The 72,089-nt window shown below is 38.8% G+C and overlaps 4 protein-coding genes across 6 annotated transcripts; 1 reads left to right on the forward strand and 3 right to left on the reverse strand.

Moving 5' to 3' along the window:
• Positions 1–3,111: 3,111 nt before the first annotated feature.
• On the reverse strand, positions 3,112–4,041 carry or90j1 (odorant receptor, family 90, subfamily J, member 1). The gene has a single exon (XM_077223938.1). It carries the CDS (start codon positions 4,039–4,041, stop codon positions 3,112–3,114), a length of 930 nt encoding a protein of 309 aa, XP_077080053.1.
• A 4,183-nt stretch (positions 4,042–8,224) lies between these two features.
• Positions 8,225–13,840, reverse strand: fmodb (fibromodulin b). Of its 2 annotated transcripts, XM_077224293.1 has the most exons (5): positions 13,736–13,840; positions 13,498–13,559; positions 12,843–12,932; positions 10,747–11,728; positions 8,225–9,537 (listed from the first exon to the last, which is right to left on the reverse strand). In XM_077224293.1, the coding sequence occupies exons 3-5, from the start codon at positions 12,849–12,851 to the stop codon at positions 9,386–9,388; spliced, it is 1,143 nt and encodes a 380-aa protein (XP_077080408.1). In that variant the 5' UTR covers positions 12,852–12,932; positions 13,498–13,559; positions 13,736–13,840; the 3' UTR covers positions 8,225–9,385. The 2 variants fall into 2 exon arrangements, with proteins under 2 accessions (XP_077080408.1, XP_077080407.1); XM_077224292.1 differs by lacking the exon at positions 12,843–12,932 and having other exon boundaries at positions 10,747–11,699; positions 13,498–13,756.
• Positions 13,841–15,869: 2,029 nt separating this feature from the next.
• Positions 15,870–25,502, reverse strand: mapkapk2b (MAPK activated protein kinase 2b). 2 transcript variants are annotated; one of them, XM_077224290.1, is made up of 10 exons: positions 25,255–25,502; positions 23,489–23,628; positions 22,880–22,944; positions 22,698–22,774; positions 21,804–21,930; positions 21,652–21,727; positions 20,367–20,491; positions 20,195–20,280; positions 16,588–16,668; positions 15,870–16,197 (listed from the first exon to the last, which is right to left on the reverse strand). In XM_077224290.1, exons 1-10 carry the CDS (start codon positions 25,474–25,476, stop codon positions 16,054–16,056), a joined length of 1,143 nt encoding a protein of 380 aa, XP_077080405.1. In that variant the 5' UTR covers positions 25,477–25,502; the 3' UTR covers positions 15,870–16,053. The 2 variants fall into 2 exon arrangements, with proteins under 2 accessions (XP_077080405.1, XP_077080404.1); XM_077224289.1 differs by having other exon boundaries at positions 22,698–22,777.
• A 538-nt stretch (positions 25,503–26,040) lies between these two features.
• On the forward strand, positions 26,041–54,400 carry eif2d (eukaryotic translation initiation factor 2D). Its single transcript, XM_077224291.1, has 15 exons — positions 26,041–26,267; positions 26,880–27,070; positions 27,148–27,231; positions 27,301–27,391; positions 28,273–28,380; positions 44,789–45,048; positions 45,131–45,248; positions 46,031–46,076; positions 46,171–46,277; positions 46,493–46,648; positions 46,776–46,865; positions 47,780–47,875; positions 51,243–51,363; positions 53,959–54,133; positions 54,225–54,400. The coding sequence occupies exons 1-15, from the start codon at positions 26,212–26,214 to the stop codon at positions 54,293–54,295; spliced, it is 1,770 nt and encodes a 589-aa protein (XP_077080406.1). The 5' UTR covers positions 26,041–26,211; the 3' UTR covers positions 54,296–54,400.
• Positions 54,401–72,089: the final 17,689 nt, after the last annotated feature.

Here is a 72,089-nt window from a genome sequence, read left to right on the forward strand (position 1 = left end):
TGAAGAGCCGAAGCAGCTTGTCCAGCGGAGCCGTAAGCTCGGGCCAGCGAGAGCTGAAGTAGTACAGCAAGGCTCAGACGGGTGAGTCGCTTTAGCTTTCCATCCCATACCTGTGGGCGGGCAAAGGTGCACGGCCACTGTCTCTTCGAGGGGGGGAATTTTCTCTTATCCTTTCTCCACAGCACCATTCTCATATCCTTTCTCCACAGCGCCATTGACAGTCGAGAGCATTGAGGAGGTGGAGGGTTTGAGTGTGGGTGTAACTCAGGAAAGAAGGGGGGGGGGGGGGACTCTGCTGAGGGGCCTGTCGGCGCCCTTGCAGGAAACATTCGTCCAGCTTGCTTCGCGTGGGTTCCTCGTGCGAAGACCAATCGAGCCCGAGGTCTTCGACGGTCTTAGTCAGCACGCAGAGAAGTTCAGAGTCAAGGCTGGCTCTCACGCCGTTGGCTCTGGCTTGTGTTGAGGTTATGGGGTCGGTCACGGTCCATCCCTCACATTCGGATGCAACAAGGGAAAGGCTGTCATCCTTCTCTTCTTCCTCATCCGATCCCCCCAAAAGAGACGAGACCGGGTGCTCGCTGAGAGGGGCGCTGGTCTGCCTGTGTAAACAGGACTGACGAGGGGGTATCTCTAAGGGAGAAGAATGTCCGCTCTGGCATTCTTTATCCGTGGCGCTTCTTCTTGCGCGGCCCGAGCAAAGGAAAAGTGGAAGGCGCGGCTGCAGGTGCATGTTTCCTGAGGCATTTGAAACAACGCCTAGAAAATTGCTCTTTTAGATAGTGCATCGCAGTGACGAACACAATAAGTTTTGCTTAAAAGGATATATACGCGCCGGATGGCACAGGAGAACAGCGGGCTCAAGGCGGCGTCCATTGAAAACCAGGAAGCCGGCGTCCTCAGAACTGCTTAGCAGGTGGCTTGTTCCGTTGAAGGCTTTTTTGACAGCGGTGGTGACGGCTTCTCAACTGGAGATCAGCGAAGTGGAAACTTGCTGAAGGAGATTAAATCTGAATTCCATGGTGAAAATGGGGGCTTATCTAGCTATAAGCCATACTGGCAGGCTCTGATGCGCTCTGGTGCGAAGCGACCTGATTGGTTCGCACATCTTAGCCGACTTGACAGTGCCGCAGCAGTGCCGCAGCTCTGCCAATGAGTGCGCTAGACGCTCGGCTATATGTCTGCTGTGCAGCTGCACTGCGTTTTAAAAATTTGGCTTTAATATTCTCGAAAAAAGGAGTTTTCCCATAGCATAAGCTAACTTACGCAATACAAGAGACCTCTCGAAAGGGAACTATATTTATAATGCTTTTTGTTTATAAATCAGGCATGGATATCATTTCAGCTGTGTGTTATAGTTTTTCTTATAGCTAGATGGTGCCAGAGCCTTACTGTCAGCTAGCTGTCAACCACAATTTGGATTTACTTTCGCTTAATTGCTCTTGAAAACTTTTTTTTTTACTTGCTAATTGGTTCATTATATTTTATATATCAATATACTGAATAGCATTGTAATACATACTAATGTTTATTGAAATCAACTTACTGTTAATGTTTGTTGACTGCAAAACACTGCTCTGAAATAACAGATTAAGTTGGGGTCATTTGGGGGGTTTTATGAACGCACTGACAGAGGCCCACTCATAAAGTATCTAGGACGAGCCTGAGATGCTGGGAAAATTACAGCATTCCCACCACCCTGAAGATAATAAAGCGGTTTAGAGAATAGATGGATGAAAGAGTGTGACCTAGTACAACTGCCTGGTTTCATTTAAGCTTGATTACTGAAGAATGATGTTAAGGAATTTTTCCAAATTAATTGTTTTTTACATTTCTGTAGGATATGAAAGCCAAATTGGACTGAAGGCATATTTGAACATTAAACACAAAGCTTAGAGAAGACCTGATATCATTTATGGGCTTAGAGTGATTACAAAGCATAATCTTGGAGTTTGAGGGGAAGCTCAAGCTGGGAAAGTCATGACAAGGTATTGGAGATTTTAGCAGACCTCCAGCAAGGAGGAAATTTCCAATATCAGAGCAACATTAAAGACAAGGATGATTTTTACTACTGTCTAGATGAGAAACAGAGCAGAAGTGAGTTTCATTTACACTGCAGGAGGTTTGATTCCTTGAGAATTTAATATATCATATAGCTATATAGTCATATATTGCTGGGTTTTCAAACTGGGTTGCAGAGTGGCAAAGTCACTTGGCTACAGGTAAATTTACTTTTCAGTGAATGACACACACACGCACAGAAATTAGTTGAGTGCTACAATATTAGATTAGATTAGATTAGATTCAACTTTATTGTCATTACACAAGTACAGGTACAAGGCAATGAAATGCAGTTTGGGTCTAACCAGAAGTGCAATAGCAGCAAGTGCAGGATATACAATGGTTCCGTAAGTGCAGTACATGGATATATACTGAATAAATATAGAGTTGAATACTATTATAAACAGAATTTTCCAGATAGATTAGTCCTATGAATATGATATACAGATAACTATTATTGTGAACAGAATTTAAAGCTAGATATGTACTGAATATAATATACAGATGGCTATTACTATAAACAGAATTTTTACAGATATGTACAATGAACATAATATACAGATGATTATTACTATAAACAGAGTTTACAGGTGAATGTGTACTATGAATATATATACAGATGGCTATTACTATAAACAGAATGTGAGCTTAGTATACAATATTAAACAGAACCAACATTAAACAGAAATCTTGGTATTGCTTTATGCGATTTTCGAATTGCAAAGGCTGTGATTTAATTATAAATATACTGTATGTGCTTTGTGTTTGTGAGTAGAAACTCATTCGCATTACACTGGATAATTCAAATGTCACAAAAGGCTATCATGATGAAGCTCATTTCTCTTTGTCTTCCACTGTCTCTATCAAAGGGAGCAACAACAAAACATCTAGAACAGGAAAATCGATGAAAAGAGTCAAACATTCACTGATATTGCTTATTTATAAAATTATTATCTATTGGTACAGTTTATTGGAGATTATTATATATATTTTTACTTATTACAAAACATAGCTTTTTGTTTGTTTTTCAGCAGACAGAAAATTCCTATTTTGCTAATCAGAAGGATATATAGCTCTCTTGTTGGAGCCACACATCAGTGAACTCTTCATGTACTTCTTAAACTTTTGATCTCTCATGCCATATATGAGAGGACTCAGCAGACGTGGTAAAATGCTGGTGAGCGTGAAGGTGGAGAAGTAAATTACTGACTGATAGTATGGAAAGAGAGCTGTTAAGGCCCCATCCAGGACCGTTGTGAACAGGGACAATGTACAGAGCAGTAACTGGACCCCATGCAGCAAAATAGTTCTCCTGGCCTTCTGGGCTTGAGCTGGTCCTGAAGCAGCTGATTTAGCAGAGAACAGCACTTTGAAATAAGTGTAGAAGAGCACCACCCACACTGAGCACATGTAGCCAATGTTAAAAACACCATGGCTAATTATATGGTACTCAAAATTGAACACATTTTGCTGGTAGCACATGTGGCTTGTGGTAAAGAAGGAGAGTGGACGAAGAGCCAAAACAACAAAAAGGTCCACTATGCCAGGCAGGGCTCCCACCAGCCAGATGATGCCGATAAGGATTTTGGTGTTTTGGATGGTGCATATTCGTGCATGATGTAGAGGGTAGCAGATGGCCACAAAGCGTTCAATAGCCATGCCGGCCAGGTTCAGTGGCGTATTCTTGTAGACGTTGCTTGCAATGAGGATTAAAATGCAGCAGATAGCAACATTCAAGTTTGGCACTAAGTACGTAAACACAAACAAAGTCACACAGACAGTCAGTGTAATGATGTCATTGATGATCAGCTGCATGTAGAGGATATAGCGGGGCTCCTGCGCAAAGACTGGATTCTTGAAGGCAGTATAAAGCAACAAGCTATTGATAGAATTGATAATGACAGCAAGTACAACCACAATGAGGTTTTTGATAATGGCCTCCCCAAAAAATTCTTGCCTTTTGTTAACTTCTGAAATGTTCATTTCACAATCATCAATAGCTTTTTTTTTTTTTTTACTAAAACTCTTGGTAATTAAATAGATTTTTTTAGCTTATAATTAGAATAAAATGCAAAGCAAAATGGAGGCATTGCATGCTGCAGTAGATCTTAAAAGTCTGGTACGTGCTCCCTGCAGTTAAATTTGTATATCAAAGTGTTTCTTTGGTCCTGTTTCTGTCTCTCGATCTGTCCTTTATATTATTGCTTCTATCTCTGTGACATACTATTCAGGGGTTGCCATATTCTCATGAGCCCTGCTGTAATGTCATTACCAAGTTCCTAATGTTAGAAAAACAATGAGGTTGAAGCAAACAACACACAAGTTAAAAACAAATTGACCTTTAATGTGTTTTTGTTTTTTAATTTTACATTAAACAGGTGGCCATCTACTGAGGATCTTCCAATTGAAAAACAAGTGTTTATATATATATATATATATATATATATATATATATATATATATATATATATATACTTCTGCCAAACTTCCATGGTAACAGTGAGTGTTACTACAGTAAATCCATGGTGAATGTTGCTGATCTGTGGACTTAAAACCTACTATAACTAGTTCATTCATGGAACAATGTTTCTACTGGTTTCCATGTCAGGGCTGTTTGATCCGTTAATAACGGAGAAATTGTAATGCTTCTCACTAGATCTCGCAGCGATGTTATTACTTCAGTGGCAAACTCAAATGCTTTGTTTACTGGATCTCTCAGCGCTGTGTAACAGCAGATAATGTCTAATATGGGGAGAACGTTCACTCAGTAAACTTCCAGCTTCTGAACTGGTTGCAGTTCCACTCTGGTTCCATATGAGGGCTCACAGGACGAGTGCAGAATGAATGTCAATGGAGCTATACCCCTCAAAATTCCCTTTTCTCAGGATATAATTTTTTGTCTAGTAATTTGAATGTTGTATTCGAAAGGAGATGCAAAGAAATTACTCATTGCTGGGTGTTAGATTTTTTTAGAGTCACTCATTTGCTTTAATCAGTCTTTCAAAATGTCAATGACGTCATACACATCGTTCCACCGGAGATACTGCTTTACGGCAATCCTTCAGTCACTTTGGTGCTTTCGCGCTCTGATCTTTCTTTTCTCTCGAGGCATCGACAACACAGCTGACACAGGTAAATACACGTGCTAGAAGAGTTTTTGTTTTGTTGTTTTAAAAGACCACGCCGAAAATAAACACACACACATAATTTGGTCCTGCTTCGGATGCCACGATACCGGTATCTCTGGTCCGAATCAGTCCTTCATTGACCACTCAGCGTTCATTAGCAGAATGCTAGCGTGTAATAGGCAACAACAACTCAACCTGTAAGAAATCGAAAGGACATAAGTACTCGTTCATTCAACTTTCGACCTATAACCCATGTTGAACTTGCAGAATCTACAATCAAATCTGAGATTTCTCAACAGCAATCGGGTGAAAGAGACAAATTTAGCCGTCTAGCTCCATAGACTCTCATTCATTTTGCACTCAGGGCGATCGCCCCCCAGTGGAACTCTGGTGGAACTACAACCCAAATTGAGTACAATAGGACTTAATAGGGAGTGGCCAGGCTTTCCGTAGACGGGCTCTGGTAACAGTGTCGCTTGATCAAGATCGGCTCGCGCTGCACCAAGGGGGTAATCCATCAGCCGGAAACTGAAGCTTCACGGGGGCCGCCATTGAGGCAGAACTTCACCTGCTGTTAGCATTCCATTGACTCCCATTCATTTTGGCGAATAATTTTACATCTGAGGCGTCCAAAGACTTCATTTGTCCATTATTTATTTCTAAAGAAACACGACAATGTATAAAAGGCTCCATTACCTTGTATCTTATGTTATGCATAACATGTTATTGTTAAGTAGAAGCCGTTTTTGTAAAATTAGACTAACGATTGTGTCATAACCACGCGACTCTGTGTCGCATTTTAGAGAAATTACCGTATAGACAGGAGGAGAAGCTCGCAGGCAATCTTTTACGGTCCATGAGGCAATAGTAGCGACATAGAGGCATACAGTCAGTGGAGAAGCCCATAGATAGAGAGTCCATAAAAGTACCAGGACAAAATATTTCAACAACGTGTTTGAGGAATTAGATGATTCAGATTTGTCTTGGCACAGCTACTAGAAGATTTACAACTGTCAGACTGTCGTCAAGCTCAGTTTGAGCCTGCACAGTCGCTCAGCCATCAGGAAGGAAGTACAATAATCGGGCTTCAGTCTTCTCCGTTGAAATCGATGGGGTCGCTGTGTCCATTTCTTTTACTGTCTATGCGCTGCACTGATGTTGATGGTCCGAACTGATAAACGATCCGTGAAGCACAAAATAATGAGTAGCGCAGTTTCGTTCCGCTTTCATTACGCTTGCCATTTGATGTTGCGTGACGTTGTGATGGTGGATTTTGGTCAGCAGGAAAATTGGTCCAACGAAAGCCTCGTACCGAACGGTTCAATACGAATACATGTACCGTTACACCCCTAATATTGTCACGTTTTCTATGTGTTATTAGTTCAGTTTTGTGATCTTGTTCACCCCCGTCTTTTGTGATTTTGGTTCAGTCCTGTTAGTTTTTCCCGCTCCTCGTTTGTGTTCAGTTTCTTCACCTGTGTTCAGTTAATTATCCCATTAGTCCCAGTTCTTTTAAGCTCTGTGTTTTCCCTCAGTGTTTGTTGGTCGTCGTCGATGTAAGGTTGTGTGTTTTTGAAGTCCTGGAGTTTCCTTTGTTTCTGTATGTTCCTGTAAGTTTAGTTTGTAAATAAATCAACTATACTTCAGTTCCCGTGTCCTCGTCTTCGGCATCCTGCAACAACCCTGACAAATATATATATATATATATATATATATATATATATATATATATATATATATAGTATATATAATTTCTTGTCTGGTGAGATATATACGTAAACCTGAGAAACCCATTTTAACATAATGTATATTTATTTTCATATAATTTTTTTACATTATTAGTATGTACTGTACATGCTATACAACATATATGTGAAATGGTTGACTGTGTCAACCATCTTAGAGACTTATTGACAGTACTGGAGCTTTGTAATTTGGACATTAATTTTTTTACTTGTAGTCTGATTTCATGGCTCTGATGTCTTACAGTAACTTGACTTGCCTTGTAAGCACGTGAATTTCAACCAATTATAAAATACAGATTTGAAACATTTTATTAAAACAGTTCCTCCGGCTGCATGTATGGATCCTGTCCTAAATGGCGACTTTAAAGGGTTAGTTCACCCAAAAATGAAACAATTGAAACAATCAATTTTCAAGCAACAGGTTGCTTGTTGCACGTGAACAAACCTCATTGGTTCTTGCGGAAGCTCAAACAGCGTTACACACAAGAATGAACCTCATTGGTTCTCGCACATCGAGCAAGCATGCTTGAGCTTCCTTTTACCATAACTGATGTGTGAGTTGATGAATGTTTATATGTGCAGTATGTGTGCAAAAATGACATCAAAGAATTCAAAAGGTTGGTCTGAGATCCTAAAATCTGCACGTCAGAGATATCAAATTTGTCTCTTTGGAATCTCAATAGTTCTTCTAGATACCCTTAAATATCTAGAAAAAAAAAACTTAAAAAGGGTTGCCATATTCTCACGCGCTTTACTGAAAAGTCATGTGAAATGTTTAATAAGGTTCTAAAGGTTCAATAAAATTAAAAAAAAATTAAAAATTTACTATTATTTTATATAGTTTTAATGTCATACACAGATTTTCAGTTACACTGACTTTAAATGTTGACTTCAAATCAAATTCAAAAGGTTTATAGGGATTGGAACTGAATGGTTGGGTGAAGTAGCTCTCTTTGGAGTGACTCCTCAGAGACCCCAGTGCAAGACTTGACTGAATGTTCATGTTCCGCCAGGTTATGTTGACATTTGATCAGCTCCTTTGGGCAGTGTGTGACAAACTCATCTCCAGTAATTAATGTAAACACTGTCCTTGCCGAGCTAGTTCCCTTAAGCTCTCAATGAAGGTCAAGGCTGTTTATTAAACCTAATGAATAAGACTGGGATTAGCACATTCTCGGGGGGAAACGTTAAAGTTCATCTGATTAAAGATAGCTCAAAAAATTCCCAAGCAACAATGCATCACCATAAACATAGATGTACTGTGACAAGACAACTTTTCACAATATATTTGTCTTTTTTTTTTTTCAAGAAATCCCTTATTATTTATTTATCATGGATTCTATTGTTATTAGATAAATGACAATGGCAGTGATGCAAGCTTTGATCAGGTTGTATACAACTGTATACAGTGTGTAAACTGTTGTGGATCCAGATGGTCTGTAAAGAGTTTCTCAAGGTCTTTATAACATTCTGAAAGGAATTGAACTTCTAGATGTTTAACGTTCCCTCACTTTTCACACATTTATATTTTTTGGTCATCCTCATTAACTTCTCAAATGGTGATCTCAATGCAGTTAACTTTCAGGCATACTTTCTTGTTCCACTGCTGGATATCATGACGTATAATTATAAAGCAAAGACCCAAAGTTTCCCAACGAACACCATTAGTTTTACCATGCATTTACTAAAAGATACATGCTGTTAACTATCAAATATATTTTACAATAATAATAAAAAAAATCATGTCTCTTGCACCCAGTAGTCAAGTACACTGACTGTAACTAACCAGCTAACAAAAAATATGTTGCTAACGCTGCTATTAAGTTATGAAAACGTTATCTATTAATGTTCAGTTTTTTTAGGGTTATCCGAACGGTAAGGTTCGGATAAGGTAAGGTTAAGGTAACGGTAAGGTTACTCTGAACAAGTACTAACAAAAAACATTAGTCAAACATGCAACTAAAATATTTCAGAAACAATTTCCATGAACAATGCATAAATACAAATTTTGTCCTAACATCTTGATAACATTATTAAACAGATAACTGAACAAATGTTCTATTAACATTATTATAAGAATGTTTTTTCATGACTTTGAACCTTGCCAGAATGTTAGCTATGGTTCTCAGAAAGTTGTTAGCTCATTACATTTTTCTGCATGCCCATCAAACTTACAATTAACATTCCTGTCCTGATTTAGAAGTAAAATGGATGCAAACAAAATTTCACATTATAAAGGCTTGTTCATGCCTAAATAAATCGAATGGTTTCATAATGTTATAATCATTATCCTAACATGTTCTATTGATATTGGTAGGCTGATTTCTTTATTAAAATGCCCCGAAATCACAAGACTATCAAATAGATAATACAACTGATAACTAAACTCTTATTTGCAAGATGTTGTCAATGGTCATATGAGAAGAGGTTATTGTGGATGGCTTGTTGCCAGGCCTACAGGTCGATGTTAGTTGCCAGACGCAGACAGAGTACAGCTTCAGTGGGTATATCTTGGGCGCTGATTTCATTGGCCTCCAGGCGCAGTACACGCAGATTGGAGTAATTGTTTGGGTCCACAACTCTGCAAAAACTGCTCACTGAAAATTCTGAGAAATGTAGGGAAAGCAGTAAGTTTTTGTCTTATCCAAGCACAAACAAAGCCTATAGGGACATGAATGATTTGCATTAGATTTATAATTTCACGAGTTCACACTTACAAATAAGTACAGAAAAAATGGTATGCATATTTGGCTTGCTGTCCGGGGAGAGGGCTCCGGGCTCGGTATTTGGCCCGAACCCAGAGTACTCCCCCCGTATTCGGCTGTGGAAGGCTGTTTTATTTATGACATACTCCAATCGCTAGTGCTACTTCAAACGCGAAGAACAAGTGGAGTTGCAATGGATGCTTTGTCGCATCCGGTGTAGACACTGTCTACTACATGTGTCGTTGTTTCCTGAAGGAACTGTGTTATGTTTTTATCTGGCATGTGATGTGCTAGAAAGATTACAATGAAGTTGGCTTCGATTTTGATATCACAAGAGGCAATTGATATAAATGTTCATAAATACTGAAATTGTTTGTTTATTTAACTTGTATTTTTTTAAGTAGTAATCCATATTTTATTTTAATTTTTATTTCACTGTATTGCTGAAGTGAAAGCACTTATAAGAGTAAAAAAAAGTTATAGAAGTTTAAAATTTCTGTAAAGCAAAATCATTTTTAATCTAAAAGTGCTATAAAATCAAAGTCACAAAAAATTGTAGTCCCCATGAGATTTTGTTTAGGCACGTGAGTCTCATTGGAAAGTTCTGGTTCTATATTTGATGATTGTTTTTATACTGATTGGTTTTGTCAAGATTAGAAAAGGTTTTGATTATAAAATAGTTCTGTAAATTTTGTAATATGAAACATGATGCTGCCCACTAGGGGGAGGGGCTTGCTAAAAGGATTTTAAGTATTGTTTCCATGGTAAAGCAATGTCTGATTTCAAAATGGTTTTCACGGATAAATACTGAGAGTGAAAGCTTTCGAATGATACCTTATTTATGATGACTAATGTATGATAGTAAAAAAGGGCAATAAAAAAAAGAGCGCCAAGCGTCCCGCTAGCAGGATGGTGAATTAAAATTCTGGATTCTGGGAATTGAATTGCATCATTTCTCTTTTTTGTATAGGGAAGCACATAAGCAATATTCATTTCTAATAAATGGCTGTTTTGAAGCATGCCATTAGGACAGGCGGAGAAGATATGGAAATAAGCCTCTGACATGCCTTATGGTCTTATGTGTAACATTTTCAGGTGTTTTTTCTGTACCTTTGATCTTGTTGGCCTGGAGATACAGATTCTCCAGATTGGTGCTGATAGTGGGAATCCTCTCCAGCTTGTTGAAGGACAGATCGAGTTCCACAAGTGTGCTGACATTGAAAGCATTGGGTGGAATTCCTCCATTGGTGAGCTGGTTGTGGGACAGCCGTACGAAGCGCAGCTCAGGCCGTTGACTCAGGAAGTCAGCAGGAATGCTGGATATATGGTTGTACTCGAGGTAGAGTTGACTCAGCTTTGGCAGCAGACTTTCTGGAATCGTCTTCAGTCGGTTCCCTCGCAAGTCTAACAGTGTCAAGGACAGGAGACCCTCAAATGCATTACCAAGGTCTTCAATGGCGTTCATTTGGAGATGCAGGGCCGTCAGGTTGCTCATTCCACGGAAAGAGTTGACTGGGACTACCGAAATATTGTTGTGGTTCATGTGTAGATCTCGTAGGGAACGTGGTAAACCCTGTGGAACACGGCTCAGGTTGTTGTTGTGTAAAAAGAGGCGCTCAAGGTTTGGTAGTTTAGCGAAGACTTTGTCAGCAATCTTGTCAGAGCTCAGTTTATTTGTCTGCATGCAGATCCAAGCTAAACTTGGAGCATTATCAAAGATGCCTTTTGTGATTCCTGTGATCTGGTTATTTTGCAAGTATACATACTCAATATGAGATGGTACGAACGGCACGTGCTGTAGCTTGCGGGTGTTGCAGTACATTGCTTTGGGGTAGGTAGAAGGACAGTCGCACTCCAAAGGGCAGTCCAGCAAAGAAGGCTCATCCTCTGTACTTAGAGAGGCAAGATTGTTATTGTGGCTACGGCCATAACCATGACTGTAGGCTCGGTTGCGCAGATAACTTAGCCAGGTCAAAGAGTTGGTCTGTTGTGTCATGGAAAAATCGACAAGACTTGCCAGCAAAAGCAGAAAAATCCAACCTCTCATTGTCACTACGAGTTGCCTGTCAAGACACAAATACCAACCTGATCTCTAGATCGGGTCGGGTTGCAAATGCATATGTAAATACTTTGTTTTTTCTGAGACCACTAGTGAAAAACACTTCTGTTTACATTTTTTTATATAATTAAATTAGCAATTTGTTATTAGAAATTATTCATAATCAATTCATGTTTTTTTCAATATAAATTATTTACATTATTATCAAATGATCAAATAGCATTATTATTATTATTACTTATAATTAAATAAGTATTTTTTCACTATACATTATTCACAATTGTTCATTACAAATCATTTAATTTATTATTCACATTATTATTATTGATGACGATGATGTCATGATGATGATCTTGTTAAGAGCATATTGTGCATCAATGAAGAAAGAACATTTGACTGTCTGTACAAACTATCACATGATCAATGTCACACATTTGATTTACTTATTTGATTAGTGACCCTGAAATTTCTTTTTCATTTCATGTCATAATATTTATTTATTCTCCAAATGCTCAGAAGTATAAAATCCCATGTCCCATAAAAGACTTTGGGACCCAACTGTGTACAGTCAGTGTAGGCACATAACATTTCCTTGTGCTTCAATATGAACAGTTTCAAAAAACATTATTACCGCTCACAAGCCTCAAGGAGCAGACATGCATCTTAAATCTTCCTGACAATAAACTATCATTAAAAGAAATCATCATCATTTTTTGCATGTGGTATGTTTAACAGTATATCTCTCAGAGCAGAGTTCTATTTAAAACAGACATAAAAATTCTCTCAGGTCTGGGCAAGTATGTCACAAGTGATCTCATTTTTTTCTTAGAAAGGAAGCACAAGGGAAGCCTAAGGGAAGCTTCGGTACTGTTTACAGACATGATCATGGATAATCCAGCTTTTTTGGTGCTGCATGGTGACAGCTTCACCTCTTGGGGCGATATTAAAAACACACCACTTATGTACAGTAATACATCTGCTTAAATGTTGTTTAAACATGTATTGTGTATTAATTTAGTTCAATGAGGGGGTGTTGTGTAACATGTTTATGGATTATGCATAAGTTTATGGATATGTTTAATTGACTTACTAATTCACACTTTATATTAGTTGTATTTAACTAATTTGTTAGGTGCAATGTACTTACAGTGTTCATGTTGTATTGCAAAACACTTGCTGTTACGGGTACGGCGAGGTTAGGAACAGGTTTGGTGGTATGGTTAAGTTTAAGGGTGGGCTAAGGAAAGGGTCAACAGTGTAATTATTGATGCAATTACAGAAATTAATTACAGATATTTTTTTGAATATGATTACCATAAAACAAATTATATACATGCACACAATAAATGCATTGTATCAAATGATTCATTTTGATGTAAATACATAGTAGTTAAAGAGACACTTAAGATAGAGAGGGTCTTTCTTCAAAACCCATGAATAATATCAAAATCATAAAGACAATTTTTTTATGTTGATGAGAAAGAACAATATATACTTTCTCTTCGATCATATTTGTGTGAGCGTGTGTGTTTTTAATTACGGTTCAGGTTTTTGGTTTAAGAAGTACACTTCCTTGAAGAAAATGGCAGTAATTATGTAAAATGATTACCTTTTAAGTTTAATAGAGCAGACTAAATTTACTTAATTAAAATGAGAGAAAGTTCATAGAGGAAAAATACTAAATTAAACTCAAGTTATATATAAACTGCATGGACAAACTTCTCTTCTTCAGTAATTTTTTAAAAAAAAAATTATCAGGCTTTCATCCAACATATCTGCTCAAATAAAGTTTAAACACATACCTATATTTGTGAACCTTGCTGTGGTTTTTCAGTCTTTTGGTCTTTTGTGTGTGCTTCAGTCGCTTTGGAATGAGAAAAGTGTAGAAAAGAGGTGGAGAATAAATAAAAATCATGCTCCATGCAAATGTTAAAATAATGAAAACGTTGTTTTAGCACATAATTAATGTTTGTATTACACACTCTCTCTAATTGTGAAATACATTTCTAGACATGCAGAAGAAAAAAACATTAACTGTACCTTTTTTTTTGTTACCTCGCTTTATACAGCAGACCACATAAACGGATACAGTTGCACAGCCCAGAGCCTTCAATGCAAAGCCTTTACAGTGAACATTTGTCTAATGCCACACTAACATGTTATGCTGTGTTTTGTGCCTGAGGCTTTTTGAATATGAGTGCCAAGTGTGAGAAGGCAAAACATCTGCATTTTAACAGCCTGGCTTCATAGCTTCTGTCAGGACAGGACCCCTGCCTTATCATTATCCCTACACAGCATGAGCCTTTGTGTGCGTGCATTTCTGGGGTATTTGACTTAGTACGATCGGGTATACTTTATCTTTGGTTTAAATTACAGTGGCTTTACAGGGTTGCTTAACATAAAACTATACTGTGAACTCTATTCAAATACCTTGTGTAGTTAAAACATGACAGATTTGAGTGAAACCAATAAAACTGGAGATGCCAACGTAGCCCAACCGGATATCTTGCAGTTAACAACTGGCTAGCAATAGTAAAAGCTAAAACATTGTTATATAAATTACAAAAACAAAACAGGCAATCCATAAATATCATAAGGTTCAAAATTAAGAACCCATTATGGACCATTGCAAGCGTTTTAAATGGTCTTAATGAATGGAAGGTGTTGTTATGTGCAAACTATGTCCATCAAATTAAGAAATGCCCAGAATACTTGGAAATATTTATACAACCATATTTATGTTATATTATTTATATTATTGTTAGTTTTTTTTATGCTTATAAAACACCATGGTGCATTTAATTATATCATGATGGCTGAGCAAACATAATGGGGAAAGTACTCATATGCAGACAATTAGTCATTAATTCATTTGTCATAAGGGAATGTTTAACCAGCAGTCATTTATTGAGCTTAATGCAGATTAATTCATACTTGATTTAAATAATGCATACCGATGTGTATTATATAACATTGTGATGTAATGGTTTAGGCTGCTGTTTATTAGTTAGCAGGGTGCTAACATAACACACACCCCTGCGTATCAAACACAGCAAGCATTACAAAACAAACATTAATGCTTGGTTAGAAAAAGTGAATGATAAACTGGATACTATTTTCAAACAACATTCAACCAAATGAAAAAAAAAATTACTTGCTACAGCTACAGTGTAAAAGGAAATGTGATACTGACTTCCTGCAACAATGAAATAAACCTTTACAGTGATTATACAGTACATTTCAAAGGTAAGTCAGTAAGAGGCCTCAAGAAAAAATACTTTTTTCAGCAACATTATTTTGATCAAATGTGACAGTAAAGGCATTTATATTGATACAACATATTTCTTTTTCAAACAAATGCTGTTCTTTGGAAATTTCGGGAACACTTTATTTTACAGTGTCCTTGTTAAATGTTTTACATGTAGTTACTATAATAACTATAAATTATGCATAATTGCATGTAATTAATCCTAAACCCAACCAAACCCTAATCCTAACCCTATATATGAAGTTAATTATTATTACTCAGTACTTAAATGTATAATTGCACTGTAACACGTGCAAATTTGAACTTTTTTCAACCTTGATAATAATAATAATAAATGTTTTTTGAGAACCAAATCAGCATTTCTGAATGATCATGTGGCAAGGAAGACTGAGTTTTTGCCATCTTAGGAACAAAATCAAAAATTTGAGAATAAATTAATAATAATTTTAAATGAATGATATTTCACAGTATTACGGTTTCTACTATATTTTGCCTTGATGAGCATAAGAAACTTTAATCTTACCGATCTCAAACTTTTGTGTGCACAAAAGGCATTAAAGGGTTCCAAGAACCAAAACTTAGAGAATCTGACTGAAAACACATATACAGGTGAAACTCGAAAAATTAGAATATTGTGCAAAAGTTATAATTTTGATGATTATGGCTTGCAGCTTTTGAAAACTCCAAATTCAAAACCTCAGGAAATTAGAATATTACATGAAATCAATAAAATAAAAAAAAAAGGATTTTAAATACAGAAATGTCGGCCCTCTGAAAGGTATAATCATAGTTATATATACTAAATATATTAGTTTCACCTTTTAATTTGAATTACTGAAATACATGAACATTATTCAAATTTTTCGAGTTTCACCTGTAATACACATACAATATACATAAAATAATCAGAACTACTGCAAAACCTCAAACATCCTTCCAGACATTAACACAGATATTCAGGCTACAACTGCAAACATTGAATGATAAATGGAGAATATTTTTTTCCCCTCATTCTCCAATTATTATAAAGTGATCTTTCAAATTGTAAGTGTTCAAGACCTACGCACGGGTCCACTTGTGTATTTGTTTGTCACAGTCCTGGTGCTTCTTTCGTTGTAGCTGCCATTTTCTTTCTTCTCTTCAGAAGAAGAGGATTGCACGAGTCCTCGATCGCTTTGATCTTTATTTGTTCGTAGTCCACTCTTATTGTTGCTAATGCGTTAGTCATCTCTTCCTGTGCATTTACACACACATACAATAGACTTACCAAAATTACTTACAGAAAAGTATGATCATTGATTCTGATGCTATATAGAGTTCAATAGTTTGGGGTTGGTAAGATTTTGTAATGATTTAAGAGATGTTAAGAATTCTCTAATGATCAGCACCGCAGTATTTACAGTATTTTATATAGAATACAGTAAATACAGTAATAGTGTGAAACATTACAATTTAAATTAGAATATTTTTTCAGGATTCAAAGTAGCAGCATTTATTAAAAACAATATTTAGAAAATGATACATTTCTTTACTGTCAATTTCAACCCATTCAGAGCATCCTTGCTGATGCTCATACTAAACCCAAATTTTTTTCATATTTGAATAAATTATACAGAAAACAGACCTTGACTTTATCCCAGACATCACTCTCTTCCTTAAGAACCCGGCTTGTGTGCAGATGTGTCGGAGGAACCTTCATTGACTTCTGCATAGATCCCGAGAGAGATAAAGAGAGAGACGCACAAATTAAATATTCTTACTAATCTTTAAATGTAGAAATAACTATATAATAGCATCATTTATAATGTATCCGTCACGGTACACATAGGGAAACGATAGATCCAATTGCAGAGTTTTATTATAGGGTAATCCGTACTCACAACCAGTCCAGGCAAGGTCAAAAATCCAATAAGGCAATCCAAAACACAATACAAAAACAAGAAACGGGCAGATACACACTTTGGAAGTGTGGTGACAGAAAACAAGGACCTGGGTGAAACAGGAACAGGAACCTGGGTGAAAGGTGACTGGACGGCAGACCGATGTTGGTGTCCGCGACGATCACGTCCCCCTCCATGGCCTCCACGAGTCCCTGAGAATCTGACCAAGCGGGTTCCTCTAAATGATTGTGACCCAGCTGGAGTCGCAGACGAGCTACCAGTTGCAGTTCTGGGGCACCCCCCTCCCCACTGACCGCCGACAGCCATGGTCTACTCCATTCCCCGGGTCCAAAGCGTGCAGCAATCGAACAGCATCATCCGAGGCTCTGACTCACCAGATGACGGCCCTCGCCCCTGCTGTCTCTTCTCCCTCTACATGGTTGGGGAAAGGATACGGGAACCCATAATGCTGGATCCTTTCAGTGACGGAGTCCTTCTGTCACGGTACACACACGAGAAACGATAGATCCTATTGCAGAGTTTTATTATAGGGTAATCCGTACTCACAACCAGTCCAGGCAAGGTCAAAGATCCAATAAGGCAATCCAAAACACAAGACAAAAACAAGAAACGGGAAGATACAGACTTTGGAAGTGTGGTGATATAAAACAAGGACTCCGTGACAATGACTGAACAGACAGGGTATAAATACACAGATACTAACAGGGTGAGTGAAAACAGCTGCGTGCGATAATCAATGATGAGACAGACAAGGATTGTGGGGAATGCAGTTCCTAAAGTGAATGACAACGTGGGGGAAGAGGACCTCTAGTGGATACCCAGGGAACACCAACCAGACACTGTGAGATTACCCCCTCTCTACGCAGCAGCTACAAGATTCTCCACGACAACTTTAAAACAACACAAGAGTTCAGGTGGGAGGTGGAATGGTGGAGGATCAGGGGGAGGGATGGGGGGCCAGGTCCATGCAGGGGAACAGGAACAAGGGGTGACAGTTTAGCTGGTGGCCAGGGCGAAACAGAGTCCATCGGGCAGCCAGGGTGAAGCAGACGACCCATCGGGCGGCCAGGGTGGTGAAGACCCCTCGGGCGGCCAGGGCGGTGAAGACCCCTCTGGCGGCCAGGGCGGTGAAGACCCCTCTGGCGGCCAGGGCGGTGAAGACCCCTCGGGCGGCCAGGGCGGTGAAAACCCCTCGGGCGGCCAGGGCGGTGAAGACCCCTCTGGCGGCCAGGGCGGTGAAGACCCCTCGGGCGGCCAGGGCGGTGAAGACCCCTCGGGCGGCCAGGGTGGAGACGACCACGGCACAGGAGCAGACACCGGCTCAGGAGCAGACACCGGCTCAGGAGCAGACACCGGCTCAGGAGCAGACACCGGCTCCAGGAGCAGACACCGGCTCCAGGAACAGCAGACACCGGCTCCAGGAACAGCAGACACCGGCTCCAGGAACAGCAGACACCGGCTCCAGGAACAGCAGACACCGGCTCCAGGAACAGCAGACACCGGCTCCAGGAACAGCAGACACCGGCTCCAGGAACAGCAGACACTGGCTCCAGGAACAGCAGACACTGGCTCCGGCTCAGGAACAGCAGACACTGGCTCCGGCTCAGGAACAGCAGACACTGGACACTGGCTCTGGCTCAGGAACAGCAGACACTGGCTCCGGCTCAGGAACAGCAGACACTGGCTCCGGCTCAGGAACAGCAGACACTGGCTCCGGCTCAGGAACCGCAGACACTGGCTCCGGCTCAGGAACCGCAGACACTGGCTCCGGCTCAGGAACAGCAGACACTGGCTCCGGCTCAGGAACAGCAGACACTAAAGGTCTGTAGGGCGTCTCCAGGATCTGAGCTAGACGCTCTAAATAGCCGATCAGTGCCCCACCGGCCACGAGAATGGGCATCTCCCAATCTGTCTCCGACTGGGCAGACGTGGCGTGAGCCGTCTCTGTCTGGGCAGATGTGACCTGTATAGTCTCTGATTGGGCAGACAGAGCATGAACAGTCTCTGACTGGGCAGACGGAGCGTGAACAGTCTCTGACTGGACAACCGGAGCGTGAACAGTCTCTGACTGGGCAGACGGAGCGTGAACAGTCTCTGACTGGGCAGACGGAGCGTGAACAGTCTCTGGATCCGCAGACGTGAGGGGTCTGTGGTACGACCGCCGGAAAAACGGCGGGCTGCTCGGGCACGGCCTCCGGGTTCTTAAGACGGCTGGAGGTCTTTCCCCTACTCCACCGCTTCTGACGCCGATGTGCAGACTCTGGGCTGGACGGAACCATTGGCGAAGGCTTCATGCTGGACGAAACCGGCGGTGAGGGCTTTGTGCTGGACGGAACCCACGGTGATTGCCTTGTGCTGGATGGAACCAGCGATGAGGGCTTTGTGCTGGACGGAACCCACGGTGATGGCCTTGTGCTGGACGGAACCAGCGATGAGGGCTTTGTGCTGTACAGAACCAGCGGTGAAGGTTTTGTGCTGGATGGAACCACGTGCACAGGAACCTGGGTGAAAGGTGACTGGACGGCAGACCGATGTTGGTGTCCGCGACGATCACGTCCCCCTCCATGGCCTCCACGAGTCCCTGAGAATCTGACCAAGCGGGTTCCTCTAAATGATTGTGACCCAGCTGGAGTCGCAGACGAGCTACCAGTTGCAGTTCTGGGGCACCCCCCTCCCCACTGACCGCCGACAGCCATGGTCTACTCCATTCCCTGGATCCAAAGCGTGCATCAATCGAACAGCATCATCCGAGGCTCTGACTCACCAGATGACGGCCCTCACCCCTGCTGTCTCTTCTCCCTCTACATGGTTGGGGAAAGGATACGGGAACCCATACTGCTGGATCCTTTCAGTGACGGAGTCCTTCTGTCACGGTACACACACGAGAAACGATAGATCCTATTGCAGAGTTTTATTATAGGGTAATCCGTACTCACAACCAGTCCAGGCAAGGTCAAAAATCCAAAACACAAGACAAAAACAAGAAACGGGAAGATACAGACTTTGGAAGTGTGGTGATATAAAACAAGGACTCCGTGACAATGACTGAACAGACAGGGTATAAATACACAGATACTAACAGGGTGAGTGAAAACAGCTGCGTGCGATAATCAATGATGAGACAGACAAGGATTGTGGGGAATAGAGTTCCTAAAGTGAATGACACCATGGGGGAAGAGGACCTCTAGTGGATACCCAGGGAACACCAACCAGACACTGTGACAGTATCAATCAGCATGCAAACAACTTAATTGTTATTTACTTATATGTGCTCTTGATCTACAAGATCTTTGCATAGTCAAAGATTAAAAATAAAATGCTAATGCTCACATTGATCCAAGAATGGTTCATGAATTCTGTGATGGTCATTCTCTCTGTAGGATCTGTTTTCAGCAGTTGGCAAATGAGCTGCTTTGCTGCAGGATGAAGAAAAATTTCTTATCGCATAATGTATGTTTGTTATGTTGAACAAAATGCAGTATAATACGTGTTATAAAATTACCTTCCTCTGACACCTGTGACCATTCATTGTTTGGAAATTCATACTGGCCATTCCGTATCCGTTTTCTCATTCCCGGTGAGAGTTTTAAGCCATGGTTTGAGTAGAATGGTGGATATCCACACAATCTAAGAGCACATGTGTTGGTTGTGAATTAAAGAGCAGTAACATACACTCTAAGAAATAAAGGTTCCAAAAGGGGGAAAACCATGTTCTGTCATAACTGCTCTCAGAGTGTTTGGCATGGTAATGGATATGACAATGTTAAAATGTTTGGTCTAGATCTGCTAGGCTGCTGCTGTTATTGCTGCTCTTGCAGAGAAATGACAGGACTTGCTACTGCCAATACATCCACATACACGCTTCTGTGAGAATGTTAAACATGCTGCTGCTGCACAATATATAGTATACATGAATTACCCATAGCTGATCTACACAGGTGGAGCTGAAAGTGCTCTGCAACTCATTGGCTGCTAATGCAATCAGAACCAATCAGTTGTGCCCTGTAGAGAATGATGTGATTGCTAGCAAACTGAGTAAAGCACCTCTCAGCCTGCGCCATCTAGAGTTTCATGACAGAACTTTGCATTTGGCTTGCCCAAAGAACCTTTTAGTTAACAGTTAAAAGAACAATTTGTTCTTCAAGTGAAAATCCTTTTTATAATATAAACAACCTTTTTCCACAATAAAGAACCTTTTTCTTTTAATGCAAAAGTTCCATGGACGTTAAAGCTTCTTCATGGAACCATAAATGGCAACACAAAACCTTTATTTTTAAGAGTGTATGAAGCAATGACTAGTTCTGTCATAAAACTCTAGATTGCAGAGGCTGATAGGTCCTTAATGCAAACTGATGATGTTCACAGCATACCTACTTGGCACAAGCTGATTGGTTTATGTTGTACTACAGTAAGCCAATGAGCTTGCTGGTTAGCATTCACTATAGCAGTTTGCTGCCGAAACCCTCCACCTTCCCCAGCTCCTACTGTTTAGATAGATCTGCTATGAGTAATTTATATACATGCTATTTGTGCAGCAGCAGTATGTCTTACATATTCATAGCAGCGTATCAGTGTATGTATTGGCAATAGCAAGTTCCTACTTGCTCGGCAGCAGCAGCAATAATCTACAACAACAGCAATAATCAACTGCAGCGTAGCAGATCTGTTCAACCAAGACCAAATACAGTAACATTGTCATATCCATTACCATTGCTAAATTATCTTCAGATGGTTGTCATAAAAGAACTGATGTGATATTTTATAGCCATCAGAATGTTACTACTCACAGGATGTACATGATGACTCCTAATGACCACATGTCACATGACTTATCATATTTCTCTGGACCAAGCACCTCTGGGGCTGAAAGAGAAGGATTCGCTTTAATTTCATTGTATTATGATACCAAATGAAACTCAAAACGGACTTGTTTGCTTACCCACATAATAAGGTGTATAGCACGGGGTGGTCAAGCAGTTGTTGGACGTGGTCTCTTTGGCGAATCCAAAGTCTGTCAGCTTGAGCTGGGCATCCGGCCGTTTTGATGTGTATAGTAAATTCTCTGGCTGCCAATTAGGAGATGATTGAAAATTAAATATAAAAAGATATTTGTTTATGATGCGTGTTGTAACTGTAAGCCCGACATCGTTAACTTTTAATACACGTATATTATGTTCTAGAACCAAGAAACTAATTTCTCGCATAATTTCTAATTTCTTCTTCGATAATTTAACACTATGAAACTCAAGATAATAAATGGTGACATCTTCAGGAGGGTTTTTTAATGGTCTCAAATACTGTTCCACTTTTATATGATCATGTTGAGTTTCCTCTTGGCTTACAGCAGTGAGCAAGTACAAGATTGCAGAATGACTGTTCTTCCATAAATCTGTTGTAAAAATGTATCTTTAGTTAAATTATTTCCAAGGTTTATTGCAGTGATTAAACTGATAAGTTCAATTAAAGCCAATTACATTTTAAATTTGAATCCACTGCAGGATCCAACAATCCAACATAACACATAGGATAGGCCAAATGGCCACAGGAATACAAGCAATTTTACAAAGTGGGTATAATAAAGATATGCCTTAATTATAATTCAACATAGTGAACCTCAGCCAGAGTTAAAAACTAGCCATTCAGCAATGTTTATGTGTCGTCTTTCTGTTATTTATCAAAAACTTTTAGTTTTAAATTCAAAGAATAACTTTGGTAAACCAGATATAAAAACTGTCTTGATCAAACGACCTCAGTAAAAACTGTAATAACTTTTGAACAGTAATGTATAATGTAATATAATGCAGGCTGATGCATAATAATGGCTATAGCTCACCTTGAGGTCTCTGTGAGCAATGTTAATACCATGCAGAAACTCGACAGCTTCTCCTATGCTTCTCATTATTTCTGAGGCTTCTACTCATTGTGTGGAGTGAAAGGGGGAAAAAGAAAAAGAAAATTAATAACTGGGATGTGTTTCGTTGATTGTGGATATGTGTTTGAAGAAAGGATCTGTACCTCTTTCAGTGAAAGCTTGATCACGACGTTCCTGAATGTGGCGAAAGAGTTCTCCCCCCTCCATACTGTTTAAGGAACACAATGCAGTATCATGATTCATTAATCTCACTTTTTTTTGTTATAGACCTAACATATTTTATATATCAGGCTAAAAAATGAAATACCATATCTCATAGTGACAATAATAATTAATGTCTAATTGTATATTTTCAGTTTTTTTGTTGCAAATTGTTGCAAATAAAATCTAAGGCTATTTGAAAAAAATACTTTCTTATAATACTTTAATCTGGTTTATTATAAATAGTATATTGGTATTATAACATTTTGATATAACTGTTAAGTATGACTCATTAATCTCATTAATCTTTATGTTATAGACTTGCATTAGAAATAGATATATACAATTAAAATTAAAAACAATATTACAGAGTGACAATAATAACAATTAGTCTCCAATAATACATTTTCAGATTTTTTTTTTGTTGAGAAAAAAAAGAAATCTTAAAAGCTCTTTGAAAATATACTTTCTGAAGGCAGTTTCATCTGTCCTGTTGTAATACCAATATACTATTTATACCAATTTGATTTAAGTGTGTTAACAAGCCCTACCACTCCATGATGAGAAGCAAACACTTTTTTCCTTGGTAGTAATTCTCAAAGACATCTTCAGTTCCAACGATATGTGGGCAGCTTGATGCCCTGCAGTGAAGCTCCACTTCCTGTCGAGCCTTAGGCGTGTCCCGCAATATCTGAAAGTGAGCGAAGAGCATCAAGAACAGCCGACTACACGGTCTAAATTACTAATGGAATTATTTTTGCTCATTTGCCTCCAATGAATTTATTGGAGCATCCTTGACCCCGTATTACTGTAGGCCTGCAGTTTGTCCTGATATCGCAACCTCAGAGAATCACTAGAATTCTGTCTTTGGATAAACATATTCTCTCAGCAATGAATGTTACTCAGCCCATAGATTCTGTATTCTCTCAAAAATGTACCCTCTGTATTTACTGCCCTGATTAAAGGTCCTGTTTACACCTGGTATTAAGATGTGTTTTGGTCGATCGGATCACAAGTAGACGAGGGAGACAGATTCCCTTTTACACCTGGTATTTTAATCCTTCTCTTTTGTCCACTTTCAACCACTTCTGTCCTGATTTTTTCGAGGGGAGGTTCTATGGGTGTGTAAATGCATGGGCTTTTTCAGATCTTTTGTTCGAATGAACAAAATAAGCTTGCGCAATTTAGCCTATTAATGCGACCGGAGACACGGAAAAACATACGGAGAGCAACAGCTTTCGCTTGGTATGATTTTTGTCTTCAAACCAAACTTGGGTCTTCAGCTGACAAAGTTTCAAACTCATCTGGCTAGCATGCTTCTCAAAACGTTCACGCATTAGGCCAGTAGGCGTAGAGTCATTTAGCTGTTTGAACACATTCGACCAGATGAGCATTTACACTACGAAAGCATATACACAATGCATATTCGACTACCTCTGGAGATGGACGAAAATTGACAAGCTGAAAAATCTTTAAGATCCTGTTTACACCTTTATTTAGTGTTGTGATCCGATCAACCAAAACGCATCTTAATACCAGGTATAAACAAGGCTTGACAAAATAAAAGTTCTCTATTGGCATCATGGTTCCATGAAGAACCTCAATGGAAGCTTTCAATTGCACAATAGGTTCTTTGTGATAGGAAAAGGTTCTATAGATTAATAAAAAATGTTCTGTACACAAATAAAATGATGGTTTTTTTCAGAAAGTTTTTTTTTTGAGTATACCAAACTGGTTCTTGGCAATGTTGTGGGGAAAAATGCTTTTGGATCCTTTATTTTTAAGAAAGTTAGATTTAATCTGGGTAAAAAATAAAAAGATAATTCAGCCTATATGGGGTTCCTCAAATTACCACACTGTCAGAGCCTCTGGAGAATGTCTTGTCATTTTTCTGTGGAACTTACAAAATCGAGCTTAAGTGCTTAATGGATCCCATGCGTTTGGGAGAACTGAAAAGACTGTTAATAGCTCCTCCAGTAACTAATGGAAAATGTTTTGAGGCACCTGAAATATTCCAAGTTCCTCGAGTACACAATAAAATATATGATGTCTCTTTAGTTTTTATAGTGTGGAAATGTTTTTTCGTTTTTTAGGAATACCAAATACCCTTTACCAAACATAGCCTACCGTTAAACACTTCAATAGGCATATTTACTGACTGTGTGTGTGTGTGTGTGTGTGTGTGTGTGTGTGTGTGTGTGTGTGTGTGTGTGTGTGTGTGTGTGTGTGTGTGTGTGTGTGTGTGTGTGTGTGTGTGTGTGTGTGTGTGTGTGTGTGTGTGTGTGTGTGTGTGTGTGTGAACAAAATAGATAGCTACCTTTAAGGCATAGTGTTTGCCGTTTTTCTTCTGGAAAATTTCCCAGACCTTGCCATTGATGCCTATCCCGAGCACTTGACCTGCAAGTTTATACTCCTCAGTTATTACTTTCTTCTTTATCTTCAGAATGGATTTCAGTGCAGGCACAGGGTCAATCTGATGCTGACCCTCTTGCAGCTCACCGGTAAGCCCTGAGACATTTTTATTTTCTGTATTATACATATTGGTAGAGTTGACTGTGTTCCTCTCTGTCTGTGCAGCAGTGAAGACTTAAAGCAGCTTAAAGGATTTTAAAAGGATCCAATTAACAGTGCTGGTTTGAATATCTAACTGAATGGAAAGAGTCCTCACGCAGACACAGGCATCTCTAAATCAACAAACAACAAACAAACAAAAAATAAATAAATAAATGAATAAATTTATTTTTTATCTCACAGTTAGGATTTTTTTCTCTCTCGTGCGGGTTTATATCCCGCGATTCTGACTTTTCCCCTCAGAATTGGGAGTTTTAAATCTTAAAAAGTTAAAAAGTCCGAATTGAGAGATAACTCGCAATTTAACGTATTTTTATATTACAGGCTACGGATCGAGGTTTGGAAAAGAAATTAGACTATTATTATTATTATTTATTTGTTATTATTATTTTTAGATAATCAAAAGGTACAAATTACATTGCGTTTGTATTTTCTTTCAAAAACATACCAACAATCAGGTAAAATCTTGAATGATAGGCTATATTACTTTCAGAAGTCAGTGGTCTGGAGGCCACTTTAACATACACAAATCATTTCCAGTCGGACATCTTTCGGCGCTGCACGCGCATGCTGCTCACTGTGCTCAGAGCACAGCAGATGATTACTCTAATAATCTCGCTTTTATAATATGTGGAAATAGAGAAGTGTTGATCGTTAGGTGATTTTAAGGGACTTCTTTCAAATACTTATTTAGAATACCGAGATGTTTGCAAAAGCGTTTCGTGTGAAATCAAACACCGTTATCAAGGGATCTGACAGGTATTCAAACAGTTAACTTACATTTTTAACGATAAGTTGAAAGAAATACTCTTGCTTAGTAAATCTGTGATCACCTGTGTTGACAAATTCAGTTTCATTGAACCCTGCTTCGTGCACATTGTTTTTTAGTAATCAATGTCAGATTTAATATTGAATAATGTGTCATGATTGTTATAACTGTATATTGTGTGTATGTTTTCTTTTTACTTATTCAAGATCATCTACTGTATCTTTACATAAAGTGCCTTACTAAGATATTATGTTTCTGAGTGATTTCATACCCGTTTATAATTGTTGTGTCACTCTTGATACTACATTGTTTACTTTCTTTATATCATAATATATCTTGGTAAGCCCTGTGATTGTTTTCCCTTATTTTTAAATTCAAGAAAGATAAATTTGAGTAGTTAGTTGTTATAAGAGACAACTTAAGTAAATGTCAATAACAATTATAAGCAGTATTTCTCACATGATTTTTAGGTAATTATGCAAATTTCAAGATGTTAAATGTGCATATAGCACTTCCCTCTGATTATTCAGAATAAGAATATTTTTTACTTACTGCATTTTTGTTTGTATGCCTTATCATTGTGGTCCTTTCTGCCCTTACAGGAGGAAGCTGAGAGCAGATATTGCTGCTGCTTTCCCTTCTCTGTCAGTGGAGGAACTCAATGAGCTCATCCCAAATAAAGAAGAGCTGAATGTTGTGAAGATATACGCGCATAAAGGAGATGCAGTCACTCTTTACGTCCTCCATAAAAATCCCATATTCTTTCAGCTGGAGAAACAGGTGTTCCCAACAGGTGAGTCTGCAGGTCACCATCAGTCATTGTTGAGAATGCTGAAGAAGTTTCTGCTCATTTTAGCCTGTTGTTCTCAGTGTACACACTGTGGAGATGTCCCACCATGGTACCAGCATTCGCTACGTGGCCGCCTGTTCTGCAGAAGTTATCTGGTGGAGCAGGTCAGCACCTGTTTGCTAGTCTTGCATCTGTGTATGTCTGAAAACACGCCTGACTGATCTCTCCTGCAGATCTCATGTTGCCTGGTGTAGTGGTATCTGCTAGTGGACTTCCTGAGGTAGACCAAGGCGATTGCTGTGCGGTCAATCTAGTGATGAACAGGTAACGTTGCCCGTGCGCACCACATTTCACTCTTAGGCCCTGTTTACACCTCGTATTAAGATGTGCTTTGGTCGATCGGATAACTAGTAGTCGACGAGGGAGATTCATACCTGTTTACACCTGGTGTTTTAATCCATCTCTTTTGTCCACTTTCAACCACTTCTGTTCTGATTTCTTTGAGGAGATGGTCTATGGGTAGGTAAATGTATGTATTTTTCTCAGATCTTTCAATCTAATAGACAAAATAAGTTCACTCAATTTACATGAGAACGCGCCCAGAAACATACATACCAAAAACATACAGAGAACAGCATCTTTTGTTACTGCTCTGATAGCCGTAAGACCATGCTGAACGTGGAGTTCCAAGTTGAACTCTCGTCTGGCTAGCGCGCTTCCCATAATGTTTACGCGTTGGGATAGTAGGCGGAGAGCAGGCGTCCTTTGTGGCTATACGAACACATTCGACCACATGAGCGTCTACACTACGAAAGAAATCTGAATGTGTTTTCAACTACCTCTGGGACAGCTCGAATGTGGACAAGCTCAAAACGTTTTAGACCTGTATTTAGCGTCGTCCACTTGTGATATGACAAAAACGCATCTTAATACCAGGTGTAAACGGGGCCTAACAGATGATTCATGTTGGACTTAAAATCTTGAATCATGTGGAAGATACCACAACTAGATAAAGATTTGCAACTTTGTGATATAGCGTTTTTAAATTGGATTTGGTAAAACTCATCAGCATCAGCAGTGGTTGTAGCAAATTTGAATGATGTTGAGATGTGGAGCCTTCATTATTAAAAATGCTTGTAAATAATGTTCACTTACCGGTAACATGCATTAAAACATGGATATTTTGTGGCTTTTTGGTGTTAAAGGTCACCAGTGGCTGTTGGGACAGCAGCTGTGTCGAGCGCTAAGATGAGGAACAGTGGAATGAAGGGAAAAGGAGTGAATATTTTACACGCATACTTGGACCAGCTGTGGTAAGCTTTGCATTACACTTTACGTTAATTTAGAATTACATTTCCGAACACTTTGTCAAGTCAAATATATTTGTATAGCACTGTTCACAGTACACATCGTCTCAAAACAACATTACAGAAAATCATGACATTTAATGTTTTACCCTAATATCTTCATGCCTAGTAGTCGCATATACAGTAGGTACTCAACCAGAATGCCTATTACCGCCGCGACTTGTCCAGCGGCAAAAATAATCCAGTCTCATTTCAAAGTCGTTCGCGAAATGACCGCCAGGTGGCGCAAAGGGGCATTTAGCAAAACAGCCGAAATTGCCGCATTTTGAAACGTAAGTGCGGGGCTAATGTCAATTAACAGTAAGGATGAAATACTACATGGTAATTTCCAAATAATTTCAAAAGCAGTTCTGTTAATAATAATACAAATAAAAAAACTTAATGGGGTTTCATATACCGGTAGGCTATGGAACAGTTTTTAAAAACATGGTTGTAACAAGGTGCGATTTGCCGATGGGGGTTCCAGTGGCCTTAATACATTCACGTTTTTTCACGTCACAAAGCGTTTTGAACGGAATATGGAAGTTTATAATTAAGTGTTTTGGCACACCACGCCGTGGCGCTACACATTATTCTAAAATCGTTTTTTATTCTGGCATGTTGAATTAGAGTTCGACAAACGCGGCGGCGCGTTCACTTTAATTTATTTTTCTCATAACAGCTAAAAGAACTTAATAGGCTATAGCCTACTCATAAGGTATCATCTTTTAAAACTGTAAAGGTCTACAATAGGCTAACGATAAAATGTTTTCTCGCTCATGTGAGCGAACACACACCGGAGAAACAAACGTTTGGACATTTCAATGAGACTTCATGGCCAAGTGGTAGAACTTACAGTTCGATCATTTAGATGACACGGGTTCAAATCCCGAACAAACATGGACTATTGTAAATTTTATATTAGCCTATTAATGCATTTATATCCTATTATTAATGCAGAGAGATTTGTCTAGTTCTAAAACTGTGTTACACCATATAGCCTAGTTTTTTGCACCATGCATTTCCATTTTAGACTGGAACAAATAGTAGCCTATCCAACAGAATGACTTTACATCTGTATAATAATACCAATCGTAATTTCAAAAGCAGTTCTGTAAAAAAAAATATATATACATATATATATATATATATATATATATATATATATATATATATATATATATATATATATATATATATATATATATATAGCCTTTTTTTTTGATTCCCTATAGCCTACATAGAGTTTTTAAAAACATGGTTTTAAGCAAAGTGCGATTTGCAGGGGGGCAGGAATTTCCTTCTGGTCTAAACATCCCTGCTTCTGCTGAATTATTTTAATTCCCCGCCCACCCCCTCCACAGTTATCAATGCTATAGGCTACTTCAACAATAGACCATATAAAATATATAAAATAAAGATATGCAACAGGCACGTTTAAATGACAAACAATAAAATCAAAACCAACGTTTCAGTAGGCTACGTTCATGGTTCCAGTTGCCTTAATGCACGGCTTTTCAAAATGTCACAAAGCGTTTTGAGATTATTTTGAATGAAATATTGAAGTTTATAATTGAGTGTTCTGGCACACCACTCTGAGTGGCATTGTTCTAAAGTCTGGTTTTACTCTGGCATGTTGAATTAGAGTGAATTAGAGCACACTTGGCAATAAAGCTCTTTCTGATTCTGATTTAATAGCCTAATGATGTAGCAAGGCCTAGAATAGCGATTTAAGTGTGAATTGCTACTTCTCTTTAACTCAGTCTCAGACTCAGAGCCTGTGGGGGGTTTGGAGGGACAGTGGCTTTATCGTGTGTGCAGGACCAAAGGTGTTAATGTTTCCATCTTTCATATGGAGATGTCAGGTAGCCAGCAAGTTTTTTCACACAAAATGTCAATTAATGTGGTCAGTCCAGTTGTTTAAAATAGTTTTGTAGAGTTTTAGAATGTTTGAGTGTGTGTGATTGTCAACTGGCATTATCTAAACATGAACTGTTGATGAACGCGTTCATGCCAAGAGAATGCGAGTGAGCAGCAGATACAGAGCTCTTTAATTCGAGATGAACCTCATTTTATTGTAAGGTGAATTCAACATTCACCCTATGAGGCATGATGTGTCTTTTAAGTAGCAAAGGCTAAATAATTTGTTATAGGTTTTTTTTGAGGGAGGAAGACAAAATAAACTTGCTAAAAAGGGTTCCAGCGCGAGAGAGAGGCAAAGAAAAACGCATGTTCTTAATTTATGTCGCTTTGGACTATTTTCGTTCTGTAGGCCTACTGTTTTAAGTGTTTAATTTAGCTGCAATTTCTTTGGCAATACAAATTTAAAATGTCGCAAGAATAAGATTCTGTTTCTTATTTTTGCATCGCAAAGAAAATAAACTCTAAACTCAATGCAACCCTGTTTTAAATAAATAAACTGTCCGGACACTTTATTTAAACCTTGAAATGTGCGACGGGGTTATTAGTGTTCTTTTACATGTTCATTTGTTTTTATATTGAAAGCAATACTATTTAGTTAGTCTGTTATTTTGTGTAGCCAAGTCAACAAAATCAGTCTTTTTCAATGTATGGATCTGTTTTGAAAAATTTATTTCGTTGTTATGGCCGGGTATCAGTGTCGTTTCAATTTCGTGAATTATTCACAAAACAATAATTTAGCAGATTAAAGACGTGCTTCATCAATTTCATTTTCTGACGCAATCGTGTAATCTTCCTTCATCAGTTTCGTTGTGCAGCGGCTCTACTGGAATGTAGCAAATTTATGTTGTAAAGTGCCATTGATAATTAAACAAAACGCTTGACTTTAAATAAATAAACAGTTAATAAACTCGCTAATAAACAGTTACCTATTTAAGCATCAAGAACGGTAAAACATAAATGAAGTCTGCCCACAGGATCGGATCGCTTGAAGGTCCGTGAGGCTCGTGTTATTGCGTTGAATACTGAGCTACCGTCTGAACGCAGGAGCGGCGGTAAAAGTATTATTCTGGTTGAGTACCAACTGTAGCAACATAGTTGGTGTTTTGCGACAATACAATCAATCAAGCATTAGAGATATGCAATGCATTATATATCGCCTTATGTGAATATACTGTATGTATGCGGATAAAATTGGACGTACTTATTTATACAACTTAATACAAAGAAATGGGGTGATAATATATAGGATGCACCGAAATTATCAGTTTGAAAATGGCATTTTTGGTTTTTGAAATGTGAAAATACAGTTGCAATTATACAGTGTACACTAGTGTAATTTTACATTTAGGCCTAATTATTGCATGTCTGTACCTATAGTTACTCTACAGTTAGACCTTACTTTATTTTAAAACTTTGTTATACTGTATTTCTCTATGCTTGTAACTAGTTTATTTGATCTTTTCTATCGATTGTTAGTGCAGCACGAGCCGTTCTTGATCAAGCGACATGTTACTACACAGCGCTAAGAGTAAAGAAGCATTTGAATTCGCTACTGTAGTAAAAACATCGCTGCGGATCTAATGAGAAGCATTCAATTTTTTCCATTATTAATCGTAGATCTCTATTAGATCAAACAGCATTGTTGTGGAAAGCAGGAGAAACATTGTGCCATGAATGAACTAACGTTATAGTTAAACAATAAAACTCAATAAAAAAATTTAGTAAAAGTATACTGAGTTCCATATAAAAACAAAATTGTTCTTTTCTTTGTATTTGTTTATAACTACTACAATATTACATTTCTTTTTTTTTTTTATAAGGACCTGTTTTTTTTATATGCTGCTAAGAAGACGCCTCAGAAGATGGGTCAAGTATAGCTCCATCATTGTTCAACATAAAAAATAGATCGTACTTTATGATGTTAGTTTTAATAAATATATATTTTTTAAATTCTCTGCCATTTATATCTTTTTGCTGTATCGAAAACGTAGCTGAACCGTGACACCACTGTATCGTATTGAAGTAAATCGTGAATTTTGTGAACCGTTACACCCCAATATATACAGGTTCTTCTCAAAAAATTAGCATATTGTGATAAAGTTCATTATTTTCCATAATGTAATGATAAAAATTAAACTTTCATATATTTTAGATTCATTGCACACCAACTGAAATATTTCAGGTCTTTTATTGTTTTAATACTGATGATTTTGGCATACAGCTCATGAAAACCCAAAATTCCTATCTCAAAAAATTAGCATATTTCATCCGACCAATAAAAGAAGTGTTTTTAATACAAAAAAAAAAAGTCAACCTTCAAATAATTATGTTCAGTTATGCACTCAAGAGTCAATACTTGGTCGGGAATCCTTTTGCAGAAATGACTGCTTCAATGCGGCGTGGCATGGAGGCAATCAGCCTGTGGCACTGCTGAGGTGTTATGAAGGCCCAGGATGCTTCGATAGCGGCCTTAAGCTCATCCAGAGTGTTGGGTCTTGCGTCTCTCAACTTTCTCTTCTCAATATCCCACAGATTCTCTATGGGGTTCAGGTCAGGAGAGTTGGCAGGCCAATTGAGCACAGTAATACCATGGTCTGTAAACCATTTACCAGTGGTTTTGGCACTGTGAGCAGGTGCCAGGTCGTGCTGAAAAAATAAATCTTCATCTCCATAAAGCTTTTCAGCAGATGGAAGCATGAAGTGCTCCAAAATCTCCTGATAGCTAGCTGCATTGACCCTGCCCTTGATAAAACACAGTGGACCAACACCAGCAGCTGACATGGCACCCCAGACCATCACTGACTGTGGGTGCTTGACACTGGACTTCAGGCATTTTGGCATTTCCTTCTCCCCAGTCTTCCTCCAGACTCTGGCACCTTGATTTCCGAATGACATGCAAAACTGAGCAACAGTCCAGTGCTGCTTCTCTGTAGCCCAGGTCAGGCGCTTCTGCCGCTGTTTCTGGTTCAAAAGTGGCTTGACCTGGGGAATGCGGCATCTGTAGCCCATTTCCTGCACAAGCCTGTGCACGGTGGCTCTGGATGTTTCTACTCCAGACTCAGTCCACTGCTTCCGCAGGTCCCCAAGGTCTGGAATCGGTCCTTCTCCACAATCTTCCTCAGGGTCCGGTCACCTCTTCTCGTTGTGCAGCGTTTTTTGCCACACTTTTTCCTTCCCACAGACTTCCCACTGAGGTGCCTTGATACAGCACTCTGGGAACAGCCTATTTGTTCAGAAATTTCTTTCTGTCTTACCCTCTTGCTTGAGGGTGTCAATGATGGCCTTCTGGACAGCAGTCAGGTCGGCAGTCTTACCCATGATTGCGGTTTTGAGTAATGAAACAGGCTGGGAGTTTTTAAAAGCCTCAGGAATCTTTTGGAGGTGTTTAGAGTTAATTAGTTGATTCAGATGATTAGGTTAATAGCTCGTTTAGAGACCCTTTTCATGATATGCTAATTTTTTGAGACAGGAATTTTGGGTTTTCATGAGCTGTATGCCAAAATCATCAGTATTAAAACAATAAAATACCTGAAATATTTCAGTTGGTGTGCAATGAATCTAAAATATATGAAAGTTTAATTTTTATCATTACATTATGGAAAATAATGAACTTTATCACAATATGCTAATTTTTTGAGAAGGACCTGTATATATGACCCTGCCTGTGAAAACCCAGCTAAAGTAAATTTTTTGTGATTCACTGTTTTCTACATAAAATCATCCTACATAATGTAAAGAACATTCTGTGAAAATATAACCTTGATATCTTTAATATTGACTGAGTAAGGCTATGTCAAAGATTTGCTGAATTTTGGGCTCAGAAAATCATGTTTTTGAGAAATTCCAATTTAAAAAAAAAGCTTATTTTTAAAACTGCAACACATTTGATCCATAATTATTCTCCATATGTGCCATATACCACATTAAAGCTGAGATTCTCCCATTTTTTAGTGATATATGACACATTTATGGGAAAATTCTTAAAGTTTTGTAAAACAGGCCTATTTATTATGATGCACATGTCCAAAAAGCTAAAAGCATAAAAACATTGAAACGAATGGGGGTACCAGAAGAGCTTGATTGTAGCAACAATTACCATGTCAATTCAGTTGAATGATTTGTATAACTTTATTAGTAAAAATGAAATATCAGTGAAAATATAATATCAGACCAATAGCTTGTGGTTCAATCACCAAAACTGGCTCGTCTTCATCATCATGTTGGTCACTGCCTGAAAAAACAAGGAGAATTGTTTCAATTCAAAGTAAGAGACCTAAATGGAGACCTTAACATGCAGGGGGAGGGGGGTTATCCATTTTAAATCCACATTTAAAATGGATAATGAAGCATTTTATATGAAAATATCAGACTGGATCTGATTAATTGAGGGGAGGGCATAGGGACAAGAAACAGGTAAGTTGTGGATATGGCCATGGCTTCAATTCAGAGTGTAATCAAACAAATAAACATTATGTCATAAACGTAATTAATTTTAACTGACTCAATCCCAATCAACAAATGTAATAAACATTTAAATCCACTATTTTGCATCACAGGATGAATTCTGTGTCAGCATTACATTGGCTGAACACTGACAGTAGGCCTATGTTACATATTCAGCATAAAAAAAAATAATGACAAAAACTTACCGTCAAATTCCTCGGCGGTTTCGTCAAAGAATGTGTCCTGTTCATCATCACCATCATCCTCCAGAAAATAATCCACTATCAAACCGGGTAAATCATAATTTGGGGCAATTCCACCGAGATTAATATCTAACAAGCTGTTAGTAATTTGCTATTTTACGTTCCTGCTCATGCTTCGGTGCTGCCATGTCAGATGTCAAAACAGCGCAGTAAATTACCATCCAGCAAACGAATTATAGGAATTATAAACTTAGCCTAAAATGTCCTTAAAATAAGATTAATATTATTGGCAGAATACTGAGCTACAAAACAAATAAGCTGTTCTTAAATGTTTGGCGATGACACAAAACAATCTCCTCAGACATCTGAACCCGGTTTAAGTCGCTTTTTTTTTTCATTGAGTTGACCTGATTGCCGCTCGTGCGGATTGCTATTAAGGTCTGTTCACTCTTTCTAATAGAAATAAGTAGAAAAGAAGTTCCTGAACTGAATGATATAAGAATCAGCAGGTGTTGTTGCGCCGAAAAATAAACCCAGAGACGATTGAAATGTAAAGAAAGCCCACGTCCGGTATATTTTTTTTTGCCCAAAAGTATAACGTAGTGTCAATAAAATCATTAATTTTAGTATTTATCATGTTATAAATGAAAATGTGAGTATTGCATCTCAAAACCCTTGGTATAATCTATCATTTACAGCAATAAACACACATGACCTATTTTTGTCATTTTTATGGCTATGACTACTTTGACGCTCTTATACTCATAATTAGATTCTGTGACTTTAGCCGGGGGTTCACAGGCGGGGTCATATATATATATATATATATATATATATATATATATATATATATATATATTAAGGCTGAGCAATTTTATCGATTCTGCGATATAAATCGATATTGTTTTTCCCAAGAAAGTATAGATTTTTAAGCCGCGAGTATCGATACACAAGTCCCATTCAAATCCCCCGTGTTTACCCCCATTCGCTTTAAAGCTTGGACGTTTTCGGTTCTGCTGTCGGTAGCCCACTGGAGAAAATAGAAAATACACGTAGGCTTCTATTTATTATTGATATAAAGACGTAATCTTGAACATGTTTATCTCGCCAGCCAGTTCTATATATAATAATATTAAACCATTTGTCTGTGATGCAATTTTGCTATTCGCAGTCCAGAAGAGAGAGAGCGATCTCTCACTCGGAGCATCAGCGCGCACACAACACAGCCCTGCTCAATGACTGACAATGAGGACAGAACTTAACATTCAAACGTGGTTACACTTTAGATCTGGGATAATATTCTAATTTTATTTTAGATTTCGGCTTTCAGAGATTATAAAAGAAGATATTTGAGATGAAACCCAAACGTAGGCCTACCGTCAGAATCAGCACGATCGGTGATTGTTGTAAAATGCAGTCTCTACTGTTGCTAAATTGCGGACACGTTTAATCATTAAAAGAGCTATTAAAAGCACAAACATCTGCGCAAGAGCATGCGAAGCGCGCGAAGAGCGCGAAGCGCGCTCTGAAATGGACTGCAACGAGACAAGAAAAGTATAGGCTTCTTAACTTTGGGCTTCATGTGCGCATCTAAACTATCAAATAAACATAATAATATAAAAATGACCGGCTCTGAGATTCACTGAAACAGTTTATTCACTTAAACAGTTTATGTCTTAAATGGACGTAAATAGTTAGGAGAAAATGATGGTGCATCAGTCACCTATTAGATCTGCACTCGGTCTTAAAGTGTCTAATAAATCTGCTGACGATTGAGCCATTAATATGAATCAAACAACAAAAGGCACTCACAGCTCTTGAAAGAATAACTTAAACTTGTTCAGTCAGAGACATATATTGTGTAAATCATGTTTTTAGTTTTCAGTTCAAATAATTCAAACCAAGTAAATGGAACACTCACAAGATGTCACAAATCACTCTGTCCCCTTTAAATCTTTCAGAAAATTATGTAAGTGTATCGAATTATATCGAATCGAATCGTATCGTTGGCTGAATATCGTGTATCGTATCGTATCGTGAGATTAGTGTATCGCTACAGCCCTAATATATATATATATATATATATATATATTAGTGCTGTCAGTTAAATGCGTTATTAACGGCGTTAACGCAAACCCATTTTAACGGCGTTCATTTTTTTATCCCGAGATTAACGTTCTTTTTGGCCTAGCAAACTTTGTAGTTTTTTTTCACATGCTTTTGCAGCAATTAGTAACGTTAGAAAAACTACAACACTACACCGGATAGCTAGACCGGAAACAAAATAACAGGCGCATCGCACACACTTGTTTGGGTTTGCGCGTCGGCCAATATACTATTGAAGAACATACTGTTCCTGCACAACCGGAGGCTGCAGTTTCAGGACCCCAGTTCTAGGACCGCAGTTCCAGGACCCTAGTTTGTTTGTCACAGCGCCACCTACGAAACTGGGGGATATAGCGGCGGCTGCCATTTTAGGGGTTTAGTTTGTACATAATAGCAAGATCCACCTATTATCATAAGTCTTGTTAGAAACTATACTTAGAAAAAAAAAAACTATACATTCCAAGGACCTTATGTGAATTATTTTAACAAATAAGATTATGGAATATAAAAGCTCCTGCAGCAGTTGGATTAGAGCAACAAGTAGCATCAAGCTACATGACATTTTAAATTTAAAAGATTAATATTACACTTGACTTTTACTTAAAGCTCACTTTAAACCACCATTGAGTATTTGTATCATATTCCGGTCGCGGTTTAAAATGATTTTAAGTCAAAAAAAGATGATGATATATGTTATATTTAGCATTTTATATGCAGCTAATGGCTATGCCTTGCTTAGCATGTGTACTTAAACATTCTTTATTCATATTATAATACCCCAAATGGCACGAAAATCACACACAAACCAGATATACTTGAAATCGTGCATTTTTTAGCTTCTTGTTTCAGGTGAAGAGACGTGTCTTAGCTTTGTTATCACGGAGGTCAGAATGAGGAAGTGTACACAGGACCGCCTCATGCAGAAGGGCAGGATAATGGTCACATTGAACCACGTGAGATGATTGACAGCTGTACAGCGAATGAGAGAGCGCTGAGATCATAACTGACGCAAATCAGGAAGAGGAGAGACAGAGCTAGCTGTGTTAGCTGTTTGAGCTCTTCAGATCGCGTAATTCAGTGTAAAATGAATAGAAATGTGATTCTGTATGACGAAATATTTCACAAACATGTGATAAATCATTATTTCTCCAAATATGCACCATTGGACCGAGAGCCCTGGTGGATTCTGTATTCGTAGTGTTTCTCAGTGGGGGCGGTACCGCCCCCTAGGGGGCATTTGGACCGTGTTGGGGGGCGGTGTGAACGAGGCAGCAGAGAGGGGGGCTTTACATACTCAGTATGTCCTGTAAGTGGCTTAAAAAATGTGATGAATAACTATGTTCATTAGCATGGGCGTCGGAACCATTGTATATGGGTGGGACAAAACCCACACACTTTTTAAGACCAATGATATTGAACCCACTCACTTCTACCATCTCTAATTCAGTGCATATGCCTGTTCACTTTTCAGAGCACCGTCAGTCAAATCCATTCCACTTGAGGAATGCCCCAATAAATTTAAATCCATTCCGCGTTTTAGCTGCAGCGTTGATTTCCACACTGCTGCTCAAATCCATTCCACCTTCATTCAGAGTCCCACCAAACACTTACTTTTCAGGCCAGATGAGCCACTGCTTATGTGCTGTCCAAGCGCTAGTCTCAGGTTTCTACTATGGGAAACAGAGCTTCTAACAGTTAGAATATAGATCATACGAAGTTTAAAATGTTTAAATAGAAATATCAAGTAGTAATTAATCAATGTGTATGAATCTTAGTTGATTATTATTGGCTATTAGAGCTGGTTTGGTTGCTGAGACGGAGACGCGCAGAGACTGCAATTAACACGCTGTTTGATTTGTGACCGTGCTGTGCTTATTCCATTCATTAGAATAGCCTATCATATTGTACAAGGCTTAAATCATTTAAATATACATACAACAATATACGATATCATATCGTAGAACATGTATATGATGTAGTAGCCTATTTAAGTATATATTACTCTTGCCAAGCTCTGATCTCTGAGAGATGCACGCATAGACGGATTTGTGCTCGTTTCATTTTTACTCCCACTCATTCACTTTACTCATTATTGCATAGAGATTTTAGAAAAGGTATTTGTCTTCGGGAACACCAGTAAAGTTACTCCAGTAAAAAAAAATCTGGAGGATGACCCACCCCCTTTTTTTGCTTCCGAATACTAATTCATTAATTTGCACAGACATAATTTTATTTTACATTCAAGCATGGATGTTTAATTAATTGATGAATTAATATTTAAATGTTGCTTGTAGCCCACTCAGACTTGTCCGGCTAGTTACCGGCAAATGATCTCCTTAGCAACGCTTAAAAACAAATGCCGCAGCCGGCAGAGTGGTAGAAAGAATGTGTCCAATCAAAATGTACAAAAGTTTTGCGGTTCAAGATTAATGTGTCCAATCAAAATGCGCACAATCACGTAGGCTAAAACAATTTTAATATCAAAACACATTTAAACATCATAGCAGAAAACAAGAAGAAGTGCAGACAGTATAGTGTTGTGTATATTAAATATGGATTTATTCCCTCACCCACGAACATCCAGCTCCCGATGTGCCTGCTTTGCCAGCAGGTTTTTTCTAACGAGGCAATGAAACCGTCCCATCTAAAGGAGCACCTTACAAAAATTCACCCCGATAAGGCATCCAAGGAAGCTGCGTATTTTCAGAACCTCAAGGAGCAACTTTCCAAACGGTCCATCTCCAAGATGTTCGCTAGGAAGGTAAACCAGACAGTCATTGGGTTAGTGGCCTCTTATAACATCTCGCTCCTGATAGCGAAGTCCGGGTTGCCATTTACAGTGGGGGAGAAGCTGGTTATCCCAGCGATTAAAGAGGCCATCTCCACCATCATGGAGAGAGACCCATCGCCAGTGATGCAGGCCATCCCACTCAGCAATGACAGTGTGCCTCGGAGAATAAAGGAGATGGCGCTGGATACTGAGCAGCAGTTGTGTGCCACACTGCGTGAAAATCCATTCAGTATTCAGCTGGATGAAACCACGAACATTGACAATAATGTTCTGCTGATGGCATATGTGCGTAATATGTCTGAGAGAGATGTGGCTGAGGACGTTTGTTTGCCAAATATCTCTCCACTGACACATGAGGGGAGACGATCTTCAAGGCCCTTATTGACTACCTGCTGGAGAACTGCATTCCGATCGCCAACATCCTCGCCTGTGCCACAGATGGAGCTACCGCTATGGTTGGCAGGTACCGTGGCTTTGCAACTTTGTTAAAGGAGCGTGTGCCACAGGTGTTAACAGTGCACTGCATGTTGCACCTTCACAATTTAGTGGCCAAAAATTGAAGTCCTTCTCTCCACAAGTCTCTGAACATCGCTGTCAGGGCCATAAACAAAATTAAGGCCCATGCTCTGAACGACCGGATCTTCAGGCAGCTGTGCGGGGAGAACGATGAAGCGTTTCAGCGCGTGCTGCTCCACACCGAGGTACGCTTGCTGTCCAAGGGCAACTGTCTGGCTAGGCTGTGTGAGTTGTTCACAAGTGTCCTGGAGTTTCTTGCCGGTGCCGATGCAGCTCTAAGGGAAACACTGTGGTCCTGTCGCGGTGACATCTTTTACCTGGCAGATTTCTTCGGGAAGATGAATGAAGTGTCACTCAAGCTCCAGGGAGATGTCGTGACACTGGTCCATTCAAAGGCCACCATCTGCAGTTTCCTCGCCAAGCTGGAGCTGTACAAACAAAATTTGAGCAGGCGTCGATTCAATAATTTCCCTCAACTGGCCAAGGTAGCCTATTATTATTATTTTTATTAGTTGTAGTAGTAGTAGTATTATTAGGTATATTTAAATTTTCAAAGGCAGCCTAAAAATAATCTCAATAACGTTAACTGCCTTTCTGTACTTACATTCAGGTGGTTGATTAGCTGACCGATAACCACCTGCTGCGTTACACCGATCACTTGAGGGCAGTGAAGGCGGACATGTAGATCCGTTTCAGGGACCTCGACCATTTGAATGTCCCTGAGTGTCTGATGGAACCATTTCAAGTGGATGTGTCCAGGAGTGAGGCCGAAATTCAAGAAACTCTCATGATGAGGAGGCCAAGGCAACCTTTAGGGCCTGTGGCTGGCGTGTCATGTGGGCCACGCATGGTCAGCGTTTCCCTCTTTTTTGGAAGAGGATTCGTCTTCTGCTCCTTGCTTTTCCGACGTCATACCTTGTCGAGCAGTGGTTCAGTCAAGCTTTGCACATGCAGACGAAGTACCGCAGCCGTCTCGATTTGGTTACCTCAGGCGCACTCCGGCTCAAGCTGACATCCTTGTGTCCTGATGTTAAAGGGGTGGTAAAAGGCCCCTTTCCCAAGATGTAAAATAAATCTCTGATGTCCCCAGAGTGTGTGTGTGTGTGTGTGTGTGTGAAGTTTTAGCACATAATACCCCACAGATATTTTTATATAGCATGTTAAAGTTGTCACTTTTTGAGGGTTAGCAAAAATGCACCGTTATGTGCCTGGCCCTTTAAATGCAAATTAGCTGCCTCAGAGGGCGGGGTTTCAAGAGCTCATGTGTGTTAGCAGCTACGATTACCTCACGCAGACACACTAAAATGACAGAAACTGTTCTGCCTTTAAAGGTTGTATCAGTGATTTCAGGCCCAAAAATAAATGTCTAATCTTTCCTAACGATCCGCTAGCTGCCCGCCCCATAAGCATGCCGTCCAAAAACCGCGTCTCTGTAGGCAGCCTAGGCTCTGAGATCTGCACACAAAAACAAATGTGTACAACCACCACTCAAAACCAAAATAAAGTGTTCCAACCAATCACTGACAGGGGCGGGTGTTGTGAGGTTTTGCGCTCGTGCACGGCTGGATGCGAAATCGGAGGAACACCCGCCCCTGTCAGTGATTGGTTGGAACACTGTTTATTTTGGTTTTGAGTGGTGGTTGTACCCATTTGTTTTTGTGTGCACATCTCAGAGCCTAGGCTACCTACAGAGACGCGGTTTTTGGACGGCATGCTTATGGGGCGGGCAGCTAGCGGATCGTTAGGAAAGATTAGACATTTATTTTTGGGCCAGAAATCACTGATACAACCTTTAATGTTAAAACAGATTCAGACAAAAATGGAGAGACTCAAGAAGAAGTGACAACATGTAGAATGCAACAGGACGTCTCTGAATGGTTAGTTGATGAATTTATGTTGCTGATGTGGAGTTAACTATCTTCAATTAGCATATTCTGTCTTGATAATCTATAAATCGCTCGTATAGGAACTGTTGTGAGATGCACACGGATTGACTTTTTATTGCATGTGAAAAGAAGGATGCTAAAGTTTGAGCTGACTCACAAATGTACTCTTATACAACAACTTTTCCTCTTCTCAACATGGACTGCGTGTCCTGGGTGCGGGGTTTATGTACATTTTATGGTTGCTGAGGTCACTAACCCAGGAGGAATGTCATGTAGTCCCTACCAGCCGTTTGTTGTAGTCCTTTTCTTTAAAAGCAAAAATCTCCCTTTGCTTTGAACTTTGAGCATTGTAACTTTACAGATGTTGTTTATGCTCAAACAGCAACATTTCACACTAGCTAAAGTTAGAAAAGTGAAATCATGTTTTACCACCCCTTTAAAAAGTTGCTGCCAGTCACCAAGCTCAGGGCTCAAACTAATGACCGTAATTAATTACTGGACACCTTTGTCGTTTTTTCTTCGATTGTCGTCTTTGTTCATCATTTGAAATCAAATGACCGTTTGTAGGCTATTCAAATTTAAAGCCTATATTGCCTAATTGAGCGTGCAAACGTCTGCTGCTTTTTCATTGGCCATTTAGGTTATTGTTCACGTGATTGGTTAATCTTAAAAACATGTTCACTTTTAAACGAACAAATTCAAATCGAAAGCAAATACAGTCTGATTATGTAATCCGTATGAAAGGTGCATTTCTCTCTAAAGACGCATCCATTTTACAGCAGAGATAAAGATATCTTTGCAGCCGACACTGATTTAAAACATTATTAATAAACAATTAAAATGCCTTGTTATTTTTTCAGACATTTTTATTATAATTAGCCTATAAATTACGTATAAATCAGCTCTCTGTATGGTTCCAGAGACATGGCTCTTCTCATTCAGCACTGCAGGGAAAATATGATTTCCAGGTTCTACTTTGGCCTTGGAAAACCAGTAAAATCGACATATTTTTCCATATTAATTTGTGAGTATTCTAAATGTTTAATAAAGGGGCAAAAAGTCATAAACAAAATATGAAAATGTCAATATTTATGTTTTTTGCATTCGGTATGCAGAGTTCAAATTCAAATTTTGGTGTTCAACTTTGCGTTTTAAAAATAGGCTACAAATACAGTTAATTTTTCGTTTTTCAACTATGGGTTAAAAAAAAAAAGAAAAACGAATGGACGCAAAAGTACACAGACCTTATGTTATTAAATATTTCAAATAATGTATTTGTAGAAAAAGTTTGATAGTCTTGGGTCCGTGTACGGTCCGTGTACTTTTTCGTTCATTCATTATTCTATTTTTGAATGAAAGATGCAATTTAAAAAAGGGTGAAGCTTGGTTTTTTGTTTAAAAGAAAAAAGCAGAAATGGCTGTTTTGTTTTCCAAATGTACTGTTGTCTTCAAATAATAGTATTAGAAAATTGGACGACATTTCGGTCCGTCTATCTTTCGGGGTCCGTGTATCTTTTGGTCATTTGATTTTTCTTTCAGAAACGGGTAGAAAAATGAGAAAAGTTCCTTTTTCGTTTTTTTATTTTTTCCCCCAAAAAACGAAAAACACGAATTCAGCTTGATTTTTCGTTTTCGCTCCGAGGTAGAAAAATTAATTAACAGCTTGAATATTCGATTTCTCCACGTGGGTGAGAATGAAACACCCCTTTCCTCTGATTTGTCAGACGAAGATCAAATTCAAAATGCAGCAGCGGAGGACTCTTATTCTGCTGAGCGGAACCGAGGAAGAACTGATGACGACACAATTTGATCTTCGGCTGACAGATCTGAGGAAATCTGAGGTTTCATTCTCGCCAACGTGTAGAAATCGAATATTCAAGCTTAGTTTGTTAATTTTTCTACCTCAGAACTGTGAGACATCAGAGACATTTGACAAATAAATGCATTTAATATGAATGGTTAGAGCAAGAATGTACATTAACTGGATCACCCAATGGCCCAAAGTTTGTATACAGTACCATTCAAAAGTTTTGGATTACTATTATATTAATGCATTTATTCTGCAAGGACAAAAAAATTACAGTAGGGACATTTATCTGGTTACAAATCATTTCTATTTAAAAAATGCCATTTATCAAAGGATCCTGATCCACAAAGAAATATTAAGCAGCACAACTGTGGAGCATTTGGTGTGCCTACAGTTCAAATTCAAATTTTGGTGTTCAACTTTGCGTTTTAAAAATACAACAACCGTTCATTTTTCATTTTCCTTTTTCAATTACGGGTTAAAAAAATGAAAAACGAATGGACGCAAAAGTACACGGTCAGTGTACTTTTTCGTTCATTCATTATTCTATTTCGGAATGAAATTTAAAAAAGGGTGCAGCTTGGTTTTTTGTTTAAAATAAAAAAAGCAGAAATGGCTGTATTTTGTTTTCCAAATGTACTGTTGTCATCAAATAATAGTATTAGAAAATTGGACGACATCTTCCTCAAATTCTCTGCAGGGCGTTTGGTGATAAGACGCATCCTCCGGTTATACCGGTCACAAACTGTCCAGCACCGGAGGAGGGAGAAACAGATGGAGAGGAATGCGAGGAGAAAGAGGTGAGGGACAGCTCTGAACCAGCTGCAGTGGAGACATCCTGTCGGAGCATGCAGGAGCTGAGGCTGGATGAGCAAGAGGTGTTGAAGGAAGGACAACTGGATGAGGATAAAGAGGGAGAAGACACTGATGGAGAAGAGGATGATTCTAGATCTCCACAGGGTGAAATGTCTTTGACTTCCTGTCATGTATCCATTTTGTAGGTGTTTATTGCATCTTGACGTTTATGTCTATTTTATTACAGAGCAGATGGATGAGTTATTGCTGCAATGTTTTCTCCATGCACTCAAGACTAAAGTCAAAAAGTCTGACCTCCCACTACTGACCAGCACCTTCCTGAGCAAGCACATGGTGCCCTGCTGGTAATTTAGCCTCTGTTGTTAATCTTCGGATGTTTTACCTTTATTTCCTAAGCTCAACCTTTTATTTTATGGCAAATTTAGTTTTTTTTATCATTTTTGAAATGTATAACTCAAACACTGAGACATCAGAGAAGTTTGACAAATAAATGCATTTAATATGAATGGTTAGAGCAAGAATGCACATTAACTGGATCACCCAATGGCCCAAAGTTTGTATACAGTACCATTCAAAAGTTTTGGATCACTATTATATTGATACATTTATTCTGCAAGCACAAAAAAATTACAGTAGAGACATTTATCAGGTTACAAATGATTTCTATTTAAAAATGCTATTTATCAAAGGATCCTGATGAAAATGTATTACGGTTTCCACAAAGAAATATTAAGCAGCATAACTGTTTTCAACATTGATAAAAAATAATAAATGTTTCTTGAGCTGCAAATCAGAAGATTTGTGACTCTGAAGACTGGAGTAATGATGCTGAAAATTTCAGCTTTGCATCACAGGAATAAATTACATTTTAAAATATATTAAAAGAGAAAAGGTTATATTAAGTTTAATAATATACTAATATTTTACAGTATAATTTTTTAACAATTACTTGAAACATTTATATTTGTATAACATATTTTTATACATAATTTTTGTTATTTATATAATTTTATTTAAAGCTGATTTGCACTAGAAAAGCTACATTTGCTGGACATTGTGTTATTGCAGCTTGGTCAAGTTTGAAATGTGATGTGATTTTTTTTTTTTTTTTTTTTTGTCCCCACAGTCCTAGAGGAAAGCAACTAGATATCAAGAAATCAAGTTACAAAAAGGTAAACGGTTCACAGATTGGGAGGTTTTAGTAAAAAATCGTTGTAGCCATATCTTTGCTTTAGTAGATAACAAAATTTCTCTCTTCTTTTCCAGCTGTCTAAGTTTCTATTGTGCATGCAGAGAGATCACAGTCTGGTTCAGGTGAAGGAGCTGAGTAAAGGTGTGGAGAGCATTGTGGAAGTTGACTGGAGAAACCCTGAGTATGCAGTCAAACCATTTACTATTAATATCTTGTTCATAAACGTAAATATTATTTTATATTTATATTTATATATATTTATATTTATTTAATACTATTTAAATAGTCAAAACGCAAAATATAAAATATTTGTTAATGTTTTGTTTGTTGATGTCCAGCAAGTGTTCTTGGTTTTGAGGGAAGTGGCTCTTTAATAACTTGCTCTACTTTTTTCAGGTTGTGTTCTTTCAGGACACCAAAGGACTGTGTGCCGGAGAAAGAGTCTGTGGAGGGGGGCGGGGCTTGTGAGGTCCCATTCCAGACCCCTGAAATCACACAACTCTATGGGGTCACTGCACGCCTGGAGCCTCTTTTTCAGGACGCCAGGAAAAGGTTAACGAGTGGAAACATTTTGTTGTGTGAATTTTTTTTAAATGTTTTTAATTTATTTTATTTTTTATTTTATAAAAAGTGTGTTATTGGGAGTGCTGAGGTTTTAGCATGTGACTTTGTGTTTCAGAAAGGGGACGCCTCTAAAGGCTAGTGAAGTAAGGAATGTTATCACGGATTATGTGAAGAAAAATGAACTCATCCATGAAACCAACAAAAAGTAAACTTATGTACTTATTCTTCTAAGTCTAATGTACACCAGCTCCTGTAAGTTTTTTTTGTTGTTTTTTTTGACAGAAGTACCTTACTGTGCGTTCACACCGCCCCCGGCGAGAGCATCAAAATTCGCTCTCGCCGCCCTGCCAACAACACTGTAGAAAGATTTGTGGACACTATGATTGAATGCTTGGTCTTTTTTAAAACTTTATTTAAAGGGGCCGCAAAGTGAAGAAGCATGTTGATCATTATTTGTGCAGACTGACTACAAGTAGGGTATAAGTTAAACTCATGAAATGAGTGATGGAAAGAACTTAACAATTATAGTGACATGTTTGCTAAAGAAACCAATTAAAAGCCATTTGAGAGCTAATTCAAGAGCTAGTCTAATTTGCATTCCTGCTGAAAAACAAGTGTCTAGCACGAAAATGTTGCCTATAAATAGAGTTGCGTGCCTTTACAAATTCACATGATCAACATCTCCTCCATTTTGCATGGGAAGTAATGTGGTCGGAACCAAAGTTTACAGGAATGCGTTCTCTGGAATCCTCTCAAGCATAGGACTACATTCTGATTGGTTGCTGCCGAACCACGTCATAGCTCATTACCATAAAGTTGGCCTGACTTCAACATCGTCCAAGACCGGCCACGCCGCCCTCGCCGGAGCTCGACATGGAAAATTAATTACTTACTTTGATGCTTTCGGCGGCAACGGTGTGAACGCACAGTTATGCTCACCAAGGCTGCATTTATTTAATCAAAAATACAGGATAACGGTAATCTTACTCTCCCCAAACCTTTGAACAGTAGTCTGTCTTTATAGATATATGCAAACTACTGCATGGTTTAAGTGCTGTACTAGTGCAGATTTCACAAGGTTTGGATTAAAGTGACTTCCTCTCTTCTCTTGTTCATCAGTTACGTTAACATTAATCCAACACTTTGTGACTGTTTGCTGGAGAAGTCCGAGTACCATGAAGTAGAGACACTGAAATGGGATGACCTCTTTAGCAGGTAAGAGTTTTTTTTCACAATAAGCACTTAATTGTCTTATTGTCTTAACAGGAGCAGTATTAAGAAAAATAATGTAATTTTCTCAGCTGTATTTAATGGCAGCTGCTTATATTGTCATTTTACAATCCTGCTGTGTGTAATCACCAGGGTTGGGGAGTAGCGGAACACATGTAAAAGCATTACATAATCAAGATACAAAATTATCAGATTACAGGTAAATTTAGTAAAATATGGGAATACTATCAGGATAACAATGGTTTCACTTAAAACTAAAATTAGTATTTTGACATAACGTTATATTGACAGTATGTGTGGACCGCGGTTATATCCGTGGAGACTGAGGATAATCCGCGGGCCAAGTAATAAAAAAAATAACATTCCAATTCATTGCTGGCGGGACGATTAGAGATAAATCATTAATCTGTTGATTTTAATAAAGACACCGAACTCTAATTTCATGGTAAAACGCAACAAACGTGCTTCACTCTGTTACTTTCTTTTTTAAACAACAATGTTTATCTCTTCGAGGAAAACATATGCCTCGAGCTCCTCCTAGTTGTCAATATATAATATACAAATAAAAAAACCTACATTATTGCTTGTGTACACAAGAATGTTTTCCAACATAATGATGGAAATATTAATGTGTTTAAAGCTTAATTTTTCATCAGGCACTATAAATAGTTAACAAAGGAGATTTCAAATGAAGTATATGTGATATTTAACTGCTGTGAAGCGCTGTATCTATATCTGACAATAAGCTCATAAAGTCTATCCTGCCTGAACGTATTTAATATCTTGTGTGTGTGTTCTGCAAGTTGCAGTAACGGAAACAGTGACAATGTATGTTTGAAGCGACTAAAGCCTGTGTTTAGTCTATTTGGGAAATGCACAGGCTTTTCAGAATCATCAGCATCATTACGGCGTTTCGATGCTTCCCCATGTTATTTTTTGTCCCTAAAGTTTTAAAATGGCTGTAATCCAGTCAGGTAAGTAAAATTCTCTTTCACTTGCCCCTTCATAAAATACACTTGTCCTGGAAAGGCTAGATGTTGAGCCCTGTAGTTACTTCCCTTCTCAATAAGTTAGTGATAGTTGGGAGGGTTACTTTAAAAATGTATTCTGTTACAGTTACAAATTACTTCATAAAAAAAGTATTCAGTAATTTGTAACTGTAACGGAAAATATTTTTAAACTAACCCTCCCAACTATAACTAACATATGGTTTAGAAAGGAAGTAACTACAGGGCTCAAAAATTAACGCGTGAAGGAGAATTTTACTTACCCAACCGAGTTATAGCCTTGTTAAAACCTTAGTGACAAAAAATCACTTGGGGAAGCATAGAGATGCGAGAATGATTCTGATTTTATTACATTCAGTGTAAACAGTGATTGATAATGGATAGTGTATTCCTGGTAACAAGGTCGCGCTGTTGAGGCTTGTGCTGCCTGTCTTTTTGTGAAAGACTTTCGTGGAGAAATCAAAACAAATAAGCACAACAGTTCACAGAGGAAACATTCTGTGGTAAAAATTGGAAAATCATCTCAAAATGATGTCCAGGGCCGGCGCTAGCCATTTGGGTGCCCTAAGCACAAATGCTTGGTGGTGCCCCCCAGTATAAGTATGAATTTTAAAGTGCACATTTTAAACTGCAAATAACCATACATAACTGCACAATAGAATTTACTCAACAGAGGGACTACATCTCTATAAAGAGACCATTCTGCTATTCTATAGGGCTGGGAAAAGATTAATCGCATCCAAAATAAAAGTTTGTGTCTACATGAATGATATGTGTGTGTACTGTGTATAATTATTTTGTATATATATAAATACACATTTGCATGTATGTATTTAAGAAATATTTGTTATTTATATATAAAATATTTAAATTTATATATAATATAAATTAAATATAAATATATAGGCTACAGTATATACATGCAAATATTTCTTAAATATATACGTGCATATGTGTGTATTTATATATACAAAATAATTATACACAGTACACACACATATATCATGTAGACACAAACTTTTATTTTGGATGCGATTCATTTTTTCCCAGCCCTAATAATTTGACAACTCTGTGAATATAAAAATATACAAACACTGAGATTGTGGGGTTTTTTTTCTAATTGCAGTTTCACCAACAGATGTCGCCCTTGGGCCTTGGCCTATGAACCTCTTGAAAATGACTGCATTATCCGCATTGAACAACAACGAAAAAACTTATCTAAGCGGTCTTCCTTTTCTTCTCAAACAAACTAACTGCATCTTAAACAGCCCAAGTTTAAAAATTTCCCCGGACACCCGTTAAAATAAAATATTCAACATGCAGGGCTAAAAAAGCCTGTCCCGGATCATTTGCACTACTAGCGACGCCCCCCTGGACATGCATACACGACGCAAGGGCGCCCGCGCTACAAAACTAACATTTTTATTTAAAACATTGTCTTACCTGCAAGGGACGTGCGAGTATCATCCCGCTGTCTCTTCTTTTTCCTTTACGCAGTGCGTGATGTGCGTGTGCGGAGCGCCGGCCCTGATGATGTCTGAAAGTGTCTGAAAATGCATTTTACTGACCCTCATTTGCAAAGCACTCCAGTGTGAAATGATTCACACAAACATACAAATTTAGCTATTTTCTTGGACACATTCCCTTCATAAAAAAAATGAATCCACTGCATCCTCAATGACAGGAGTTTATGAAGATCTTATGTTTATGGTCTTATGTTCATTATTACAGCCAACAACAGAACAGTTATAATGTTTACGTATCTGAGATATTTTATGACTAGCGAGGGTATGGTGGAATGTGTGCGGCTCACTCAGTGCGGGATCTATGCTAATAGGGCAGAGATCGTCACTCGTGGGTGGGGCTTGTCCCTACTGTGACGTCACAGTAGGGGGGAAACTAGAACAGCGTATTATTTGCAAAAAAGTTGATTCTCAAAGATGGATCAATACCAACTGTTCATGATTAAACTTCATATCCAGAACACTTAAGTATAGCACTTTATATTTTGTGAATGTTTGCAAATCGCCTTTCTTTATGTGCTTGTTGGCACGCTGTACAGATAATGTGGTGTGGTTAAAGTTTAAAAATGCTCACCATCTGTATAATTCATAAACTCAATTTTTTACTTCTTAAAAATAAAACTTACGTCATTGCTCTGGTTTCTGTGAAAACAGTCAGAGACAATGGTAACTTTAGCCACATTAGGTGTACAGCGTGCTAACAAGCACATTCAGAAAGGCGATTTGCAAACAACGTTCCTGTGAGATAAAGGCTGCTGAAAACGTTTTGTTATGCAATATGTGAATTGCCAAATTTCGCTGAATGACAATATGATCCTGCAGGACTCTCATGAGAATGCAGGCGTGCCATGAGGTGCTGTTTCCAGGTCAGCCTCCTGTGGTTAAGAAAGGACAGATGGAGTCCATAGACATTACTGTAGCCTCCAGGGGATCCAACAAGAAGGTATGAAGCCATTATAAGAACTTGGCTATTAATATTGGCCCCAAAAAGTATTTGGATGCTTAAGCAACACATCTATGGTTATGATTTATTACAAAACATAATATTGTATCTGATATTATCTGCAAACAAATTCTGGGAAAGTTTTTCTCAGAACTAACTTCACTTTTCTCAGCCAGTTTGACTTTTAACCAACTGGTGTCAAGGTTTTAGTGGATATATGAAGTCAGTTTTCCCAAGTGTCCTATCAGTGTAACCACGTGTCGTTTTAAAAGTAATAAAGTATTAATTTCTTTCCTTTCTTTTTTTTTTGTTAGTGTTTGGTAGTGTATCTGTTGTTTTATCATGTTAAATCTTAATGGCTTTTTATGAGTGCTTTCATTAATTCAAATTTCTTAACGCGTTAAGATAATTTTTCGCAAATATATTTCTGAAGCATGTGAAATTGCATCATTAATGTAATTTACGTCATACAGTTAGATATTTACGTCACACAGTTAGATGATCTTAAGTCGGGAGTTTATCACTAGATGCGTTTCCATTACAGATTTGCCGAAACGTTTGCGATTAATTTCTAAATGTCGACAAAATACTATTGCGAAATGACGGCATTTCCATTAACCAATGTTATTAGACTAAAACTTAATTTTTGCCTCTCGCGATAAGTCATTCCAAAAAGTATGGCAACGGACGTTGGTAGGTTTATGTATATCCCAGCCACTGCACTGGCCATTATCATTAATTGAAGGAGACATATGTGTGTTATCCAATCATTAATGGCAAGGAAAGTCCCTTATACTTGAGAGCTGCACATATGAGGTGTTTCTGGGTGTTTCTCCCTCATATCTGCTTCGAGGTCTTGATTGTGGCATTTCTTTGAGGTTTAGAATCAAGTATTCCTGTAATTCTTTTATGAATTTAAAAAAGAACTCGGTTTTGTATTCTGACCAAACATACCACGTCATCTACGTCAGTTGACCTGTAAATGCGCAACAATGTTTCCATTGCAGTTTTGCGAAATATTTATTTTTCTAATTGCCTGAAAAACCACCTCATGCGAGCGTAAAAACTTTTTTGCAATAAATGGGAGTTTTTGCGAAAATTACGTGTTTCCATTTGGCGTATTTTCAATTCGCAATTTCAATTTGCGCAATTTGAAGGGTAATGGAAACGCGGCTACTGAACATCTACAATGGCACAAGCACCTGTAACCCTGATAGTCAAAAATATCTATTCTAACCCTTTTGCTTCTCTGTTTTGCAATCAGAGCATTTCAGGCTGCTAAACTGCAAAGTCAAATGATCCAATAAGGAAATTTATTCGAACAATCAGTCCAAAACAGCACTAATGCAAAGAAAACCATGCTGTCTACATCAGAGATGACAGAAAGAACAGAGACTCGCGTTGCGTTTTAAGTGAATTATTCATTCCAGTGTGTGTTTTGCTTTAAAACACGAGATCTGTCATATTCTGTCATTGTTTCTGGAGTGCACAAGCCTCACACATCACGCTGTGTGAAATACAGACTGAACAGGTGGTCAAAACATTCCACCGCTGTATGACCAGATACGCAAACTACGTTTCTCAGCTGGATAAAGCAAACCAGTAAAAACGCATGAGTCAGTTATATTGATGCGCAAATATGTGGTCCTGTTCAGTATAGCAACTTGACTTGTCTAAAATGTAAATAAGCTCTTTGCGGTTGCACTGTACACATTCAAAGTTTTTCTCTGTAATGTTTTTATTTTTTCTTGTGTGCTTTGGTGTGCAACTTTATGAATTATATGGACTCATTAAATCATTTGGTGTCTCCAAGTGTCCTTTTTTGGATTGACACAATTTACCTTTAAAAAAAGCTTCAGAAAATATAGCTTCTGAAGGTTTACTTGGCTGAATATAGCAAATGATCACAAAATGAACGTGTTAAACAAGATAAATGGTGTATGCTCCATGTCATAAGTGTGCAATTAATCTTTATTAATCTCGCAAAAGGGTGCTATTAATCGCAATTTAAAAAATTTAATCTATTGACAGTCCTACTTTATGTCCTTGGCAAAGACTTCGGTACCAAGTCGCTACTGAAATTCAAAAATGTGACACTTTGAACGCTGTTGGTCCGGAATCGTAAACGCCTCTGATTTCCTATTGTACTCACGCGCTCATCGAATATGTCTGTGATTGTCTACAATGATCAGCGCTTCAAAAACATCAATGACGCTCTTCACCGAGCGCTTACACTGATACAGACGGGACCGTTTGAAAGCAGGCGTCTATCGGACCGGTCCGCTGATAGACGCCTGCTTGTGCTTTAAAACGCTCCCGCTCCCGTTTTTTTAATTACTTCCAAACACCTTCCGTGTGCTTTCAAACGCACTTCCGTGTGTTGATCATTGTAGCCAATCACAGACATATCCGATGAGTGCATGAACGCAATGGTCATGTGTTGAGGTGGTCAGAGGTGTTTACTTTTCCACTCAACAGCGCTGAGTGCTGACAATTTCAGTACCGAAGTCGGTACTTTTGGACAACTCTAAAACAGACTGTGTTTTGTGTCTAATGTAAAATACAGTTTTGCAACTCATTCTCTCATTTATTAAGGTTACAGTAATTAAGAATCTGGAGGCGTTTGGTTTAGACCCAGCTGTGGTAGCAGACTCTCTGCAGCATCAGGTTCAGGCCAGCTGTGTCCTCCTGGATTCCCCTGGGGCCAAAAACAAAGTCCTGGTGCAGATCCAGGGAAACCAGGTCCAACATGTTGCCAAACTGCTGCTAGGTACAGTATAGTACAGTGTAATATAACAGCTTATATCTGTACCTGCAATCTTTTGCTTATGTGTGTATGCAATTTTTCCCTTTTATTACAGATCGTTATCAGATCCCACGGAAATATGTACAAGGTCTTGATAAAGCTCCCAAACCAGGCAAGAAGAAATAAAAGATGACAGATCTCCTCAGAAGAGCCATATGTTGCTGCGACATTTTAAATAACTAGTCCAACATAACACAACATCATCTCTGAAATAAAACACATCTGATTTCATTCTGAATGATCTCTTAAATTAATCTCATACTCTGCATAATGTTGCCCCAATAAAGCCTAACTAATTTGCATGTAACAGATAGAAGTAACCACACCTCCCTCTCTCGATTGTCATCTTTATAATGGTCTATTGCCAATAACTGTAGAAGAAAATTAATCACGTCTCAGGCAGTGAGTTGTACCTGAACTTTAAGGAATGATGACCAGAAGTCAACTTGTTGACTTAAATTTTTAAAGCACCCAATGGTTTAAAAAATTTGAGGTAGGACTGTTATTTATTCATTCTAATAAAACCCATTAGAAATTGGAGCCCACTCTATGTGCCACCTTCAGAACCATGAGATACAAACACTCTGGACATTATCAAGTAAAAATTATCACCCAAACAGTGACCATATACAAGAGATTCAGCGTTTACAGTCTGTGAGTAATTTAAAGTAATTGAGTATTCATTTAAAAACAAGGTAAACATACAGTACTGCTTATAATCTCTATTTATTATCTGAAACTGACATACAGACTAGATCAATCTCTTTCCTAACCTTATTTAGCTCAGTGAAAGATATATTTTTTTTGTATCTCTTAATATGAATTAGATGAGACACTACAGGCAAAAACACTGTTTGTTTGTTTTTGAAAACCTCCAAAGTACACTTTTAAGTGTTTAATTTATTACACTTTATCTGTTTGCATCTGTAGATTTCAAAGAACAATTAAGCGGTTTTCTCAAAATGACTTTTTTCTCCTGCACTGAGACTTTTTTAAGGCCTGATATTGTGTGTAACTAACTCAAAATGCTCTTAACAATTATTAATTAGGATTTTTCAGTGCTATCTTATGCTGTACAGGTCCTTCTCAAAAAATTAGCATATTGTGATAAACTTCATTATTTTCCATAATGTACTGATAAAAATTAAACTTTCATATATTTTAGATTCATTGCACACCAACTGAAATATTTCAGGTCTTTTATTGTTTTAATACTGATGATTTTGGCATACAGCTCATGAAAACCCAAAATTCCTATCTCAAAAAATTAGCTTAGCATATGAAAAGGGTCTCTAAACGAGCTATTAACCTAATCATCTGAATTAACTAATCAACTCTAAACACCTGCAAAAGATTCCAGAGGCTTTTAAAAACTCCCAGCCTGTTTCATTACTCAAAACCGCAATCATGGGTAAGACTGCCGACCTGACTGCTGTCCAGAAGGCCATCATTGACACCCTCAAGCAAGAGGGTAAGACACAGAAAGAAATTTCTGAACAAATAGGCTGTTCCCAGAGTGCTGTATCAAGGCACCTCAGTGGGAAGTCTGTGGGAAGGAAAAAGTGTGGCAAAAAACGCTGCACAACGAGAAGAGGTGACCGGACCCTGAGGAAGATTGTGGAGAAGGACCGATTCCAGACCTTGGGGACCTGCGGAAGCAGTGGACTGAGTCTGGAGTAGAAACATCCAGAGCCACCGTGCACAGGCGTGTGCAGGAAATGGGCTACAGGTGCCGCATTTCCCAGGTCAAGCCACTTTTGAACCAGAAACAGCGGCAGAAGCGCCTGACCTGGGCTACAGAGAAGCAGCACTGGACTGTTGCTCAGTTTTGCATGTCATTCGGAAATCAAGGTGCCAGAGTCTGGAGGAAGACTGGGGAGAAGGAAATGCCAAAATGCCTGAAGTCCAGTGTCAAGCACCCACAGTCAGTGATGGTCTGGGGTGCCATGTCAGCTGCTGGTGTTGGTCCACTGTGTTTTATCAAGGGCAGGGTCAATGCAGCTACATATCAGGAGATTTTGGAGCACTTCATGCTTCCATCTGATTTCATTTTTCAGCACGACCTGGCTCCTGCTCAGTGCCAAAACCACTGGTAAATGGTTTACTGACCATGTTATTACTGTTCTCAATTGGCCTGCCAACTCTCCTGACCTGAACCCCATAGAGAATCTGTGGGATATTGTGAAGAGAAAGTTGAGAGACGCAAGACCCAACACTCTGGATGAGCTTAAGGCCGCTATCGAAGCATCCTGGGCCTCCATAACACCTCAGCAGTGCCACAGGCTGATTGCCTCCATGCCACACCGCATTGAAGCAGTCATTTCTGCAAAAGGATTCCCGACCAAGTATTGGGTGCATAACTGAACATAATTATTTGAAGGTTGACTTTTTTTTTGTATTAAAAACACTTATTTTATTGGTCGGATGAAATATGCAAATTTTTTGAGATAGGAATTTTGGGTTTTCATGAGCTTTATGCCAAAATCATCAGTATTAAAACAATAAAAGACCTGAAATATTTCAGTTGGTGTGCAATGAATCTGAAATATATGAAAGTTAAATTTGTATCATTACATTATGGAAAATAATGAACTTTATCACAATATGCTAATTTTTTGAGAAGGACCTGTATATAACATTTTGTCATATATCAATCTCCTTCATATCTCATTTTAAAACACACGCACTGTATTCAAATGGTACTTCTGCTACTCTCCTGACTGCTGATTTTATATACTGGAAAGTCTTTAACAGACCCATTTAACAGAAACTTTCAATTATATAAATCAGGATATAGCTGACTTTGTGGTGTCTTTAACCAATGACTGGTTTGGACTCTTTTTATGGGATTGATTCTTGGTATCTACTCTAATTATTGTTTGTATATACTTTAGTCAGTCTGTACATATAAATTGACATGAGTACAGTACAAATATTTTCATAATGCAAAGTTTTATTCATTTCATAATGCTCTTTCATATACATTGTAATACATTTAAATAGAAAGGCTGGAATTGATATTGATTAGAACATTATGCTTAAAGAATCAAAATTGTATACACTGTCTGTTCACTAAAGGGCAGAAATGATCAGATAATAAGAACACGTACCACAAATATTGGCACCCTTGGTAAATATGAGCAAACATACTTAAAATGTATATATGCAATTCCTCTTAGTCTTTCTTTAAAAAATCTAATCTTTAAAGTCGAATCATAAAAAAAATCTTAGCATTTTTGATATATAGCCCATTGTAGAAGAGCAGCATATCTGTATTGGGTCCTCATGAACAGAGACTGACAGTAATTCTTTCAGATTCACATTCAGGTCTGATCAGGGGACACAGACAAAACAGAAAATATGTTTTATAATATTATAGATGTGTCATATTACATGCATATATGATGAATCTGGGTCTACAAGCATATACTGTAGGTATAAAATGAAGTGTAGCAAAATAAATGAATGTGAACTGTGAAAGCACTTCATTCAGTTAATCTTTATTTATTTGAGTAAAACTGTTTGTGTTGATCCTTGTTATTCTGTCAACACACTAATGCTCCCGGCAGCCTCTTCATTCCCTGGATCCGATTTAGTATTTACCTGTGAAATCAGTAAGAAACAAGATGAATCACAGAACGTAAAAAGAGAAAAAGAGCTGTTGATGACGGTAACACAGTGTTTCGTCTTCACAAACACAAATATACCGGAGGTTAGGTATAAGCTCAGGTGCTGTACAATGTACAAATTTATAGATTTTTTTGTTAAACTTCTTACTTATGAAAACAGTATAGTTCAAACATGAACTTACTGTCTTAAATAATAATCTCGGTCACTTTAATGTATCTTCAGCCTAAAAACCTTAATTGAATTTGAACTACACTGTAATAATAATATAATAATAAATACACTTACTAATTGAAACTGATTTATTTAATTTATTTCTTTAGGTTTCTGTAAAAATAAATCTAAAATGCTAAAAACTGCTACACTTGAATCTTAGTTATTTTAAACAGCTGCAGATAAAAAAAAATATTTCATGTTTAGTGTCTAGTTTTTTAGCAAGAAAAAAATTTAATTAAAGTGTTTTTTGAACTTTGATGCATGTAAAACAGTTGTAGGAGACCTCCAAAACAAAATTAGGAGCCTTTAAAATAGCATAATAGGGGCACTTTAAAAAACACGACAAAATATTATAAAAATGTAACAAAATAAAAAGTACTTAATGGTAAAACTTTTTGGTAACACTTTGGCCCAATTCTCACTATTAGCATGCATATTACTAGGATATTGGCTTTATATTAGTACTTATAAAGCACATATTCATGCCTCTGCTTTTAGCTTTTATGCCAGCCGCAGCTGGAACCAGCTTCCAGAAGAGATCAGATGTGCTCCTACAGTATTCACATTCAAATCCAAACTCAAAACACATCTGTTTAGCTGTGCATTTACTGAATGAGCACTGTACCACTCTTCGTCCGACTGTTTGTACTGTATTTTATTTTATGTTTTAATTATTCTGATTTATTTTGATTATTTCTTTATTTTATCTTTTATTCTAAACTGTTTTAATTATTCTGATTTCTTTTGATTATTTTAATTTCTTCTATGTAAAGCACTTTGAATTACCATTGTATATGAAATGTGATATATAAATAAACTTGCCTTGCCTTTATTCTGCATGACCATATTCTACATCCCTAATATCCAATACCTAAACTTAACAACTTACTAACTCCATACTAACTATTAATAAGCCGTAATTAGGAGTTTATTGAGGCAAAAGTCGTAGTTAGTTAATAGAGAGAATTTGACCTTAATCTAAAGTGTGACCAACTTTTCATTTGACATTTGACAAGTGAACTTTATAAAAGTGTACTTAAGTGTGCTTAAATGTGTTTCATTGATATTATCTATAGTTTTTTTAAGAGTGATGGCACCTTTAAAATCTTTAAAAGTTCACGCCTGCAGAGGGAGACATTTACAGCTGCACTGTGTACCACAAAGCTCCCAAAAAATTTTTTGAAACTAAAATATTTATATTCTGTGACATACTGCATGCATGCCATCAAAATGTCATGGACCTGTTCCTGTGTGTTTCAGAAGTGCATGTTGCCTAGCCATGTTGCCGGTGGTTCAGGTAAACCTGCAGTTATGGGGACAAAATGCCCCCACAAAGATGGCAATATGTTAAATCCTTAACCTTGTGAGAAAATTGTATTTGGTCCCATGAGGAAAACAGCTTATAAATCATACTAAGTGATGTTTTTTGAAAATGTAAAAGTGCAGAAAGTTTTCTGTGATGAGTAGTTTAGGGTTAGGGGGTAGAATATACATGTACAATATAAAAAGCATTATGTCATGGAATGTCCCCATATAACATGCACAACGTGTGTGTGTGTGTGTGTGTGTGTGTGTGTGTGTGTGTGTGTGTGTGTGTGTGTGTGTGTGTGTGTGTGTGTGTGTGTGTGTGTGTGTGTGTTATCAAGACTATCAAGTCCAGTTTTGCCACAGGCACTAATCTATCAGAAAAGATCATTTCTGGCACCGGCCCTCTGTGTCTCCCTAAGAAGCTTAGCCTGAAACATTGACTCTTGGAATGGTTTCGCTTGTAATCCACGTCATCAGATATTCCTGACCGTGAAAAAAGATCAAGGTTTTGTTTTGCCTATGGGATAAAAACAGATGCTTGGCTAAAATCAAGCCAGCAGGTGAAATGAAATCCAGTTGAGCTATTTCTTTAAATCTGAAAACTACACACTAACTCTGGGAAAAAGTCCATTGAATGTATTAGCAAAAAATATTTGCATACAGATATTTGCATATCTGTCACAGCATTTGATTTAATTGAATCCGCATGATTTTGATCAATTAATGAGTTGAGATTTTCTGAATTATATGAATTGCAACGGATCATCATTCAGAACAGTAGCCAGCAGGTGGCACTCTTTGAAAGTATTATATGATTATGGCTAGAGGGTGATCAAAGGACTCAGCACACAAAGAGGATAATGGAACAGACAACCAGGCAGTGGAGGATTTGAATGTTCACAGACATTGAGGCCCAGTACACAAAATGTCATATCAACAAGTAAAGGGATCAGATATCAACTTCAAGGCTGTGAGTTGATCTCATAACTGATTTTAATGCTTTAATGCATTCTGTAAAAGAATTGTTGAAGAAATGCCTATTACTGGATAGGCTACTTTTTGCAGATGTTATTTCTCAAGAAAAATATCCATTTCATTGACCAATAGTAAATGAAATGGGGTAAGTTGTCAACAGTCATTATATAGGCTACTGTATGTATTTTTTCGTCTTGAGGCAAGGATCCCAATGTTATAATATGAAATACTATAATATGACTATGTAATAATAGGCCTATATTTACGCAATTTATTGTGTGACACTTGGAGATTCTCTGGAGTCGCTTTTACCAATAGCTACAGAGAGAGAGAGAGAGAGAGAGAGAGAGAGAGAGAGAGAGAGAGAGAGACAGAGAGGTTGACTGGAGCTGATTGGTATTCTGTGCGCGTGCGGATGCGCTGCAGTTTTCCTCGGCTCGAGCAGCACTCCGCCAGTCAGCTGATGCGCTAAATGACCCCATGCGCGCGGTAATTTGGGGTCTGTGCGCGAGGGAATTCCGTTCAGTGATAGTACCTCTGGGACACTCGCTGTCCTCGTGGTGGATGCTGCTCCTGCTGCATAGCCACATCATGACATACGCACTTACAATAGACCTGCCCAAACACACACTTACTACTACAAAAATGTACTTCTTATAGCCTATTTGTATTCTACAATTCTATCATGGTAATTTGTAACCCTTTACAATTAGCTACCTCACTACCCTCCATATGAGTTAATACAGTAGGCTATATAGCATACCTGTCAACACTCCCGTTTTCCCAGGGAGTCTCCCGTATTTTACACACATCTCCCGTCCATAGGCGGAGTACACATTCGGGGGGGGGGAAATCATTGTAGCAGCTGCGGGAGCTGCATTGCCTATCAAGTATCAGCATGGACAAAACAAACATGTTAAAAAAACACATATTTATTTTTTAAAACAGTAGGCTACAACAATACACTCATATTTATAAACAGGTAGAACTTAGCATAAACAGCCACTTGACTTCGTATCGCATTTTCGTTAGGACACAATTAGGATCAATGAAATGTGGACCACTTTTGCACTGTTAAAATATTATCTTCAACCAAAACGAAAAGATTTTAAAGTTTTTCTTTTCTTTTTTTCCAAACACATTGTGGCAATGAGATTGATTAAAAAACAAGTTTATTTCGCATTTTGTTGTACTTCATTAAACATTTAAAACATTTTGAGAGGGAAAAATGAACAGTCACACAATACTCTCCACTTTTGAAACACAATGTGGCAAATATTTCGCATTTTGTTGTAGCCTACTTCATGAAACACTTAAAACATTTTGAGACACGGGGAATGAACAGTCACACAATATAGGCTACTCTCCAAATTTGAAACACATTGTGGCAATGAGAGCGATTAAAAAAACAAGTTATATTTCGCATTTTGTTGTAGCCTATTTCATGAAACATTTTTTTTTTTAAATGAGACACGGGAAAAACTACTGTTGTTTGTGCTGTATCCTTTAGATCCCGACGACTGACAATTTGTGTCATTTGGAGCTCGACGTTTTAAAAATCTCCTGGTGTAACGAGTCCGACCAGATAACTACAACACTATTACATGCTAGCTGAGAATTGCTGGACTTACATTAACCTGTCACTATCACATGACCCAGAGCCCTGAATTTTTTTTTTTTTTTTTACTAAAGCAGTATATAAAATCCGATGTATTACTTACCACCATTTAGTTGTTTTGTGTTATTTAAAATATTAATAATATATCTTTTTTAAACAATGCAATTTTTTTGTTGTTGAAAAAATGCAATTACCCCTTTCAGACCACTAGGGGGGCAATGCTCCCCCCCCCCCCCCCCCCCCTCGCACAAACTCCACGCCTGCTCCCGTCCCCCTCCCGTTTTGTAATTTCTCCCGTGAAACTCCCGTAATTTGTATGGCCCGGAAGTCGTTATATGAATAATCACATCAATATATTATTCTAAGGTTGTCCAGTTGCCAGATCTTATATGGAACCCATCCTACGCGCACAATCAACACATCATACAAATTTGCGTGTATGACGGGTGGTTGGGCAGTGGGGCTCGACAGCCTTAGTCAAATGGGTTGGCGCGTATGGTTGGGTTGCGGAGAGATTGTGGTTAGGCCAGTGGGGCTCGACAGACTTAGTCAAATGGGTTGGCGCGTATGGTTGGGTTGCGGAGAGATTGTGGTTAGGTCTCAGCAGCAGGAGGGATGTAGAGGTCAGTAAGCTGGGCTGAGTTGAGTGGGGGAAGGAGGGGGGTGACTCTGGGACGCCAGAGTCACTGTCGAGCCCTCTTGAGGTGTCGTGGGCTAGTCAACGAAACACTGAGGACGGAAGGTGCCCACTTGAAGACCCTAGAGATGTCCCCTACTGAGCTCAATCCAGACGGTTGTAATGGGGGGACCGCACTGTGGTTGCAGCCGTTGTGTGTGCTGACACGTGTTAACACTAGACAGAAGGAGATTTACCTCACCATATGGAAAGAAGCGTAAATGGATGGAGAAGCATAGGTTACTGTAAAGCTATGTCTTAGTTGGTGCTTATCTTGGCGAAAGCCGTGTACAAATCAGCATGAAGTTTTAAGATCTACTCTCGTGTAATGGAAATCATGAAGATCTGGATACGTCCAGTGACTGCAGTGAATAGTGCTGCTGGCAACAAGGGAAAGACCTTGTGACAGCCTCGAGAGACAGCTGACAGGAGGAAAGAGACCCCAATGGGGCTGGTAAGGGTTAGTTACCCTTGTCGGCAGTATCCAGCTCTGTGTTTACAGGATGCTGGAGACACCCGCCCAAGGCTTCTGAGAAATTAAAGAGAAAAATACCCTTAGAGTCTGCGAGAGCAGGGGGGGAAGATGACTCAATGTTGGACAACATGGTTAACGACGTTGGAATGGAAACGGATATGAGTATGGAGAGTACTTCAGAAAAGTTCAGGTTCTGCAGTTAGCAAAGTCATTGAACTCCAAGCTTGTGTCTTTGGCTGGAGCAAGGCGACAACGGTCAGGGGGTTGAAGATTCATCAAGGGAAAATGAAATGCTTGAGGGAGAAGGGACAAGGGCCTCGCATTGATCAGTACTTCTTACGAAGTCAGTCAAGTCAGTCGAATGAAATCCAGCGAGAGGAAGCAAACCACAGTTCGCAGGATATCAGTACCCCTGTCATAGAGGAGATGAGGGTTTGCAAAGTTAGCGATGAACACATTGATACTTGTGAACCCAGTCAGACTAACCAGCATAAGAGAGAAAAGAACCTCAACGGGCATAGGCCTGGAGTTAGATGACCAAGAGCTTGATGATGACCAAGAGAGAAAACTGCATGGGACACGGTAAACACAGATCTATGCTTTGGATTGGAAAGATTAACTGGTACAGTTGAAAAGAAGCTGGATAAATTTGGGGACATCATTTACGCATATGGAAGTGAGAGGTTTGGTGTGGAAAAAAGGAAGGGAAAAGTACAAACTACTCCTGCTGTATCTAGACGGCAGCAGAAAATTGAAGGGTTAGTTAGAGAAAGGAGACAGCTGAGGAAGCAATGGAAAAATCAGAACAAAGTCAGAAGGAGGAACTCAATCTCTTACAAAGGGCCATAAAAGATAAGCTTGCAACATTACGCAGAGCTGAGCGCCTACGGAAACGCTACAAAAAGGCATATACCTTTAAGTGCAATACTCCCACTGTTTAGTGCAATATCCTACAACTCAGGTGATACTTATATGTAGATTTATTTATTTATAATATTCAAAACACTGTAAATATGTTCAGAATCTGTAAACCTGGAAATGTCTATTCTGACTAAACCCAACTGTGATAGTTTTATTCTCATATATTTATATTTTTATTCTTTATTCTTATAAATTTGTAGTATTATGTTTCATGTTTCTTGTTGTATTTCTATATGTCCACTGGAAGCCTCAGCACCAAATCAAATTCCTTGTGTGTGCAAGCACACTTGGCAATAAAGCTCTTTCTTATTCAAAAAGAAGGAGCGTGCGAGGGCTAATTTCTATAAAGACCCATTCAAATTCGTAAAGAAGTTATTCACCAGTCAGAAGAATGGCACTTTAAAAGCATCTAGGGTTGAGCTAGAGAGATATTTGGAGGAAACGCATACAGATGCAAAAAGGCATGAGCCTATGTCAATTCCGTCAGATATCCCACCTATCAATCCACCAGAATACCAAATGGAGGTCTGTGCAACTAAGTGGAAAGGGATAGAGCAGGTTGTGAGAAAGGCAAGGGCGTCAACATCTCTAGGGCCTAATGGAGTTCCGTACAGAGTGTACAAGAGTGCTTCAGGATTCTGTGGAAATTGATAAAAGTGGCATGGGAAAAGCAGGTTGTACCTAGAGCATGGCGCCGAGCAGGTGGAGTCTTTATACCTAAATAAAAAGATGCTACAAGCATCAGTCAGTTTCGTCCTATTTCACTATTAAACGTCGAAGGAAAGATTTTCTTCAGCATTATTGCGCAGAGATTGTCAACCTACCTATTAAAGAATGGCTTCCTTGACACTTCAGTTTAAAAAGCGGGCAAAATTCAGCACCGCATGGCAATGCTTAGAGGTTGGAATAATGGCAGGATGCACCATTTCTCCACTGGCTTTTACCATGGCAATGGAAGTAATCATTAGGGCATCAAGATGGGTAGTAGGAGGAGAGCGCTTGGCTTCTGGGATGCGACTACCACCAATCAGAGCATACATGGATGACATGACAACCATGACTACAACAGTAGCCTACACTAATCGGTTATTGGGGAAGTTAACAGATAATATTGAATGGGCACGAATGCAATTTAAGCCCTCTAAATCAAGGAGCATCTCGATAGTTAAAGGAAAGGTAGTAGATAAAACATTCTTCATTAATGGTGAGGCAATACCAACAGTTTCTGAGAAGCCAGTGAAGAGTCTTGGGAGATGGTACGATGGGGATCTAAAGGACACAGTTCGAGTGGGAGAAGTTAGACGATAAGCAGTGGAAGGGTTGAAGAGCATAAACAGCTGTGCTCTACCAGGCAAACTAAAACTCTGGTGCTTTCAGTTTGGTCTACTGCCAAGGTTGCTGTGGCCACTGACTGTGTACGAGGTTTCTTTGACAACAGTGGATAAGCTGGAATAGTTAATAAGTTCATACATCAGGAAATTGGAGTTTAAGTGTGCCAAGGTCAGACAGGAAATGACTTTAGCAGAGTCACGCGACAAATGCGTAAGGGAGGCTGTGGTAAAAACTGGTAGAAAGTGGTCAGCAAAGAAATCTGTATTAGAGGCAAAGGCTGACCTTCAAATTGGGGATATCGTGGGACAGGTACAGCATGTACCTGTTTTAGGCTCAGTTCTGGGCTCAGTTTAGCTCCTCCTAAATGGCACAAGGCAGGCCCGGCTCAAAGGAGGAAGCTGGTAGTCAACGAGGTGTGAAAGCAGGAGGAGAGGATGAGATGTATAAAGGCTATTTCCCAGGCCAAGCAGGGAGAGTGGATGAGATGGGAGAGTGTGGAACAACGCAAAATGGGCTGGCAAGACCTTTGGTCAATGGAAGAGAGTAGGAACAGTTTCCTTATTAGGTTAAAATATGATGTTCTCCCATCACCGCAGAACCTAAACCTCTGGGTAGGAGAGGATCCCTCTTGTCCTTTGTGTTCATCACCTGGCACATTTTGACAGGATGTAAGGTGGCTCTTAGCCAAGGTCGGTTTACTTGGCGCCATGACCAAGTATTGCGATGTTTGGCTTTAGCATTGGAAGGCAAGCGTAGTATGACCAATAAGTTGCCGCCTGTTCTATCAAAACATTACACGCAGAAGACAATATTCCTCCGCCCAGGCGAGCAACCACCAAGAAAAGGTGCTAACACCAATTCTCGCCCAGGACAACTGGAAACTGCTAGGGACTGGAAGATGCTGGCTGATCTTGATCAACGGCTTATTTTAACACCTGAGATTGCCACCACTAACCTACGACCAGATATTGTTTTGTGGTCTGGATCAGCACACATTGTTCAACTGATAGAGTTAACAGTGCCATTGGAGGATGCGGTAGATGAGGCATATGAGAGGAAGAAACTGCGTTATGCTCATCTGGCCACTGAAGCAGAACAGCGATGGAGAGTCCAGGTTTATCCAGTGGAAGTGGGTTGTCGAGGTTTTGTGGCACACTCTACAACCTGGTTCCTCAGAGACGTCGGATTCAGTGGGCAAGAGTTGCGTCGCACAGTAAAGAACTTATCTGAAGCAGCAGAAAGGAGCAGCAACTGGCTGTGGTTGAGATGGAAAGATTCTGGCTGGCTGTGTACAGGCCGCTATGCTACGGTTTCGTAGAATCCTTGAAAACTTGAAGAGTTTGTTGGTTTATTTGTATAGGTTGTATAGTATTTACAGTCATTACGTTCCTGTGTATATTGCGTGAATGACGGGTGGTTGGGCAGATATTGTGTTTTGCGGTAGGTGGTATGCCATACGGAACCGTTGCCACTGAAACTGCATATTAACGCACCAGTGGGGCGATAAAAAAAAAAATGTGAAGAACGCCGAACTTTGAGTAGGATAGATATAGGGTCCACCATTGACCGTTGGAGGAAGCTTCAGGAAGATCTGGGGCTGAAGAACGACGCTGACACGGCTGACTTTTTGTTGAGCAGGTAAACATTTATTTATACTTTTATGGTGTGACGTATTATATAAATAGCTTTTTATCATTTTGACAACTTGCTCCTGCTGCCGGTCGACATTGGAATGTTAGCCGTTTAGCATCGCCTATCACGGGTCAAAGTAATTATATTTCTCTAAGTCCTTGAATATATTTCAGTAGGCCTAGCGGGTTTCTGTTCGAGCCGATCGAAATTTGAACAAGATGCGCTGTGTGCTGCAATAACAATTACTGAAAACCTTAGCAATACTAGTAGTATTATACTAATGGTGGTGGGGAGTTTAGAACATTTCATGTGTTGCCAATCTTGCGTTGACGTGAAGTCAAACGTGACATTGAATTGTTGATGAAGCAACTAAGTTCAAGTGTCTAAAAGCAATTTTACATATGATGTGTGTCCGATGTTTACTACCGGTGATCACAGCTTGACTGAGTGACGTTGTTCAATTCGTTTCCCGGTGGGAGGGATCAGGTAGCACAGAGGGGAGGGGCGTGTGTGTGGAGGGGCGGGATGAGTTTTTTAAAACTTACCTAACGTCTCAGGCTTTCTCGACCGATTTTTAACATCGTATACTATAGCTTTAAATGAACAAAAAGAGTTGTGAGAGAACGAGGCGCTTGTGAGATCAGCGTCTGTCAGCAGCGGCTGGTTTTAAAGGGACAGTTAATCTATAGGCTATATGATTTAACATTTATGCAGTGCAAACTGTTTGATAAATTTATTCAATTTCTGTGTATTTCCTACCTTTTAGACATGTATTTAAAATATACTGTCTTTATGTTGTTTCTACATTAATTTGGAGATTAACTGTGAAATGATTAGGCCACGTTATAAAATACATTAAAAACATGAATTTGTTTTAATGGTGATTCATCGTGATTAATCACAGAAAAAAATGTGTGATTAATCTAGTTAATTATTTGCAATCTTTACAAAAATAAACTTAAATGTAAAAAAAAGGTTTATTTTATTGCATATTATGTATCTGTTTATGTTGATATACACTCACCTAAAGGATTATTAGGAACACCATACTAATGCTGTGTTGACCCCCTTTTGCCTTCTGAATTCGCCTCCTTAATTCTAGGTGGCATTGATTCAACAAGGTGATGAAAGCATTCTTTAGAAATGTTGGCCCATATTGATAGGATAGCATCTTGCAGTTGATGGAGATTTGTGGGATGCAGATCCAGGGCACGAAGCTCCCGTTCCAACACATCCCAAATATGCTCTATTGGGTTGAGATCTGGTGACTGTGGGGGCCATTTTAGTACAGTGAACTCATTGTCATGTTCAAGAAACCAATTTGAAATGATTTGAGCTTTGTGACATGGTGCATTATCCTGCTGGAAGTAGCCATCAGAGGATGGGTAGATGGTGGCCATAAAGGGATGGACATGGTCAGAAACAATGCTCAGGTAGGCCGTGGCATTTAAACAATGCCCAATTGGCACTAAGGGGCCTAAAGTTTGCCAAGAAAACATCCCCCACACCATTACACCACCACCAGCCTGCACAGAGGTAACAAAGCATGATGGATCCATGTTCTCATTCTGTTTACACCAAATTCTGACTCTACCATCTGAATGTCTCAACAGAAATCGAGACTCATCAGACCAGGCAACATTTTTCCAGTCTTCAACTGTCCAATTTTGGTGAGGTCTTGCAAATTGTAGCCTCTTTTTCCTATTTGTAGTGGAGATGAGTGGTACCCGGTGGGGTCTTCTGCTGTTGTAGCCCATCTGCCTCAAGGTTGTGCGTGTTGTGGCTTCACAAATGCTTTGCTGCATACCTCGGTTGTAACGAGCGGTTATTTCAGTCAAAGTTGCTCTTCTATCAGCTTGAATCAGTCGGCCCATTCTCCTCTGACCTCTCCTCTAGCATCAACAAGGCATTTTCGCCCACAGGACTGCCACATACTGGATGTTTTTCCCCTTTCACACCATTCTTTGTAAACCCTAGAAATTGTTGTGCGTGAAAATCCCAGTAACTGAGCAGATTGTGAAAAACTCAGACCAGCCCGTCTGGCACCAACAACCATTTTTCCTCGTTTATTTTGATATTTGTCGAGTCACCATGGTCTCGTGGCGCGTGGATTCTTTCATCATGGATATACAGACATTTTGCATCTCATGAAAATGTAAAAAAAAAAATTTAAATAATAATAATAAAATGAAATCAATAAGATCCCAATAACAGAAAACGAATGGCAGAGTCAGGTAAGAATCTATATTTCATTAACTAGATTAAAACATCTAGAAGCCTTTATGTTGGCTTGAAAGAGTCTTCTCATAATTTAAAAACATTTTAGATAGACAGGCTAGATGCTAATTGATAAGCGGTTGCTAGGGTGTTCTGGGTGGTTGCTAAAGTGTTGCTAGGGTATTCTGGATGGTTGCTATGATGTTGCTATGCAGAATACTTGCCACACCCTATAAATAATTTTCTAGATCTGCCCCTGTTTGTCAAGCATTTACGGCAGGTTAAACTATACTTTTTTTTTGCAATTTCTATTGAAGCATGTATGATGTCAAGATATTTGTAATTGCACATTTGGAATGACGAATCTGCCTTTTAGTACATTTAAAATATAGTTACTTCAAATAGAAAATCTAAGTTATGATCAATGACTTTACATGTGCTTTTTTAGTCAACATCATGTGTACTTAATGCATGACAGCATAAAGCATAGATTAAAAGCATAGATTATAAAACATGATTTAGCACTAAAATGCACTTAAAACATTTAATTTGAAATACATGCAAAGTGCATTTTTAAAAAGTGTACTTAAATGGAAGAAAATTAGTCATGAAATTGTGCTCTCTTTAAGTTCACTTACCTGGCCTTTTATTCATTATTTTTTTAGTATCTGCAAGTACAGTTTTTTTATATATATATATATTTTTAAGATTCTAGTAGGAGCACCAGCATATGAACATCCAAAACACACGTTGGTGACTAGCCATGCTGACGTTCTCTACAGGAATAAGAGAGTCACAGTGAGGTAAAGAGATATACAACAAACTCTCATCCATCCAGCAGATTATGGTTGTGGTGCTGAGAGGATTGCTAGACAAAATGGATTACAACATTTATGTTTTTCCCCTTGTTTTCCCCCCCAAAACTGCTTAAATGATTTTGTGAAAAATGGAGGGAGGGAGGGAGAGAGAGAGAGAGAGAGAGAGTCAAATCAAAAGCAAAGAAGAGATCAGGTTTTGGGCCCCTATGCTGTCTGGATTTGCGCTCTTGAGTCATAAATAATTCATGTCGGCTGGACAGCCATCCATACCAGATGTGCATGAGGGATAGTGTGACAACACTGTTATTATGTGGCTTTTTTTTACCCCAGACATTAAGATCAGTGATATTTAAAATAGTTGCCTTGAGCTTTCAATCATGTCCTCTTTAGCTTTTAATCATATCCTCTTTTAATTTTCCTCATTTTGCCTGTCAGAAATCTCATGCTAAATTTCCCAATGCAATTCTGGAAGTTTCAGTGCATGAAATGAATCCAAAAGTCGGATTTATTAAAGACCAGTGTCATGAAAACATACGTTTTCACCTTTATCTGGTATGAGTACAACATTTTAAAAGCGGTTACTGTAAACCTATCTCATCCACTGGACAGTATTATTTAAGGTACTTTTAATCATTTTGAATTAAATGTTGTATTTATTTAAAACATTTATTTAATGGTCTGAAATTAGTTTATAAAACAGATAGGCTTGTTCCGGACCTTCATGCTGACTGTTCAAAAGTCACAGTAAAGACATGTTTAATGTCACAAATAATTTATATTTTAAATAAATGCTGTTATTTTTAACTTTCTATACATAAAATCCTAGAAAACATTTATATACAATATTAAAGAGCACAACAGTTTTTTTTAGCAGCAAATCATTAGAATGATTTCTGAAGGATCACGTGACATCAAAGACTGCTGAAAAGTCAGCTTTGCCATTACATGAATACATTTTTTATATATATATTCAAATAGAAAAGTTAATTGAAATTGTGATAATATTTTATAATATTATATTACTGTTCCCTTTCAGTCGAGAACGTCAGACGTAGTCGACGGTCGACTGAATTGGGAGATCGCTAGAGAGCCTGTCTTCTTCGAGTACTATTGAACGAGCCAATGTAATTGGCGTGCGTGATTCGCATCACACACTTCGCCCCCGCGGCGTGGGTATAAATACGGAAGTGGATGCACGCACTAGTTGCCTTTCGCTTCGGAGCCGATCGTTTGATGTCTCTGAGAGTGCTGTTGTCTACAACGAGCGAGTGTGTCGGTGTTCTTCAGGAAGACTCTCCCAGTGCTGGTGTTCTACAGCGCGAGTGCAGCGGTGATCGCGAGCTTTGAGCTCTCAACTGCTGTTTTAACAGCAACAAATTTCTAAATGTTTGTGTGTGTTGATGGCTGGTTAGAGGGCGGAAAAGTGAGTGCTTCACTGTTTCAGTTCTCTGTTCAGTGTTGCCGCGGTCATTCCCCTGTGTGCTCCGGCACTGGTGACGGTCCTATTTTCTGAAAGAGCAACACGGGTGCGTTTGCGTCTTTTTCAAGATGTCATTCCGCCCGTGCGTTTCTGGGTGCGGTCGTTCCCTGTCTCTCTCTGATGGTCACAACTGTTGTGTCACGTGTTTGGGCTTACAGCACGCTGAGACAGCTTTTGTGGACAGCTCATGTTTTCACGGTGGGAACATGACTGTCGCAGTGTTGAGGGCGAGACTCGCCTTCGTTCGCGGAGAGCGAGTCCCCATTACCATGCCCCACCCTCGGGTGCTGTGTGGGATGGGTGACCGGAGGATAGTGTTGGATGTCCCGCCCGGTAACCATTCCCTGTGGGCTCCTCACTCCTCCCTTCCACTGCAACCACTGGAGCCTCCAGTGTTGTCTGCTGGTCCATCTGTAATGGGTGGGCCAGCGGTTTCACTCGGGGCTCCCCTGGAGGACAGGACGTCGATTGCAGCATCGGAGGGTGAGCTGACTTCTAGAGATGATGACTCGGCTGCATTGTCTCCCTCCGGGAGTTCAATGTTGCCCGAGCCGGATCCAGAATTATCAGCTATGCTGAAACGGGCCGCCGGGCTCGAGTGGAACCTCCACCGTGTCCCGTTCAG

This window comes from Siphateles boraxobius, unplaced genomic scaffold (genome assembly GCF_051911475.1).
Source record: "Siphateles boraxobius isolate OS27281-9 unplaced genomic scaffold, OSU_SipBor_1 9, whole genome shotgun sequence".
Classification (NCBI taxonomy): domain Eukaryota; kingdom Metazoa; phylum Chordata; class Actinopteri; order Cypriniformes; family Leuciscidae; genus Siphateles; species Siphateles boraxobius.

Excerpts from the sequence above, each read along its gene's own strand:
- eif2d (XM_077224291.1), top strand. The coding sequence starts at position 26,212 with ATGTTTGCAAAAGCGTTTCGTGTGAAATCAAACACCGTTATCAAGGGA. Across the intron at positions 27,392-28,272 it reads GTCAATCTAGTGATGAACAG|GTCACCAGTGGCTGTTGGGA; the intron begins GTAACGTTGCCC and ends TTGGTGTTAAAG. Across the intron at positions 54,134-54,224 it reads TGTTGCCAAACTGCTGCTAG|ATCGTTATCAGATCCCACGG; the intron begins GTACAGTATAGT and ends CTTTTATTACAG.
- fmodb (XM_077224292.1), bottom strand. The coding sequence starts at position 13,610 with ATGATTTTTATTTATTCTCCACCTCTTTTCTACACTTTTCTCATTCCA. Across the intron at positions 11,700-13,497 it reads AGCAAGGTTCACAAATATAG|GCAACTCGTAGTGACAATGA; the intron begins GTATGTGTTTAA and ends GTGTCTTGACAG. Across the intron at positions 9,538-10,746 it reads CCAGGCCAACAAGATCAAAG|AATTTTCAGTGAGCAGTTTT; the intron begins GTACAGAAAAAA and ends TACATTTCTCAG.
- mapkapk2b (XM_077224289.1), bottom strand. The coding sequence starts at position 25,476 with ATGTATAATACAGAAAATAAAAATGTCTCAGGGCTTACCGGTGAGCTG. Across the intron at positions 20,492-21,651 it reads GGAGTCATCATGTACATCCT|ATTGTGTGGATATCCACCAT; the intron begins GTGAGTAGTAAC and ends ATGTGCTCTTAG. Across the intron at positions 20,281-20,366 it reads GTCACAGGTGTCAGAGGAAG|CAAAGCAGCTCATTTGCCAA; the intron begins GTAATTTTATAA and ends TTCATCCTGCAG.
- or90j1 (XM_077223938.1), bottom strand. The coding sequence starts at position 4,041 with ATGAACATTTCAGAAGTTAACAAAAGGCAAGAATTTTTTGGGGAGGCC.